Genomic DNA, 72,089 nt, shown 5'->3' with positions numbered 1-72,089 from the left:
AGTAGTCAAAGGTCATTTTCTATTATTTTGTAAATTCCAAAGTCCTATTTTCAGATTGCTTTTCTCTCTTTGTTAAAATAAATCATGTTTGACTTTGTGTAGTCAACAATCAGTACATCAAAAGGAACTGTCTAACAAGTATTTATTCACTGTTTATAGTTTGCAAATTCCTGTGAAATCTCTCCACTTAAAGATAATTTCACTCTGTAAACATAAGAAATAGTTAAAAGTAACTAAGACTGAAAAAAAAATGAACATACTTATATGTTAACACTGTTGGTTAAATTTTCATAGGATACTGATTTTTGTAAAACAGTATTAGTCATGAGACTTGTTTCACTACCTTTTGTGTAAGCTGAGGTTATAAAATAACAATATTGAACTTGTCTATATTTAATTTCAGTTGGAATTTGAGGTATATAGGAATGTCTGCAAGAAATTATAAGTTTTTTTTAGATATTTCATCCCCCTAGACATTGTATATGTGACTATTGTAGATTTTAGAATGTTTCAGACTGTCAGATTCTCCACACTGTGAATTTAAATCTGACAAGCACACTACAGCTTTTAAAGAGGAACCTAAAGTTTTTTTATTTTAATAGCAGTTTTGCATTTATGACAATTTATACTAATATCCCATGACATGTGGCATTCTTTACAGATTTACTGATCCAGAGGTCTTGAGTATAATCTCATGTCAAACAGAATCAGCTTTATCATTCACTGCCACTGGTTTTGTGTAAAAAATAAATTATTTTCTTTTTCAGAGGTAAATGATAATTAATTCTAGCAAAAGCTGCTGTTTTCATTTCAAGTTTCTAGAGTGATATTCAGAGCTTAAAATCCTTCAAATTCAACATTTTAAAATAAAATGTTAATTTGGAATAATACATTTGACTCTTAGAATAATGGAATGCAATATTTGACAAGCCAGATAAATTAGATTACTGAAATTAAATCATCTGTCTTAATAGCAGTATTTTCCCACCACAGTAAAAAACAAAACGAACAAACAAAAAAACACACTTCCCCTCCGCAAATAAGAGAAAAATGATGTAGAATCAAGCGTCTTCTAACTGGTTAAAGGCATTAGTGATGAGTCTAACCATCACAACAAAACTTTTACAGCTGATCTGCAGCACTGAGAACAGAACATAAATCTGAAGGTAGGCAAGTAGGTACTCATTGCCCCTTTCACTTAATCGCGTTAGCTTTGATCAATTTACTTAATTTCTGTGGATCTCAGTTTACCTATCTGTAGGTTTAGAACAGTCAGGCAACTTTCAAGGTCAAACTTAGATCTGTTTGTCTCAAAAGTCTTTCAGGATCAATGGCTGTGGGATATAATCTAGACATCTGCAATTTTTAAAGCTCCTCAGGTGATCTTTTTGTGTAGCTAGGGTCGAGACACACTACTACAGAGCAGGTGTCAGCACACTATTATCCAAGTGTCAAAGCTGGCCTACCACCTGTTTTCGTAAATAAGGTTCTATTGGGACACAGCCATGCTCATTCGTTTATTATCTATGACTGATTTTGCACTACAATGGCAGAGTTGAGTAACTGTTACAGAGACCATGTAACCCACAAAGCTAGAAAAATCTGGGCCTTTACGGAGAAGGTCTGAAACCCCCCTGTCATAGAGGAAAGAATAAAGGATTTGAAGTTGCATAGAACTATATTTACATTATTGTTCTGCCTCTTACTCACTATGTAATATGGAATAAGTCACTAACTCTCTGAGCCTTGTGTAGGGTGATTGTGATATGACACAATGTACTCAAAGTGACTCAGTTTAACCAGGCAAATAATATATGCTCAGTGTTTGTTTGCTCTTCCTAGTTAGGCAAGGATAATTTTCCTGAGTATTATTCAGATTCGTTTCTAGTTATTGAAAACCTATGAAATAGATTCACTTGAATTCGTTAACTTTCTGTTGTTTCCCAAGTATTTAAAAAAAAAATAGGTGCAAATACTTTCTTCTGCAATGCTGATGGTGAGGAGGTCAATCTCTTACATAATGTGACAGCTACCTGCAATTTTTGCTGCAAAGTATTTCCAACAATTATAAAGTTTAAAATTCTCGCTAATTTAATAATTACTGGCAAAATATTAGATACACCTTGAAATTCCTCTATTTAGTTAATTCTGGAGCAAATTGGATTATCCATAAAATTTAATCTAAGTTCAAGGAAAGTGTACCTAATCAGAGAAAGCGCAGCTCATGATTTTCTCTCTGTCATAAATGTCATTTGCAATATCTTTTCCAAACTTATAATACTTTCTTCTCTATCTCAGTGAAAGTACCACATATTTATTCAGTTGCTCAGGTGAGAAACTCAGGACAGTCATTTCTCACCCTGAACATCTACTCAGTCACCAGCAACCAAATCCTGTGGTTTCTACTCTTAATATTGCTCCAGTTTTCCCAACCCCTCCATCCCTACTGCCACTATGTTAGACTGAGTGTTCTTCATTGTTCCAGGATTACTGCAACAATTCTTTTGTGTACAATTCACCTTAAAACCTATCTCTTCGACCTTACCTCTCAGCACTCCCCATTTTTGGAAGCACATATTGGAAGGAGTCCAGAGCAGGCACAGTCAGATCAGTTAAGAGGCTCACAGCATCATCAGGCAAGACATGAGGGTAGCTTGGGCAAAGGTGGTGGTGAAGATAGAGAAAAGTGGACTGATTCATGAGTGATTTTGAAAGTAAAATTAATATGTTTCCCCTGAATTGTATATGGGGATTTGTGGAAAACAACTGTTGAGTATAATTGTCAGGAATATGGCCTATGTCGCTGGATGGCTGGTAGTGTTGATCACAGAGATGAAGTACATTTAAAGAGGTCTGGGTTTGGTACCTATGCTAGATACCTTCCATTTACCTTCCCTGATTCCCTTTACTCTTCTCCACCATGCTTTCTGCCCTGGAAGGCTGACCTTTGTAGACTGCATTGACTCAACTCCCTTGCCACCTGGCGTCTGGTTGCATTTGGCCAATGAGAGGCTCTGGCAGAAGATCATTGGGCATTTGGAGAGAAAGCTTGGTGCATTATTCCCTTGGTCCTTTTTGCTTGTCCACAGTTTGCTAGTGGCTTTATTTCTATGACCTAAAGCTGAAGTTCTTGTAGAGTAATTCACTCCTAAGCTATAGTGCTCTGAAGATTCCAGTTACAGCTTTTTCTCCTGTCCCCTTCAGGCCTAGGAGTAGCAACATCTTCTAACTTTTGCTGTTCTTAGGTGCTTCAAGATCCCTTTGATCATTTCCATAACCCTGACCACATTATTTGTAAATAGTCTTTCTAATTTATTCCTTTTTAAGGGGCCATCTGTAACTTCTGGGATGTGGGTAGATACAATGGGGAATATTATAGTTTGGTGTCCACAGTTGAGTTTGAGGAGCTTTAAGATATCTAGGAGTAAAGGTGAATGGTGCAGTTTAATTTATATATTTTGAATTTAAATAAATGGTCTGGGATAGAGATATACCATTTGCTAGGTATTGTACTTTGAAAAATATTATCTCTTAATATTAGACTAACCCTATGATGTAGTACTCTTCTTATACTGGGGTGACCAACCATCCTGGTTTTCCTTTAACTGAGACATTTCCTGGGATGTAGAACTTTCTTGGTGCTAAACCAGGGAAACCAGGATGAGTTTGACACCTATAATTTACCTATTTGGAATCTGAGGCTCAGAATATTTAAAAAATGAATTTAAAGTCACCCACATAGGTAGAGGCAAAGCTGGGTTTCACCTTCTCTCTGTCTGATTCTAGATACTGATTTCTTTCCACTACACACCATTCATTCCCAAGCCTGAATTTTCCTTAAAGTAACCTAAAGAGTTTGTAGAAATGTAATCAAACAAAAAACTGAAAAACTAACACACCCCCCATAAAAAAACAAACAAAAACAAAACAAAAAACACCCACCACTAGAGTTTTGATTTGTTGGATCTGGGGTAGAATCCAGGAATCTTTGTTTATATTTTTTATTTTTTTTTTAATTTTAATTGATTATACATATTCATGGGGCAAGAGCTGTCTGTCAGCACCTGTACCTAAGTTGTGGTGAGGAAATCAATGCTATCAGCATGCCCACCACCACAAATAGCAATTATTCCCCATGTCTCCCACTCAAACTCTCCCCGATCCCCCTATCTTCCCTCTCCCCCCCCCCCCCCACTGGCAACCCTAGGTCTGGTCTCTCCCTCTGCAAGTCCAATACACCACTGTGGTCTTTCTTTCCTTCCTTCTTTCTTTCTCTCTTGGCTCCCACTTATGAGTGAGGACATGTAGTATTTTTCCCTCTGTGCCTGGCTTATTTCACTTAACATAATTTTCTCCAAGCTCATCCATGCTGCTGCGAATGGTAGAATTTCATTCTTTTTTCTGGCTGAGTACTGTTCCACTGTGTATATACACATTTTCCTTATCCAGTCGACCGTTGATGGGCATTTAGGTTGGTTCCATATTTTGGCTATTGTAAATAGTGCTGCAATAGACATGGAAGTCCACATATACCTTCGACATGATGATTTCCATTCCTTTGGGCAGTATTGGGTTGTATATGGTAGTTCTATCTGTACTTGTTTGTGAAAATTCCATACTGTTTTCCTTAGTGGCTGTACTCATTTATAGTCTCATCAACAGTGTAGATGGGTCCTAATTTCTCTGTATTCTCACCAGCATTTTTTATTCTAAGCCTTTTTGATTATATCCATTCTAACTAGGATGACATGATATCTCGGTATGGTTTTGATTTGCATTTCCCAGATGATTAGTGATGTTGAGTATGTTTTCAAGTACTTGTTGGCCATTTGGATGTCTTCCTTCAGAAAATGCCTGTTCAGCTACTTTGCCCATTTTGTAATTGGGTTATTTGTTTGTTTGTTTGTTTGTTTTTACTGTGTAGTTGTTTGAGTTCCTTTTATATTCTGGCTATTAATCCCTTGTCAGATGGATAGTTGGCAAATATTTTCTCCCATTCTGTAGGGTGTCTTTTAACTCCATTGATTGTTTCCTTTGCTGTGCAGAAGCTTTTTATTTTGATATAATCCTGTTTATTTATTTTTTCTTTTGTTGTTTATGCTTTTGGGTTCTTATTCATGAGTTCTTTGCCTAGTCCTACATCCTGAAGTGTGTCCCCTAGGTTTTCCTTTAGGGCTTTTATAGTCTCAGGTATTATATTTAAGTCTGTAATCTATTTTGAGTTGATTTTCGTATATGGTGAGAGGTAGAGGTCTAGTTTCATTCTTCTGCATATAGACATCCAATTTTCCCAGCACAATTTATTGAAGAGACAGTCTTTTATACAACGTATGTTTTTGTTGTCTTTGTCAAAGATCCATTGGCTGTAGGTCTGTGGGTAGATTTCTGGGATCTCTACTCTGTTCCATTGGTCTGCGTGTCTATTTTTATGTCAGCATCATGCTGTTTTGGTTACTATAACTTTGTAGTATAATTTGATGTTATGTAGTGTTATGCCTCTGGCTTTAGTTTTTTTTTTTCTCATTATTGCTTTGGCTGTTTGGGGTCTTTTGTTGTTCCATATGAATATTAGGATTTTTTTTTATATATATCTGTGAAGTATGTCATTGGTATTCAATGGGAATTGCATTGAATCTGTAGATCACTTTGGGAAGTATGGATATATTCATAATGTTAATTCTTCCAATCCATGAGCATATGATGTCTTTTTATCTTTTTGCGTCCTCTTTATTTTCATCCAGGATGTATGATATGTAGTTGTCCTTGTAGAGATCTTTCTCCTCCTTGGTTAAATTGATTCCTAGATATATTATTTTTTGGTGACTGTTGTAAATGAGCCTACTTTCTTGATTTCTTTTTCTGCTAGTTCATTATTTGAGAATAGAAAAGCTATCAATTTTGGGGTGTTGATTTTGTATCCTGCAACATTACTGAAATAATCAAATGGGATTCATCAATGCAGGTCAATAAATGTGTTATACCACATCAACAGAATCAAGGACAAAAACCACATGATTATCTCAACAGACACAGAAAAAGCATTTGACAAAATTCAACATCCCTTCATGATAAAGACTCTTAGAAAATTAGATACAGAAAGTATCTCAACACAATAGAAACCACATACAACAAACCCACTGCCAATATCATCCTCGACAGGATTAAGGCAAGGATGCTCACTATCACCTCTCCTATTTAACATAGTGTTTGAAGTGCTAGCAAGAGCAATCAGGCAAGAGAAAGATATAATGGGCATCCAGATTGGAAAAGATGAAGTCAAACTGTCCTTGTTTGCAGATGACATGGTCCTATATACAGAAAAACCTAAAGACTCTACCAAAAAAAACTCTGAGAGCTGATTAACAGTTCCTTTGCTTTTATTAATTGCTCTCAAATGATTCTAATGTAGACTGTCAGACATTTATGTTTAGTAAATTGTGCACTCCCCACTACTTCCCTTATGCAATATCAAAAGTACAAAGACCTTGTGGTTCAATTTAAATCTTCATTAGGTTTAAGACGCTGTGTATTTTTTTTTTCAAACAAGCACACAATGTCCTGATAATAGAATGGACATATTTTGGTTAGAATACAACTCTTTATTACATTCAGCAAGTTTCTTAATTTCTCTACTATTTCTAATCTATGAGATGGTATATGCAAACAGTACCCACTGTGTTGTGAGGGTTAAATGAGATGACATGTGTACAGTGCTGGCCCACTACCTAGAACACAGTATACATTAAGAAGTGTTAGCTATTATTATTGTTATCAAGTACCTAGAAGAAGATTATTTAGATGTGGTATATTTCTTCATAGTCATTAATGAGTAATCTCAATTATTTTTCTCAACTCTTTCCACTCTATTTTTCTTAGATAATTTAACCTAGAACAAACATTGACCATTTATAAAGAGGTAAATTTTTAGAATGAGATATCTGGAGAAGAATGGACTTCAGTAAAGGCAGATCAATTTACAACACCTTCTCAGGTGCCAAAAGGGAGAAGATAACAAACATTAGCTGAGGATCTCCTCTGTGCCAGGGCCCTAAGTGAATTAACGGACTTAATTTTTATCTTAAAGCAGTAATAATGTAAAGGCCGATAACTGTCAGTGATTTGCCAAATGTAACACATCTTGAAAGCAGCAGAGCAAGGCCTGAAAGCCAAATCTTTCTTATTTTACAAGTTGGGAGGGTGAAGCAAGATAGCTGATTAGAAGACTCTACTGCTCTTCTCTCCCACAAATACAAACAAAACAATGAATAAACAGCTACACTTGGGTGATTATAAAGCTAAAGAAGAGCGTTGAAGTACATCAAAGGAGTAACAGAAAAGCTAGTGAGAACAGAAATTCAGGATAGCCACATAGAAAATGGAAGGAAAAGCCTGGCCTCCACCAACACATTCCTCAGCCAGGAGCAGCAGGGAAACAGGAGAAACTTTTCCCTGAGGGGAAAAGGCAAGTGAGAGGACCCCAGCATCCCTCAACAACACCTTGGGAACCTACCGCCCTCATCACTGGGGACCCTCATAGTCATAATAGGTACTAAGTCCAGCCGAGGAAGCTTCCTGGATTCCACACAGTTGTGCTCCCCCAGAAGAGCTGACATTGTGCCCTGTCCTATGTGGCTCCTGTGACTACTGCACCATCTTGAAACTGGAACTGCTGCTGGAAGATATCATACCTGGGGTGAGTGACACTGTTTCATCCCAGAGGCTAAGCTGCCATTGAACTGATTTCACCAAGCTGAAGTGAGAACAGCTGTTACATCCTACCCTGAGAGACTAAGTAGTGGTGGAACTGCTCTACCCATTTCTCCCAGTTATGGCTGTGCCCCTCCCCTTCAGGCTGGAACTAAAGCTACAAAGCTGCACACCCCTACACCATCACCCTCAGTTGTGGTTGTGCCCCACCCCTCTGGGATTGAGCTGAAAGGATGCATTCCACCCTGAGGAATTGCTATCTTGGCTGAGAAGCTGCTTGTCCTAGCTGAGCAGCTAAGCATCTCAGGGCTGAGCTGACTAGTATTTCCTCTCCCAGGGAAATACAGCAGTTGCTTAGCTGAGACACCCTGCCCTAGGGGCTGAACAACTCTAGTACTCTGCTTCCCTGGAGCTCGACTATTCCCCTAGAGACCAAGCTGCTGATACACCCCATTCCCCAAGGAGTGGAGCCAGCATTGTAGTGTTCCCTCCCCCTCAAGGCCCAAACAAAAGCTGTTCCCCATGATTCTGGGTCCTTACTACTGCATCTGACCTCAAAGAGACTGAGATATTGCCGAGTTCCACTGTTTCAGGGGCTAGAGTCACGACTATGTGGTGCCTCAGCCCCTGGGAACCTAGTGACAACTGAGCCCCATTAGATTTTATTCCTGAATTGCAGCCATACTATGGTCCCCTGGCCCAAACCTCCAGAGCACACCTTATCCCCAAGAAATAGGCCAGGTTTTGCCCTGCCCCCAGGGTCAGATTCACAGCTACAACTCAGCCCACTGGGCATGAGCTGCCAGGGGGGCCTCAGAGCCACAGATCCTGGTGCTGTGGGCAATTTAAATCAAACCCTGCCACAGAGAGTGAACCTATACCCCAAATCCTAATAGGTTTGTTTGACAATGAGCCCACAATCCTGGTTCCACAGCTTCTCCAAGCACCTGCACCTGGAACCTAGCACCACTGGAGCTGCTTATAGGTTGGGCGAGACCCCACAACAAGAGGAAACCCCTGGGAAAAGTTGCCCTTATAACCAAAAGACTCTGCTCTGACCAGAGCAGCTAAATTATGGTGCCTTGGAAGATCTATCATAAGTCAGTAACCATGTCCATCTGTCCTGGAAAATGCTATCATAAGACCATTTTACTTAGAAGCAGTCATAATGGTGCCAGAAAGCCATTAAATAATCTGGAATACTACTTATTACCTTTACCTTAGATCCCTTCATGTAGGATGTAATTAGGTAACAATCCCAAATCTCTATGTCATGTACAACCAATAGAAAACTGATGAAGTAATTAGGTGGGGCTGACTTTCTCTCTCTCTTCTTTGACCCCTCTCCCTTATTGTGATTAAAATAATAAAAGATCTGCTGGACCTCTTTGGAACATATTTTTCAGGGCTACTTGATCTGTGTGTCTCCCTGATTACAACTGTCATATTGGCTCAGTAAATCCTTGCTATATGTATCTGGTCTCAGTTTCTTTTGAGGTCAACACCCTATTGTGGGAAAAATGTAAATAGGAGGACCCCCAAAGCTCTTTCTACTGAAGGCCTTAACAATCTATGCTGCTGTCACTGCCACAAACTTCTACAGCCTATGGTACTGAGGTACCCACAGTTAATGACAACATTGATTGCAGCTGAAGAAACTTCCCAGAGACTAAACCATGGCGTCTATGTGGAAACATAATCATCACACCTTTTTCAACCAACACACTAAGACCCAACTGCAGGTGAGAGACTCTGTCTATGAAAGCCACTCTGTAAAGTTTGGAAAGGACAACTGTTTCACCAGATGCACAGACATCAATGAAGGGGCACAAGAAACATGAAAAGTAAGGAAATATGACACCACCAAAGGGATACAATAGCACACCAGTGACAGACCCAAACAAAAGGAAATCAATGAACTGCTGATGGAGTTTGGATGTGTTGTTCCCTCCAAAACTCATGTGGAAATTTGATCTCGAATGTGGCAGTGTTGGAAACTGATTGAGTCATGGGTGCGGATCCCTTGTGAATGGATTAATGCTCTCCCCACAGGAGGAGAGGTAGTGAGTGAGTTCTTGCTCTATTAGTTCCCAGGAGACCTGATTGTTTAAAGGACCCTGGCATCTTCTCTCTTTTTCTGTCTCTTGCTTACTCTCGCCATGTGATCTGCTCATACCTACCGGCTGCCTGCCACTTTCCACCATGAGTAGAAGCGGCCTGAGGCCCATGCCAGATGCAATGGTCCCAGAATCATAAGCCAAATAAACCTCTTTTCTTTATAAATTACCCAGTCTCAGGTATCCTCTTATAGCAAGACAAAATGGACTAAAACAGAAAATTTACATCTCTTAGTACTACCATGTCCTGTGATTAAGGTCAATGGAAAATTACAACAACCAAATCCAGGCAAGGCTACAAATAGCCCAGACTCTTCAGGGATGAAAGTTTGGGTCACTCCACCAGGTAAAGAACACGACCTGCTGAGGTGCTCGCTAAAGCCAAAGGGAATACAGAATGGGTAGTAGAAGAAGGGAGTTATAAATACCAGCTCTGACCATGTGACCAGTTACAGAAATGAGGATTGTAATTGTTCTCCCTGTTGTGTTAAGAATATGTCTCTATGTATATATACTGTACATATATTAAGCAACTTTCTTTGTTTTTGTTCCTCCTGTTCTCTACCATGTACCATGAGACTTACTGACTTTAAACCCGCATTTAAATGTTGTTAACCTTACTTCATAGTATTTGTAATTTTAAGTTATGGGATATTGGGAGAAGGGTAAACATCACTTAAGGACTTTACCTTTTTCTTCTTGGAAAGGGATTAACGCGTTTCTGGTTGTACGCAGGATAATGTATCATGTTAGGCGAAACTATTATGTTATTGTACCATTTGAAAATTAAGTGTGATTTAAGAAGATAGTATGGATACCAAGTTGACAAGGGGTGGACTTGTGAAGGTTAATTCTAGATGTCAACTTGGTTAGATGAAGGAATGCTGAGAAACCTGGTAAAGCAATCTTTGCAGGTGTGTCCATGAGGGTGTTTCCAGCAGAAATTAGTTTGAGAGTCTGAGTGGCCTGGGTGTGAAAGACCCACCCTCAGTGTGGGTGGGAACCATTCAATCCACTGGGGGCTGGAGAGAACAAAAGACAGAGGAAAGAGGTGAAGCTCTCTCTCTTGATCCACTGGAGCTGGGATACCCTCTTCTCTCCTGTCCGTGGACATCAGAGCTTGAGACTCTTCAGCTTTTGGATTTCAGAACTTACACCAAGAACACCATCAGCTTCCCTGGTTCTGAGGCCTTTGGACTTGGACTGAGCCACACGCTACTGGCATCCAGTTTATAGATGGCCTATTGTGGGACTTTTCTTCATAGCCACGTGAGCTAATTCCCCTAATAAATCCCTATCATATAATTATAACATATCCTACTGCTTCTGTCTCTCTGGAGGACCCTGACTAATACAACTGCCAGAAAAGGAATTCAAAATAATGATATTAAGAAAACTCAAGATGCAAGAGAATGCAGATAGAAAATTGAACAAAATCAGGAAAACAACTGACAAGATGAATAAGAAATTTGACAAAGTTATAGAAGTCACAAAAAAGAACAAAAAAAAAAACTCTGCAGCTGAAGAATTTAATTAATGAACCAGAAAAGCATAATAGAGAGCTTTAAAGGCAAACTAGAACACGCAGAAGAAAGAATCTCTGAACTCAAAGATAGGTCATTTGAAATTACCCAATCAGGAAAAAAATAATTTTTAAAAAAATTTTTAAGAGAGGAAATCCTATAGTTACAATAGGATATCATTAAACAAACAGTATTCTAATTATGGGAGTTCCCAAAGAAGAAGAGAAGAAAAGTTATCAATAACCTATTTAATGAAATAATAGCTGAAAACTGTCCAAGTATTGGGAGAGATAATGAACATACAGATCCAGGAAGCTCAAAAGTCATCAAATAGATTCAATCCTCAAAGACTGAAGGATCCTTATAGTTGAAATGTCAAAAGACAAAGACAAAGAGAGAATTTAAAAACAGCAAAAGAAAAGCGTCAAGTCACATATATAGGGAATCCCCTTTAGATTAACAGCACATATCTTAGCAGAAACCTTCCAGGCCAGGAGACAATGGGATAATATATTCAAGGTGCTAAAAGAAGCAACTTGTCAGCCAAAAATACTATATCCAACAAAGCTATCCTTCAGGAAAGAAGGAGAAATAAAGCTTTTCACAGACAAGCAAAAACTGAGGAAATTCATCACCATTAGACCAGTCTTATAAGAAATGCTCAAGGGAGTCCTACATCTATCTGGAAGTGAAAGAACGATAACCACCATCAAGAAAACACATGAAAGATAAAATTCACTGGTAAAGCAGGTACACAAATGGGAAAGAAAAAGGAATCAAATCTTATCACTACAGAAAAACACCAAACTGCAATGATAAACAATAAGAGAGGGATAAAGGAACAAAGATATACAAAACAACAAGAAAACTATCAACAAAATGTCAGGAGTAAGTCCTTACCTATCAATAATAACCTTGAATGTAAATGGACTAAATTCCCCAATTAAAATATATAGACTGGTTGAGTGAATAAAAAAACAAAATCCAACTAGAGGCTTCCTTCAAGAAACTCACTTCAACTGTAAAGACACACATAGAATGAAAGTGAAAATATGGAAAAAGATATTCCGTGTAAACAAAAACCAAAAATGAGCAGGAGTAGCTTTACGCATATCAGATAAAGTAGACTTTAAATTTAAAAAAAAAAACTGTAAAAAGAGATAAAGAAGTTCATTATATAATGTTAAAGGGGTCAATTCAGCAAGAGCATATAGCAATTGTAAATATATATGCACTCAACATTGAAACATCCAGACATATATACAAATATTATTACATCTAAAGGAGAGAAAGTTGATCACATAGAGAGTAGATTGGCAGTTACCAGAGGCTGTAGAAGAAACAGGTGAGAGGAGAGAGTGAGAAGTTGGTTAATAAATACAAAAGTACTGCTAGATAGGAGGAATAATATCTAGAGTTTTATAGAACTGTGAGGTAACTATAATTAACAATAATTTATTGTATATTTTCAATTAGCTGAAAGAGAGGACTTTAAAGATTTCCAACACAAGGAAATGATAAATGTTTGAGGTAATGAAAAAAAAATCAGTCTCTGCCAAGATTTTAGGGGGTGAGGGAGGGAAGGATGAGTAGGTGGAGTACAGAGGAATTTTAGGGCAGCAAACTCTTCTGTATGATACTGTAATGGTTAATACATGACATTATGCCTTAGGCAAAACCCATAGAACTGTACAATACAAAGAGGGAACTCTAATATAAAATTAACAATAATAATATGTTGTGTTGATTCATAATTGTAGCAAATGTACCACACTAATGTAACAGATCAATAATAATAACTGTGTATGTGGGTAGGGGGAGGGTATGGAAACTATCTGTACATTCTGCTCAATTTCTTTGTAAAACTAAAACTGCTATAAAAATAAAGGAAAGAAAAGAAAGGAAAAAAAAAAAAAGGTTAAACTCTAACTCAAGGAAGTGCTGCCACAGAAAGGGTTATAATGAGGAAGACCAGCACAGTAATCATGAAAATGCCTTTTTTAAAATATAATTCACTTTATGCCTGTTACACTGCTTTTGCACTAGTTTTTCATTAAGCACCCTTTTATGAAACTCAGATTTTAAATTACTATGATAATCTTTAATGGAGAATAACTTAAAAATGAATAATATACTCTCTGCCCTTAGGGAGTTGATAGTCAAGTGGGGAAGGTGGAAATGTGAAAATCTCATTGTGAAATGGCACTGGTAATACTCAGCAAAGCCAGAATTTGATCCCAAGGCTGCCTCACTTCAAAATGCTATAACAGAGGTAAAATAAAAATGTCCTCAAACACAAGAAAATGAATGACTGAATGAATGAACCAATGAATTTATCCCTCAGAGCACCCAGAGGGGATTTACTTATTCAATAAACCTTTACTAATTGATTATCCATATCAGACATTAAGCTAGGTGTGACAAACGAATATATTTATGTTTGAGAAAAAGTACAATTGTGGTGTTAGGTACGCAAAGAAACATAATTTTTATGGTCAATGAAAGAAAAAGGAGCTAGTAAGTTGGTTGTTGTATTAGTCCATTTCTGTTGCTTATAATAGAATACTTGAAACTGAGTACTTTATAAAGAAGCAAAATTAATTTCTTACAGTTTGGAGGTTGAGAATTCCAAAGTCCAGGGAACATATATGGTAAGGGCCTTCTTCTGGGTGGGAACTCTCCACAGCGTCCCATGGCAACCAAGGTGTCACATGGAGAGAATGGGCTGAGCAAGAGAGAGCCAGCCTTCTTAATTGCCTTCCTTATAAAGCCATCAGAACCATGTCCATTACTGCATGAATGGCCCAATCCACTCACGAGGGCACAGACCTCACAATCTAACCACCTCTTAAAGGTCCCACCTTTTAAATACCATAGTTGGATTTCCCACCCTCTTAACACTGTTACAATGGAGATCAAATTTCCAGTCCATGAACTTTTGGGAGACACATTTGATCCATGGCGTTGCCGCTGATCACATGACTATTAAGGTTTAGAACTGATCTTTGCACTCAGATCTGCCTCAAAAACCATCAGAGTAGATGAAATTTCCAAGGGCAAAGGGGGAGGTAACAGTTAAGCAAAGGCGACTTGGAGAATATGGAATCTAAGATGAAAGGACAAGTGGCAGAAGCATCACAGAAGTGCTTAAGACTATATGCCAAAGTGGAGGATGAAGGCAGCTGGCAGACATCTTGGGAGGAAAGTGAAAGACATTAAGTCTTGGGTTTCTAATGTGGTGTGTATATTTATCAGATTTACTTCATCATTCATAACTCTAATTTATACAAACCCTTATGTAGCAGAGCAGTTTCCCCATTCCTAATGTGTGAAGTGTAGGGGAAAAAAATGATAGGTCTCTGCTCATGAAGAATTATTTTTTTCTAGTGTGGGATAAAAGAAAGCAACTTAAAAAGGCAGTTGCTGTGGGAAAGCTAGAGATGGTTTCAAGTGAAGAGTAAACATAAATTTTCTATGGGAAGGGGAAAGAAGAAGGATTCAGGTAGAGAAACAGTAAACAAAAGGCCAAAGACTTGAAAGTCTGTGAGTTGTTGGGGAAATAGCTAATAGTTCAGCCATCTTGTTCTGGAATCCTAGATGACATTTCTCTCAGGAAAGATATTTATAATAGTGCAAAAGAAATTCCTAAAGTTAGTTTTATAGAGATCATACTAGGAGAGTAGATGAACAGAATTAAATTAGGCAGATTAAGAGTTGAGACCATGGTGCACTAATGAAGATTGGAGTTTAGAATTAGATCATGTCCTGTGGGGGTATTTAAAGAATAGGCCAGATTCCCTAATTGAAACTGCTATATAAAGAGGCCTATAGACAGCAAACTGGATTCCACAATGGATATTTTCAAATAGCTTTACTTATACTAGGCAGTGATTGCCCCCAAACATCTGGGAATGTAGTTCAGAGGTTCTAGCTCTTTAAAAAAAATGAATAAGACTTTAAATAGTCTCATACAAGTAAAATAGTTGGGGTTGACTGAGCTCCAAGTAGGGAGGGATAGAGCATCATAGTGACAAATGCATTACAGTCTCCTGACAAAGGTTTGTGATTGGAAATTATTAGTGGAAAGAGAAATTTTGTTGATTGAATGCTTATAAATTTGAAAAGTTTTACAGCTATTAGTAATGCAAGTGTGGCCTTCATCAGGCCTTTGCTCTGGAATTGTCATAAGAATGAATAATGGCATCTTGTAATCACTATACTATTTAGTACTCTATTACCACAATATTATGTGGTAAAGTTTGTTTCTAAACCATGTGGGAAATCACCACAATATCTTCCTTTGAAATGTGAATGATATGTATTTTGATGCTACTGCCGATTTTCTTAAGTGAGCCTTCTAAAGGATGAAACCCACATTCTAAATATATTTAGACTACATAGAAGTCATCGTGAATACAATTAACAAAATGGAGAGTCATTTATCCTTCAAATACAACTGTCCTTTCTTAAATACCTGCTAAAAGCCAAGAACTCTACTCATATTTCCACATACATGATGTCTTATAATTATCATAATAATCTTGTCAAAACTGTTTAATTATCCCATGTTACTGATGATGAAACTGATGTTTGGAGAAGTGATTTGTTCAGGTTCACACAGTGGTTAAGCCTTGTTCTTTTCTATGTAGATAATCCTTTTACTTGAAATCTCCAGGAATGCTTTCCTTTGAGATACTGTTAATGTTAAGAAATAAAGGGTAAATTATATGGTTAGGATATATCAATGTAGCAGAAAGACAAAAAAATATTTAATTTAGACAGTAGAAAAAAAGAATCTGTATAATTTGTTCATGGTACCTGTTTTATGTTTCATTGATTTCATTGCTTAATAATACTAAAGTGCCAAATACAATGATCAAAAGTCAGGGCAATTTTAGGGTATGTACTGTAAGATGCCACATACTAAATCTGGTGGTGGCAATGAGATCAACATTTATTAAATATTTGCTAAATACCTCCTTGTGTCTGACACAGAATTGGCTTTTTAATTTTTGGACACATGTTATGTCACTAAGAGTTTAAGACAGGAAAAAAAAATCATAAAATATAAAATTTAAAATATCTGTTTAATTTGCAGTTGTAGTTCTAATATTTTCTGTTTATCCCAACTATGGATACCATGCCTTCAAATTGATTTTCATAACATAAGAATAATCATAAGAGAGATATATCATTAAAGACAAGTTGAATGAAATGAGTATTGAAGTCCATGTATAATAAAATTAAATACAATAGATTTAAAAATTATATTGCTTTTCTACTACCTTGATATTTTTGGATAATATGTAATAAATCTTCCATAAGTCCCACATAAATTTTAAAAAGAAGAAAATAATATTTTGAAGGAATTATCTTTGCTTATCCAGTAGGATTTATCTATCATCTTTATTTGTTTATTATTTTAAAGCATATAGGTTATTAATTGGGATCTTGGTGAAAAAAATTTCTGTGATCAAAGAAGTGTAAGAAATGGCCAATTACTCTAACCTATGTCACATGAGTCATATCCAGCTTTCCGCCTGTCTTTGTAAATAAAGTTTCGCTAGGACACAATCATGCCTATTCAAGTATTCTCTGGCTGTTTCCCACAACAAATGCAGAATTGATTAGATGCAACAGAGACCTATGGCCTGCAAAATCTAAAATATTTACTATTTGGCCATAATAAAAGTGGTTGCTGAACAGTGCTCTAAACCAAGCAATTTTCTTTATTGTTAGAATTCACAGACTGTAAGTATCTAATGTGCATTGTAACTTTCCCAAAAGATGTGTTTAATATATATTATTTTCTAAGCTTTTTGATCATAGTACTTTTTTTGACTCAATCTACCAGTCCCTGGTATTAGTGTCCTGGTTTATGATTTCAGATGTATTATTGATTGATTTGAGAAGTCCAACCCATGCATATTCATACTGCACTGTAACTTCCAGATTAATTTAACCAAGGACACAGAAACCTAACAGATAACAACATGTAACAGTGCAGGATCCCTAGGCTCTCAGTCTTCCACTGAGTAGCCCTCAGCTACTCAGTGATGACACTGTCTGAAAAAGGTAGAGCCTTACCTGATGGAATAAGCTTAATTTTAAGTTATCCTATTGTTCTTTTATATTCAGGGCTCACATCACTATTCAAAAAAATGTATATCATCTCATTGCTTAGTGTTTTCATTTAAGAGAATGTTTGCAAACATTACATTTTCCTAAATCTTGGCCCAACTCAGTATCAGAGTGATCACATCTCACGTAGAGACAAAAGCAGAGTTTGTGCCCTGAAGTTCTTCAGTACCTCTCTCTAGCTTCCTAGTATCCTGAGATGCCCATTTTTTTTTTACATCTGTGAAACACATACCTTTTGAAACAATACTATTAATTTTTTAATGCATACATCACCACTGTATCATTAAGTATCTGATATTTTGTTTAAGAAATACTTTTTTATTGTATTTAGGTACACATTCTATTCATATTTTACTATTTTATTAAAAGAAATCTAGAGTGAGTAAAATATGTTATAAAATATCTCTATATCTATCAAGATGTTCATATATTTATCTCACTTAAATTATCAAAGAGATGAATTGCTTTAATTGGATTCCTAACATTGAATCGAATCAATGTTTTATCTATATATTTACATACCTGTATTAGTCTGTTTCTCTTTCTTATAATAAAATACCTGGAACTGGGTAATTTGTAAGAAAACAAAATTTATTGCTTACAGTTTTGGAGGCTGGGAAGTCAAAAGTCCAGGGAACACATCTGGTGAGCATCTTCTTTGGTGGTGATGCGGGGTATCACATTTTGAGAAAGTCAGGAGCAAAGAGAGCTCCTTGTGCATTATACTTTTAAAGCTCTCAGAAGAGCAGCCACTATTCCAAGAATGGATCAGTCCATTCCTGAAGGTACAGTCCTCACACGCCAATCACCTCTTCAAATTCTCACCATTCAACTACTACAGTAGCATTTCCCATCCTCTTAACACTGTCACAGTGGGGGTCAAGTTTTGGTGGGAGATTCAATCCAAGGCAATACCCAATGTTGATTTCATACTCAAAATTCATAAAAGATATAAGAAAACAAACAAAAATCCATGGGAGAATATCAGCTGAAACAACACATTGCCAAATTAAAACAACTTGCAAAGGCTCTGAACACTGGAATTATCAGAGAAAGAATATAAAATATATGAGTGAATTTAACATGTTTAGAGAAATAAAAGAGGGTATTGGAAGCATCAGTAAGAAATAAACTATTATATTTGATTAGAGAAATTTGACAAAAGGTAAAATAGGTCTTCTAGAAATAAAAAACAATAGTAGTTTAAATTAAAGCTTGGTGCCTAAGTTAAATAGCATTTTAAAAACAGCTAAAGAAAATTGGTAAATTTGACAGTACATCTGAAATTACTCAGAATTTCAGCACAGAGAAACTAAAACATGGAAATATGAAATAGATGTCAAGAATAATGGATGACAGACTAAGTACTAACATACATCTGGTCACAATATTAGGCAGAATAGAATGAATGGGGGAGAGAAATTTTTTCAGTGAGTCAATAGCTAAGTATTTTATACAATTGTTGAAAAAAACTAATCTTAAGACTAAGGATCCTTAATAAATTCCAAATATAATAAATAATATTAAATCCACACCTAAGCATATTATAGAAAAACTAAGAAAGACTAAAACAAAGAAATGATATTAAAAGCAGCCAGAGAGATTATATAGGTAATCTACAATAGACTGACATTTAGAACTGAGATTACAGGGCTGGCCCGTGGCTCACTCAGGAGAGTGTGGTGCTGAGAACACCAAGGCCCGGGGTTCGGATCCTATATAGGGATGGCCGGTTAGCTCACTGGGTGAGCGTGGTGCTGACAACACCAAGTCAAGGGTTAAGATCCCCTTACCAGTCATCTTTAAAAAAAAAAAATAGAACTGAGATTACAACTGCAAAAACAAAAGCCAGGAAACAGCCAAGAATCATATACTTAGTATCTCTTGAAAATAAAGATAATCTTATTGCTGTTTTCATGTAAACAGCAACTTAGAAAAAATAATTTTTAAAAACCTACAGAACAATCAATAGATACTAATGCTTTTAATCTTACACACTTTTAGAGAACAAAAAAGAGCACCCCACAACTGATTTATTTAGGCTTATATAATCATGATACCAAAACCAGATGAAGGCAATAGAAGAAAAGGAAATCATGTGCTGGTCTTGGTCATAAACATGGATGTTAAAATCCTAAAAAAAATTGTAAACCAACTCTGTCTCTCCTTCCCTCCCTTTCTCCTTCAATATGCACCTCTCTCCATATAAATATATGTAACTGCATACAGTTTATTGTTATTTTTTAAATTTCTTTTTAAAATTTTTATTGAATCAAAATTGATTATACATATTTTGGGGGTTCAGCATTGAGATATGTAGATCAAATCAATATTACTAGCATATATATTGTTACAAATCGTAATTATTCTTTATGCCCCTTGACCAACCCCTCCCCATCCCCCTTTCTCTCCCCCCTCCCCCGTCTAATCACCCTAGATTTCTTCTCTCCTTCTGAAAGAATAATGGTTCCTCTGTTGATTTGCTGCCCAAATTATCTGTCCAATGCTGAGAGATGTGATCAGGTCCCCCAATACTATCATAGAGCAGATGTCTCTTCCGTCACTATGAAATGGTCTCTGTGGAGACAGACATCCTCCTCCTTTCTTTATCTCTGCTGGTGACTCTCATTGTGTCAACTCACTCCAGTGGCTGGCGGACCATCTGTGTGGTGGTTGTGGCATCTGGCCACCTTTGTGGCAGCCATGGTTATTGTGGTAGCTGTGGTAGGCCACCCACATGAAGGAGATGTTTTGGGCCTGCTCCTTGGTGCTGGCAGTGTGCCTGGTTGTGGAGAATGTCCTATCCCCGGTTCCATTCCCTAGTCCCCGAGTGGGTCCCGAGGCACTGGCATGGTGTGCCTTGTTGTGGGAGGGGCATCTGGTCCCCTTCTCCAAGCCTTGGGTCCCAGTGTGGGCCCAGAGAGGCTGGTGAGGTGTGCCTGGTTGTGGGAGGGGGGTCCAGTACCTGGCTCCATACACCCAGTCCCTGGGTAGGCCCCGAGGTGCTGGCATGGGTTGCCTGGTTATGGGAGGGGGGTCCAGTCCCTTTCTCCATGCCCTGGGTCCCAGGGCAGGCCCTGAGGCACTGGCACAGTGTGCCTGGTTGTGGGAAGGGGGTCTGGTCCCTGGCTCCCTATCCCAGAACCCGGGATGGGCCCTGAGGCACTGGTATGGTGTGCCTGGTTGTGGGAGGGGTGTCTGGTCCCCTTCTCCATGCCCTGGGTCCCAGTGTGGGCCCAGAGGTGCTGTTGTAGTGTGCCTTGTTGTGGGAGGGGGTTCCGGTCCCCTTCTCAATTTCCCGGGTCCCAGGGCAGGCCAAATGTGCTGGCACGGGTTGCCTGGTTGTGGGAGGGGGTTCCAGTCCCTGGGTCCATAACCTGGGTCCCTGGCCAGGCCTCAGGGTGCTGGTGAGCTGTGCCTGTTTGTGGGAGGAGTGTCCAGTCCCTTTCTCCTTGCCTGCGTCCCCGGATGGGCCCTGAGGCACTGTTGAGGTGACTCTAGATGTGAGAGGGAGGTCTGATCCCATTCTCCATGCATCAGTCTGCTGGGCAGGGCCCTGATATACTGGCACAGTGTGCCTAGTTGTGGGAGGGAGGTCCGGTCCCCTTCTCCATGTTCTGGGACCCTGGGCAGGCCCTGAGGTGCTGGCATGGTGTGCCTGGTTGTGGGAGGGGGCTCTGGTCCCTGGCTCCATATGCTGGTTCCCTGGGTGGGCCCCAGGGTACTGGCATGGGGTGCCTGGTTGTGGGAGGGGGGTCCAGTCCCCTTCTCCATGCCCTGGGTCCCAGGGGGGGCCCCAAGGTACTGGCACAGTGTGCCTGGTTGTGACAAGGGAGTCTGGTCCCCAGCTCCATACCCTGGGTCGTGGGGAGGGCCCCTAGGCACTGGTGAGGTGTGCCTGGTTGTGGGAGGGGGGTCCAGTGCCTGGCTCCATGCCTCATGTCCCTTGGTGGGCCCAAAGGCATTCATGGTGTGCCTGGGCCAGAACTAAGTTTTTGTCCTTTGCTTGCTTCTAACATGGGGAACTTCCTGTGGGAACCAGTACTTGAGCTGTGTGGTTGAGCTAAATTGCTCCTTTGATGCTGTTTCCTGAGGGAAGGCTTTTTGTGCAGTTCAGGGTTTAATGGTTGACCTTATAAGTACTTCTGGCTCTCCGGAGACTTGGTGCACCTGGGTTGTGTAGAAACTCTTATCTGGGCCTGAGTCATTTCATCAAACTGCACCCCATGCAATTCTGCATTCTCAACCAGTCTCCTCTGAGTGGTCCTGTGCTGATTGGGAGACGGATCAGCTGTCTTTGCTTTGTCCCAGTGTTCTCCCCATCTCCCCTACCACCCGTGCTCCAAACACTTTCCATGGGATGGGCCCTGTGCCGGTCCTTTGCAATGACTCACTGGCCTCTGAATGGCTCCCCTTTTTCAGCTGTTCTGGCTCCTTGCTCCTGTGTGCATCCATGGGAACCTTATTAGTGGTCTTGCTTTCCTGGGGGCAACAAAACTCCTTTTCTCCCCTTCTGCCTCCAAGTAACTCCATCTAAAGGGCACAGCTGCAGCTTCGGTCGGCTCCTGCTCCATGTGCTCCAGCATTAAAGTGGCCGTGGCCCGAAACACTAAGAGCAGTTTTTTCTTTCTCTCATCATGGTTCCTCCTGCCATCATGAGTTCCACAGGTCTCTCCTCCTCTTCACCTGAACTGCAGCGGCCCCAGCTTGGCTGATGTTACATTTTTATAGTTGTAAACTGATTGATTTGTGGGAGAGAGTAATGCTGGGGACCATCTATTCCACCATCTTGACTGGAACTCCTGCATACAATTTATATACGTGTATTTAGCATCATGGCAAGATTGTGTTTATATTCCAAGAATACAAGATAGCTTTTACATTATACTAATGATTAATGCAATTCATCATATTAAGAGATTAAAGTTGATAAGCCATATGATAGTTTCAACAGATGCTTAAAAAGAAATGATTAAAAATTACAATTACATGAATTACAAAATTATGATGAAAAATTATAGGAAACAGGAAATAGGAGAGAACTCTTACTTGATAAAATACATTGACAGAAACTAAACAAATGTAATACAAAAATATTATTCCCTTTAAAATATGGAATAAGAAATGAAAAGTGTACTATTACAGCAGTTTAACAGTGTAGTTATTGAAGGCCTTAACTAGTGCAATAAGGCAATAAAAAACTTTAAAGAAAATAAGTATACAGTTTGGAAGGGAAGAAACAAAGCCATTACTTGCTGAGTCAGTATATGGTAATGGTTTAAGAGAATGAGCTTTGGTGCCAGACTGCCTGTGCCCAAATCTTGGTTTTAGCACCTACTGTTTCTATGTCTTTGTAAATACTCACTAAATTAAAAAATAAAAAAAAGATTTTCTATGTGTATTTTTAATTTAATTTATTTTTTAAATTTTATTTTATATTGTCAATATACAATGTGGTAGATTATTGTGGCCCATTACCAAAACCCCCCTCCATCCTCTGTCTCCCCCCTCCCTCCCAACACCCTCCTTTCTTTTTGCTCCTCTTATCAGCTTCAAGGAATTGTAATTGTTGCATCTTCTTCCCTCCCCTCCCAGTTTATTTGTGTATATATTTATTTATTTTTAGCTCCCACAAATAAGTGAGAGCATGAGATATTTCTCTTTCTGTGTCTGACATGTTTCACTTAATATAATTCTCTCTAGGTCCATCCATGTTGTTGAGAAGGGCAGTATTCCATTCTTTTTTATAGCAGAATAGTATTCCATTGTGTAGATATACCATGTTTTCAATATCCACTCATCTGATGATGGACATTTGGGCTGGTTCCAACCCTTAGCTCTTGTAAAGAGTGCTGCAATGAACACTGAAGAACAGGTATACCTTTGACATGATGATTTCCATTCCTCTGGATATATTCCCTGCAGTGGGATAGCTGGGTCATATGGTAGACTTGTCTACAATTGTTTGAGGAACGTCCATACCATTTTCCATAGAGGCTGCACCATTTTGCAGTCCCACCAACAATGTATGAGAGTTCCTTTTTCTCCGCAACCTCGTCAGCATTTGTCATTCTCAGCCTTTTGGACATTAGCCATCCTAACGGGGGTGAGATGGTATCTCAGTGTGGTTTGGATTTGCATTTCCCAAATGCTGAGTGATGTTGAACATTTTTTTCATGTATCTGTTGGCCATTCATATATCATCCTTTGAGAAATGTGGAATATACTATAAAGCAAATGTACCTCACAGGGCCTGGTTTTCCAAAGCTTTGCAGTTTCAAATTTTGACCTTGCAGAGGACTGGAAATTTTCCTCAGGGTATAAAGTCTCTGTTGTATGATAAAGACTTGCAGCACAAAAAGGTTGCTGGCTCAAGGACAGACTAGTAACTGATTGTTATGTAAAGATACTGAGAAATTGCTATAAGATCACTTAATTGTCTACTGGAATGTCATCTGGCTTGTTTTACTGAAAGTTACCAGCCTATATTGTTAAATTATAATCCTACCTATGTTCTCTACCTATAACTTCCTGGTCTAGAAAATAAATGAAGGTAGAGAACCCCAATTTGGGGTTAATTTCCGAAGGAAGCAATGCCTCTCACAGGAGGGTCCCAGGAAGGTTATCCCCCTTGGGGTCTCTCACTCCTCAAAAGAAATGGGATTTGAGTAATCCTTTGCATTTCCGTCACCCGGGGGAAGGGGGGGTGACAAATCCGTGGGGGCAAAGCAACACAAAGCAACAGAGAAATGCCTATTTAGCACTTTTGCCCACTGTGAAATTGGGTTACTTGTTTTTTTGTTGTAAAGTTGTTTCAGTTCCTTGTATATTCTGCTTATTAATCCCTTGTCAGATGTATATTTTGCAAATATTTTCTCCCACTCTGTTGGAGGTCTTTTAACTTGGTTAATTGCTTCCTTTGCTGTGCAGAAGCTCATTACTTTGATATAATCCCATTTATTTATTTTTCCTTTGGTTGACCATGCTTTGGGGGTTGTATTCATGAAGTCTGTGTCCAGTCCTATATCCTGAAGTGTTTCTCCTATGTTTTCTTTAAGAAGTTTTATTGTTTCAGGGTGTAATTTAATTCTTTAATCCATTTTGAGTTGATTTTAGTATATAGTGAGAGGTATGGGTCTAGTTTCATTCTCCTGCATATGGATATCCAGTTATCCCAGCACCATTTGCTGAAGAGGCAGTCTCTTCCCCAGTGTATAGGCTTGGTGTCTTTGTCAAAGATCAGATGGCAGTAAGTGTGTGGGTTGATTTCTGGATTTTCTATTCTATTCCATTGATCAGTGTGTCTGTTTTTATGCCAGTACCATACTGTATTGGTTATTATAGCTTTGTAGTATAGTTTAAAGTCAGGTAGTGTTATGACTCCAGCTTTATTTTTTTTTTTTTGCTCAGCATTGCTTTGGCTATGCATGGTCTTTTGTTATTCCATATAAATGTCTGGATAGTTTTTTCCATTTCTGAGAAAAATGTCATTGGAATTTGGATGACGATTGCATTGAATTTGTATATCACTTTGGGTAGTAGGACATTTTCACTATGTTGATTCTTCCAATCCAAGAGCATGGGATATCTTTCCATTTTCTTGTGTCCTCATTAATTTCTCTCTGCAGTGGTTTGTAGTTCTCATTACAGAGATTTTTCACATTCTTGGTTAACTCTATTCCTAAGTATTTTATTTTTTGGTGGCTATTGTAAATGGGCAAGCTTTCTTGATTTCTCTTTCTGAATGTTTGCTATTGGAGAATGGAAATGCTACTGATTTTTGTGTGTTGATTTGTACCCTGCTACTTTGCTGAAATCATTTATCATCTTCAAGAGTTTTTTTGTAGAGGCTTTAGGCTGTCATCTGCAAACAGGGACAGTTTGACTTCATCTTTTCTAATCTGGATGCCCTTTATCTCCTTCTCTTCTCTGATTGCTCTGGCTAGTACTTCCAACACTATGTTGAATAGGAGTGGTGAGACTGGGTATCCTTGTCTAGTTCCTGTACTTAAAGGAAAAGCTTTCAGCCTTTCCCCATTGAAGATGATATTGCCAGTGGGTTTATCATATATAGCTTTAATTATGTTGAGATAATTTCCATCTTTACCTAACTTATAGAGAGTCTTTATCATGAATGAGTTTTGAATTTTATCAAATGCTTTTTCAGCATTTGTTGAGATGATCATATGGTCCTTGTGTTTGATTTTGTTGATATGGTGTATCACATTTATGGATTTGCATATATTGAACCAACCTTGCATCCCTGGCATGAATCCTCCTTGGTCATGGTGTATAATTTTGTGTATGTGTTGCTGTATTATGTTAGCTAGTATTTTATTGAAAATTTTTGCATCTATGTTCATCGAGGATATTGGCCTATAGTTTTCTTTTTTAGTTGTATCTTTGCCTGGTTTTGGTATCAGGGTGATGTTTGCATCATAGAATGAGTTTGGGAGAATTGCCTCTGTTTCAATCTTTTGGAATAATTTTAGAGAATTGTTGTCAATTCCTCTTTAAATGTTTGGTAGAATTCCACTCTGCATCCATCTGGTCCTGGGCTTTTCTTTCTTTGGAGCCTTCTGATAACAGCTTCAATCTTCTTTATTGTTATTAGTCTGTTTAGATTTTCTACATCTTCTTGGCTCATTTTTGGTAGTTTGTGTGTGTCCAGAAATTTATCCATTTCCTCCAGATTTTCAAATTTGTTGGCATATATTTGTCCATAGTAGTATCTAATGATTCCTTGTATTTCAGGAGTATCAGTTATAATATCACCTTTTTCATTTCTAACTTTTGTTATTTGGGTCTTCTGTCTTCTTTTTTTGCTAGTCATGCTAATGGTTTGTCAATTTTACTTATCTTTTCAAAAAAACAACTTTTTGATTCATTGATCTTTTGTATTATTTTGAGGGTTTCAATTTCCTTAAGTTCTGCTCTGATCTTAATGATCTCTTTCTGTCTGCTAACTTTTGGTTTGGATTGTTCTTCTGTTTCTAGTTCTTTAAGGTGAAGTATTAGGTTTTTCACTTGCCATGTTTACACTTTTCTGAAGTAAGCATTTAATGCGATAAATATCCCCCTTGGTACTGCTTTTACAGTTTCCCATAGGTTTTCATATGATGTTTTATTAATGTAATTCATTTCCATAAATTTTTTGATTTCCTGTTTGATTTCTTCTTGGACCCATATATCATTAGGTAAAATGCTGTTTAATTTCCATGTGTTTGTATAGTTTCCAGAATTTCTTTTGTTATTGATTTCTAATTTTAATCCATTGTGGCCTGAAAAAATACATGGGATTATTCCAATTTTTTTGAATTTGTCAAAAGTTGCTTTGGGACCTAACATGTGATTTATCCTGGAGAATGATCCATGTGCTGATGAGAAGAATGAATATTCTGAGGTTGTTGGACGGAATGTTCTGTAGATATCTGCCAAGTCCAATTGGTCTAGAGTGTTGTTTAGAACTGTGTTTCTATGCTGATTCTTTGCCTAGATGATCTGTCCAATATTGATAGTGGGTTTTTCAGGTCACCTGCCATTATTGTATTATTGTCTATTTCCTTCTTTAGGTCTAATAGAGTTTGCTTTATAATCTTTCTGTTCCAACTTTGGGTGTGTATATATTTACGATTATTATGTGTTTTCAATGGATGAATCCTTTTATCATTATGTAGTGGCCCTCATTATCTCTTTTTATGGTTTTTATTTTAAAGTCTATTTTATTAGATATTAGAATAGCAACTCTAGCTCATTTTTCATTTCTGTTTTCATGGTAAATCTTATTCCATCCTTTCACTCTTAGTCTGTGTGAGTCTTTATTAGGTGAGGTGGGTCTCTTGAAGGTAGGATATAGTTGGGTCCTCCTTTTTAATCCAGTCAGCCTGTCTATGTCTTTTGATTGGGGAATTTAATCTTTTTGCATTAAGAGTTGTTATTCAAAAGTGTTGATTTACTCCTAGCATTTTATTGATTTTTGTTTAGATGTCTTAAGTGTCTTTTGTTCCTTTCTTTCTGATTTGCTATTTGTCTTCTGTATTTGTTGGTAACTTGGGTTGTAGATAAACTTTTTTTTCTCTTCATTGTTGACATTTTTTTTCCTTTTGATTTTTCTTGAATTTTTATGGCAGTGGTAGTTATTTTTCAGGTACCAAACCGAGTACTCCCTTTAGAATTTATTGTAAGGGTGGTCGTGTGGTAGTGAACTCCCACAGTTTTTGTTTCTCTGAGAAATATACTATTTGCCCTTCCTTTCGGAAGGATAGCCTTGCGGGGTAGAGTATTCTTGGCTGGCAATCTCTGTCTTTTTGTATTTTGAATATGTCATCCCATTGCTTTCTGGCTTTTAGGGTTTGTGATGAAAAGTCTAATGTTAGTCCAATTGGGGCTCCCTTAGAGGTGACTTGATGCTTCTCTCTAGCAGCTTTTAAGGTTCCCTCTTTGTCTTTGAGTTTTGCCAATTTGGCTATAACATGTTTTGGAGAAGACCTTTTTGGGTTGAATACAGTTGGGGATCTTTGAGCTTCCTGAATCTGAAGATCTGTTTCTTTTCCTATACCTGGGAATTTTTCTGCCACTATTTTCTTGAATATGTTTTCCATGCAGTCTCCTTTTCTTCCCATTCTGGAATACCCATGACTCGGATATTTGAGCAGTTAAGGTTGTCTGATATCTCTCTTAGATTTTCTTCAATGTTTTTAATTCTTTTTTGTTTTTTCTTATCTGTCTGTGTTATTTCAAACAGCCCATATTCAAGTTCAGAACTTCTCTCTTCTGCTTATGCAAGCTTGCTGGTTAAACTCTGTTGTGTTTTTTTATTTCATGAGATGAATTCTTCAGCTTGGCAAGCTCTGCTACATTCTTTTTCAAGGCATTGATTTCCTTGTGCATTTCTTCTTTCAGGTCCTGTATATTTTTCCCTGTTTCATTGTGTTGTCTTGCTGAGTTTTCTTCTATCTCATTTAGTTTCCTTAGAATTATCACTTGAAATTCCTTGTCAGACATTTCAAGGGCTTATTGTTGTATAGGATCTAGAGCTGGAGAGTTATTACCCTTTGGTGTTGATTTTTTCATATTTCTGATATCTTTCCTTAGATGTTTAGTTGTTGTGTCAGGGGATTTCATGGTCCACTGGTTTGACACTATTGTCTGGCTAGGATGCTGCTGGTGCTTCCAATTTGGTGTGGCTGCTTCAGTGTCTGCTCGATTGCCTACTGGTGCCTCAGGTGTGTGGTCACCCCTGTTCTTGGGCCTCTCCGGGGAGGCACCTCTCTGGTCAGTGCACACTCGGCCCGGCTGGGAATGGAGTCAGGCGATGGCGGTGAGGCCTACCTTTTGGATTGTGCGCTGGCACCGCAGGGCACACAGTCTCCACAGATCTTGGGTCTCTCTGGCTGGGCATCTCGCTGATTGGAGGGAACTTAGCTGGGCTGGAGATGGAGTCGGGTGGCGGCAGTGAGGCCTACCTGCTGGTTTGCACACTGGCACCACAGGACACGTGGTGTCCATGGGTCTTGGGCCTCTTCAGCTGGGCACCTCTCTGATCGGCATGCACTCCTACATGTATTTCTAAATTGAAACGTAATTGATTACATATAATTGTAGGGTACAGATTTGAATATCAATATATGAGTATAATATTTGGTGATTAAATCAGGATAATTAGCTTACTCATGTTTACAAAATATAATCAATCTTTGTGACCCTTAACTAATTTCTTGCTAAATCCCCGCCCCCTTTCCCACCTGTAATAACCACAGTTCTGGTCTCTATTTTTTATGACTGTTCACTGAATTATTGTGATTCTTCCTCTCCCTTCCTTCCTTCCTTCCTTCCTTCCTTCCTGCCTTCCTTCCTTCCTTCTTCCCCACTTTCTTTCACTTAATATAATTTTCTCTAAGTTCATCCATGTTGCTGCAAATGATAGAATTTCATTCTTTTTTATGCCATAGAAGTATTCCTTTGAGTATATACACCACATTTTCTTTATCCAGTCATCCGTCGATGGACACTGAGATTGGTTCCAATGCTTGGCTATTGTAAATAGAGCTGGGATGAACATGGGAGTGCAGGTATCCCTTCGACATGATGATTTCCATTCCTTTGGGTATATACCCAGCAGTGAGATTGCTGGATCATATGGCAGTTCTATCTGTAGTTGTTTGAGGAAACTCCATACCATTTTATGTGACTTGAAAATATAAAACTTCTAAAAGAAAACATAGGGGAAACACTTTAGGAAGTAGATTGGGCAAAGATTTTATAAATAAGACCCAAAAGCACAGGTAACAAAAGAAAAAATAAACAAATGGTATTACATCAACCCCCAAAGCTTCTGCACAGCAAGGGAAACAACAGAGCACAAAGATAAACTACAGAGTGGGAGAAAAAATTTGCAAACTATGCATCTGACAAAGGAATAATATCCAGGATATACAAAGAATTCAAACAACTGCATGTTAAAAAACAAAACAAAACAAAACAAAACAAATGATCCAATTAAAAAAGGGAAAAGCAGCTGAATAGACATTTCTCAAAGGAAGGTATACAAATGGTCAACAAACACATCAAAAAATCCTCAGCATCTGTAAGCATCAGGAAAATGCAAATCAAAACCACATTAAGATATCATCTCACTCGGGTTAGACTGGCTATTATCAAAAAGACAGAATAACAAGTGCTGGCGAGGATGCAGAGAAGGGAATCCTCCTATACTTTTGGTGGGACTGTAAATTGGTGCAGCCATTATAAATGGTATGGAGGTTCTGCAAACAACTACAGATAGAACTGCTATACAATCTACCAATCTTACTGCTGGATATATACCCAAAGGAATGGAAATCATCATGTCGAAGGGATACCTGCACTCCCATGTTTATCACAGCTCTATTTACAATAGCCAAGTGTTGGAACTAACCTAAATGTCCATCACTGGACAACTGAATAAGGAAAATGTGATATAAACAAAATCGAATACTACTCTACCACCAAAAATAATGAAATAATACCGTTTGCAGCAACATGGATGAATTTAAAGAAGATCATGTTAAGTCAAATAAGGCAGGCACGTAAAGAGAAATACACCATGTCCTCACTCATAAGTGTAAGGTAAAAAATAAATAAGGAAGGAAAGATACAACAGTCACAACAATACATTGAACTTTCAAAAGGAGAGAACAGAACTGAGGTTACCAGGGGTGGGAACAAGGGTAAGGGAGGAATTGTTAAAGGGCCATGAAAAATGATTACATTGTATAATGTTGAATATACTAATTACCCCGATTTGAGCATCACGTATTAACACAGGTATTGATATTCAACTCTGTACCCCACAGATATCCCACAGATATGTACAATCAACTATGTTCCAAAAAAAAAAGGAGGTTAAAAATTTGGTAAATTTCATTACATTTAAATTAAAAATTTTTAAACTGATAAGAACAGATACTACACTTGATCTTAGCCAAAAGGCCACAAGACCACCCTTACAAGAAATCCTCAAGGGAGTACTGGGTTTGGTTCCTGAAAAATAACTACCACTGCCATAAAAACCCAAGAAAAATCAAAACCCGCTAGTATAATAAAAATGGCATTCATGAAGAGAAAAAAAGCTAACAAAAACACTATCTACAACCTAAGGAACCAACAAACACAGAAAACAAACAGTAAATCAGAAAGCAAGGAACAAAAGACACCTAAGACAACCAAACAACCAATAAAATGCTAGGAATAAATCAACACCTTTCAATAACAACTCTTAATGTAAAAGGCTTAAATTCCTCAATTAAAAGACACAGACTGGCTGACTGGATCAAAAAGCAGGACCCAACTATATGCTGCCTACAAGAGACCCACCTCACCCATAAAGATTCACACAGACTAAGAGTGAAAGGATGGAAAAAGATTTACCATGCAAACAGAAAAGAAAAACGAGCTGGAGTAGCTATTCTTATATCTGACAAAATAGACTTTAAACTAAAAACCATAAAAAGAGACAATGAGGGACACTACTTAATGATAAAAGGACTGATCCATCAAGAAGACATAACAATCATAAATATGTATTCACCCAATGTTGGAGCAGCCAGATTTATAAAACAAACTCTATTAGACCTAAAGAAGGAAATAGACACTAATACCATAATAGCAGGGGACCTGAACACCCCACTGTCAGTATTGGACAGATCATCTAGGCAAAGAATCAGTAGAGAAACACAAGATCTAAACAAGACTCTAGACCAATTGGAATTGGCAGATATCTACAGAACATTCCACCCAACAACCTCAGAATATTCATTCTTCTCATCAGCACATGGATCATTCTCCAGGATAGATCACATATTAGGTCACAAATCAAGTATCAATAAATTCAAAAATAATGGAATTATCCCATGTATCTTCTCAGACCACAATGGATTAAAACTAGAAATTAATAACAAACGAAACTCTGGAAACTATACAAACACATGGAAATTAAACAGCATTCTACTTAATGACATATGGGTCCAAGAAGAAATCAAGCAGGAAATCAAAAAATTTATTGAAACTAATGAAAACAATGATACATCATACCAAAACCTGTGGGATACTGCAAAAGCAGTATTGAGGGGAAAATTTATTGCATTAAACGCTCACTTCAGAAGAATAGAAAGATGGCAAGTGAACAACCTAACACTTCACCTTAAAGAACTAGAAAAACAAGAACAATCCAAACCTAAAGTTAGCAGACGGAAAGAAATCATTAAGATCAGAGCAGAACTGAATGAAATTGAAAACCAAAAAACAATTCAAAAGATCAACGAATCAAAAAGTTGGTTTTTTGAAAAGATAAATAAAATTGACAAACCATTAGCATGGCTAACAAAAAAAAGAAGAGAGAAGGCTCAAATAACCAAAATTAGAAATGAAAAAGGCGATATTACAACTGATTCATCTGAAATACAAGGAATCATTCGAGACTACTGTAAACAACTATACGCCAACAAATTTGAAAATCTGGAGGAAATGGATAAATTTCTGGACACACACAAGCTCCCAAAACTGAACCGTGAAGACGTAGAAAATTTGAACAGACCAATAACAATAAAGGAGATTGAAGCTGTTATCAGAAGGCTCCCAACAAAGAAAAGCCCAGGACCAGATGGATTCACAGCAGAATTTTACCAAACATTCAAACAGGAATTGACACCGATTCTTAACAAACTATTCCAAAAGATTGAAACGGACGCAAATCTCCCAAACACATTCTATGAAGCAAACATCATCCTGATACCAAAACCATGTAAAGATATAACCAAAAAAGAAAACTACAGGCCGATATCCTTGATGAATATAGATGCAAAAATCCTCCCTAAATTACTAGCAAACAGAATACAGCAACACATACGTAAAATTATTCATCACGATCAAGTGGGATTCATCCCAGGGATGCAAGGATGGTTCAACATACGCAAATCAATAAATGTGATACACCATATTAATAAACTCAAACACAAGGACCATATGATCATCTCTATAGATGCTGAAAAAGCATTTGATAAAGTTCAGCACTCATTCATGACAAAGACCCTCTATAAGTTAGGTATAGAGGGAAAGTATCTCAATATAATTAAAGCCATATATGCCAAACCCACTGCCAATATCATCCTGAATGGGGAAAAGCTGAAAGCTTTTCCTTTAAGAACAGGAACTAGACAAGGATGCCCACTCTCACCACTCCTATTCAACATAGTGTTGGAAGTACTAGCCAGAGCAATCAGAGAAGAGAAGGAAATAAAGGGCATCCAGATTGGAAAAGATGAAGTCAAACTGTCCCTGTTTGCAGATGACATGATCCTATATATCGAACAGCCTAAAACCTCTACAAAAAAACTGCTGGAATTGATAAATGATTTCACCACAGTAGCAGGATACAAAATCAACACACAAAAATCAGTAGCATTTCTTTTCTCCAATAGTGAACATGCAGAAAGAGAAGTCAAGAAAGCCTGCCCATTTACAATAGCCACCAAAAAAATAAAATATTTAGGAATTGAGTTAACCAAGGAGGTGAAAAATCTCTATAATGAGAACTACAAACCACTGCTGAGAGAAATTAGAGAGGATACAAGAAGATGGAAAGATATCCCATGCTCTTGGATTGGAAGAATCAACATAGTGAAAATGTCCATACTACCCAAAGTGATATACAAATTCAATGCAATCCCCATCAAAATTCCAAAGACATTTTTCTCAGAAATGGAAAAAAGTATCCAGACATTTGTATGGAACAATAAAAGACCACGCATAGCCAAAGCAATGCTGAGCAAAAAAAGAAAGCTGGAGGCATAACACTACCTGACTTTAAGCTATACTACAAAGCTATAATAACCAAAACAGTATGGTACTGGCATAAAAACAGACACACTGACCAATGAAATAGAATAGAGAATCCAGAAATCAACCCACACACTTACTGTCAGCTGATCTTTGACAAAGGCACCAAGCCTATTCAGTGGCGAAGGGACTGCCTCTTCAGCAAATGGTGCTGGGATAACTGGATATCCATATGCAGGAGAATGAAACTAGATCCATACCTCTCGCCGTATACTAAAATCAACTCAAAATGGATTAAGGATTTAAATATACACCCTGAAGCAATAAAACTTCTTAAAGAAACCATAGGAGAAACACTTCAGGAAATAGGACTGGGCACAGACTTCATGAATACGACCCCAAAAGCATGGGCAACCAAAGGAAAAATAAACAAATGGGATTATATCAAACTAAAAAGCTTCTGCACAGCAAAAGAAACAATTAAAAGAGTTAAAAGACAACCAACAGAGTGGGAGAAAATATTTGCAAAATATATATCTGACAAAGGATTAATATCCTGAATATATAAGGAACTCAAACAATTGTACAAGAAGAAAACAAGCAACCCAATTAAAAAATGGGCAAAAGAGCTAAGTAGGCATTTCTCTAAGGAAGATATCCAAATGGCCAACAGACATATGAAAAAATGCTCAACATCACTCAGCATCCGGGAAATGCAAATCAAAACCACATTTAGATACCATCTAACCCCAGTTAGGATGGCTAAAATCCAAAAGACTATGAACGATAAATGCTGGCGAGGCTGCGGAGAAAAAGGAACTCTCATACATTGTTGGTGGGACTGCAAAATGGTGCAGCCTCTATGGAAAATGGTATGGAGGTTCCTCAAACAATTGCAGATAGATCTACCATACGACCCAGCTATCCCACTGTTGGGTATATACCCAGAGGAATGGAAATCATCAAGTCGGAGGTATACCTGTTTCCCAATGTTTATCGCAGCCCTCTTTACAATAGCCAAGAGTTGGAACCAGCCCAAATGCCCATCATCGGATGAGTGGATACGGAAAATGTGGTACATCTACACAATGGAATACTACTCAGCTATAAAAACGAATGAAATACTGCCATTTGCAACAACATGGATGGACCTTGAGAGAATTATATTAAGTGAAACAAGTCAGGCACAGAAAGAGAAATACCACATGTTCTCACTTATTGGTGGGAGCTAAAAATTAATATATAAATTCACACACACACACACACACACACAAACCGGGCGGGGGGGGGGAAGAAGATATAACAACCACAATTACTTGAAGTTGATATGACAAGCAAACAGAAAGGACATTGTTGGGGGGGAGGGGGGGAGGGAGAAGGGAGGGAGGTTTAGGTGATGGGGAGCAATAATCAGCCACAATGTATATCGACAAAATAAAATTTAAAAAAAATAAAATAAAAAAAATAAATTAAAAATTTTTATTTATCAAGAGATACCATAAAGGGAATGGAAAGATAAATCATGAACTTGGAGAAGGTATTTACAAAACAAAACTGACAAAAGGTGAGTATCCAGAGCATGCAAAGGTTTTAAATGTATCAGTAACTGTATAAAAACGGTATGGAACATCATAAAACTCAAATGGCTAGTGAGACTATAAATCAGTGTAACAACTTTGAAAAACTATTTGATGTTACCTGCTAAAGATAAAGTTGAGCCAATCCTATGTGTTGTCAATTTCATACATACAAACGTATGTAATATTTTCCTACAGAAAATCTTGCACACATACTTCCATAAACATGTTATGAATACTCAAAGCAAATTGTTTAGGAGCCTCAACAAGTCAGAGGTCTACTAATATTAGAATAGATAAGTATATATTGTTTTTGTATGATGGCATGCTATGTAACAATAGAAAACAATGAACTACAGCTTCTTGCTTCATAAATACATTTGAAAAAATGATATTGAAAAAAATTAAGTCATACAAGAATAGATTCATTATGATTCAAGTTTTATTAAAGCTAAAGAAAACTAAGTAATAAATAGTTAAGAAGTACATACATAGAAAAAGCACAAGAAAAGTGAGGGAGTGATTAGCACAAAATTCAGGACAATGAAAGAAGAAGGGAATGTGCTCTTGTAGGGCACATAAGAAGCCTCAAAGGTCCTAGTAATACTCTATATCTTCACAGATTTATTTAATGGTTACTATTTATCTTTGTATTTCAGGTACACAGAATTGAATAAATTATATTAATTGGTTCATGAAATGCTCTATTCATTGGCCTATGCATGTGTGCACACATCTATCTATTTATGAATTGCCTAATAAATAACCTGTGAACTCACTGTTCAACAGAAACATTAGAAGACTGTTTACACTAACATCTACATATGTGCTCTTGCACTATCTTTATTCCCATACTTTTGTTTACCTGAGATAATAACCATTCTGAACCGTGTGTTACTCATTTTTAAATATATTCTTGCATATTACTTTTGTTATGATTTTTGTGGTATCTTCTATGGCAACACCAGTTGAGAAGCCTCATACAGGTTACTATATGGTAGATTCATTTTCTGCAGTAGTCATTTTGTTCTTTCTTAGTTCTTATACTATTTAAAATTGTGCTCTGGTGTTTTGTTTTTTATAGAGTTTTTGTTTGTTTGATTTTTATTTGATGAAATTTATAGATAGTGGCTAAAATATGATCTTGTTTCAGGGAATAATAATCTGTTACAAGTATGCTCTTATTCCTCCTCTTCAGTAGTAGAGTCATCTCATTTTATGTAGAATTATTTTTATAAACTTTTAATACTGAATTTTTTCAAAGCTTATTCCTAGGCCCCTTTCTCTTCTCATTTTATACTCTTTCCAAGCATTACCTGCTATGCTTGAGGTCTCATTGTACCACCCATTTGCTTTCTTTTAGGGTTTACAGTAATATATTCTGTTAGTCTCCCCTTTCAAGTAATCCTTTCTGAAGTGCACTGAGTGAGTTGCTCAGTTCATGGCAGGTAGATGGCACCTTCTCTTTTTTTGAAGTGCTGAGGCAGATTTTTCTGTATTTCTGTATTCCATTACCCACTCTACCGTATACTAAAATGGGGCTGAGGGCGGCTTTGCATACATTAGCTCAAGTGATCTGATTCTCTCCAAGTCCTTATACCGTATTGTTCATATTCTTCTGATTCTCTTTCCAAGGATATTTGCATTATGTTGCATGAATGAGTGCTAATATTTACCACTCTTTTAATTTAATTTGCTCTCTTTCATTCATCTGTAGATGATATACTTAGGTCTCCCACAGTTGTTGAGTTCCATATGCTATGGCCTATGAAAGTGTTCATTAGTTTTACTGGCTTTACAGAAAAATAAATCTTAGAGAACCTGAGCAGTCTAGTTTGAAGAGTGAGCTCTGAACTTTGAAAGGTAAAGAAATTCTCTCAAAAGATTAAGTGAACTGAATAAGGAATGAAATAAGTTCAGCCACAAATTAATGCAATCTGATAGAGTTCACTAAGGGAAAAAACTGTTAAAATGGTGTTAGCAAAGAAGATATTTATGGGTAACGAAATATTTTTTATTTCTTTCATTCCTGTGACCTATGACTTAAGGTAAATCTTGGTTCTTTAAGCCATTTTGCCATTCATCTCTGATGACTTAGATTATGAGGTAAGGGAAATGAAGGTTTATATAAATGAATATGTCTCAATGGGATCTTTTGTAACTACATGACATTCAGGAGAAAACTTGTTTCACCAGCACTGCTTCAGCATACCTTATTTCATTACTAGATCTTTTAAATCAAAATAGGATCAACATATTTTACCTCATTATACTGTATTAATATTAACTGCATGTAACAGGCAAGAGATTTTAATGCTGCATACTCCCTACCCTATTGTCTCGCACAAATGGAATGATCATAAAGCACTATGGGCTTTTTAATTTGCAAAATATTAGGTGATAGAATCATGGGGTCATAAAGCAGAAAGGGCCATAAAGAGAGCATCTGTTCCAGCTATGTCTCTTTGAGCAGGTTAACAGGGAGTCTGTCCATATTTTGCTTGAAGTTCTCCAGGAACAGACACCTCAATTGCTTCCTTTCTCCAGGGCCTCTGTACTCAGACAGTAGATATGTTTTTGTGATGCCGTAAAGCATTTCATTTTTTTTTCTTGTACCTAAAACAATGTCCTGTCTTTTAGTTACTGGAAATATGTAGAAGTGTAGGTTATTTGTTCTATATTAACATTTTATAGTGAAGTAGACCATCAGGTTCTTTGAGTATTCCTCATGAAACCCATAATTCATCTCTTTAGTTATGTTTATGGATGTTTTTGATTGAGACATGTTTCTTTTTCTTTTTCTTTTTATACAATACATTGGCAAACAGGACATGAACTTTGGAACTGAACACAGGTAGGTTTCAAAAAAGGTCCAATCTTCACGGTAGCTGTGCAATGTTATCGAAGGTTCCTAAGTGTTTTAGTCCATTTTGTGCTGCTATAACAGAAATACCTGAGACTGGGTAATTTATAAAGAAAAGAGGTTTATTTGGCTTATGATTCTGGGACAGCTGCATCTGGCACGGGCCTCAGGCTGCTTCTACTCATGGCACAAAGTGGCAGGCAGCCAGCGGGTACAAGCAAATCACATGGCAAGAGGAAGCAAGAGAGAGAGAGAGGAGGTGTTAGGGTCCTATAAACAACAAGCTCTCACAGGAACTAATAGAGTGAGAACTCACTCATTACTCCCTGCTCCCCCAGGGAGAGCATTAATCCATTCATGAGGGATCTGCCCCCATGACTCAATCAGTTTCCAACACTGCCACATTGGGGATCAGATTTCCACATGAGTTTTGGAGGGGACAACACATCCAAACTCCATCATTCCTCCCCTGGCCCCCCAAAACTCAAGTTCCTCTCACGTACAAAATTCCATCCCAACAGTCCCAAAAGTCTTAGCTTGTTCCAGCACCAACTTAAAAGTCCAAAGACCAAAGTCTCCTCTGAGAACAAAAGCAAAAGTCCTTCCAGCTTTGAACCTGTAAAAATCAAAAACAAATTTATCTACTGCCAAAATACAATGGTGGAACAGGCATTGGGTATACATTCCCATTCCAAAAGGGAAGAATAGGCCAGAAGAAAGGAAAAACAGGTCCCAAACAAGTCTGAAACCCAGCAGAGCAGACATTAAATCTCAAGGCTGGCAAATCAGGTACCTTGATTCCGTGTTTGACTGCCTCTGCACACTGGTGTGGGGGTTTGATCCCCAAGTCCTTGGGCAGCTCCACTCCCATGGCTTTCCTGGTCTCGGGCCATACTTCACCTCTCCCAGGCTGGTGTTCCACTCTGGTAGCTCCACAGGTCTGGGGTCTCCATGGTGGTCCCACTCTCATGGTTCCACTAGGCATGGCACTGTCGGGGTTTCTCTGCTGCAACTCTGATACCACATTTCTGCTCTGCATTGCTCTAGTAGATGGCCTCTGCAGTAGCTCCACCCCTGTGGCAGGTCTCTGCTTGGGTCCCCAGGCCTTTCCATACATCATCTGGAATCTGGGTGGAGGCTGCCACACCTCCACTGCTCTTGCATCCTACCGGCCTGCAGACTTAACACAACGTGGATGCCATTGAGGTTTCGGGCCTAGACTCTCCAGGGCTGCTGCACAAACCACACTTGGGGCTGCTCCAGCTGGACCAGCTGGCATACAGGGAGCAGGTTCCTGACGGCAGCTGTGCCCCAGGTGTGTCCTCCAGGATAATTCAGTCCTTCCAGGTCTCAGGGTCTGTGATGGGTGGGGCACACTTCCACACTTCTGAAATGTCTGCAGGGCTTTCCTCTCATTTTCTCTGCTATTAACATCTGGCTGCCTCACCGCCAAGATAATGTCTTTAGCAACCAGTTTATCTGCTTCACCCTTGCTTTTTTCTCCTGCTCTCCACTTCTCTACCACATGGCCAGGCTGCAAATTTTCCAAAACTTTACTTACTCTCTGCTTCCCTTTTAAATTCTGGCTTTATGTAATGCCTTTGCTGCCATAACTCAGAGTAGGCTGTTAGAAGTAGCCATGCAGCGTCCTTAATGCTTTGCTGCTTAGAAATTTTTTTGGCCAAATGCTCTGGTTCACAACTCTTAAGTTCCAACTTCCATAAAGTCCAAGGGCCAGGTTCCTTGCTTTGGTGTAGCAAAGGTTATCTTTTGTCCAATTCCCAATAAGTTCTTCATTTCTATCTGAGACTTCATCATCCACATGGTCTTTACTGTCCACATTTCGATCAACATTCTCATCACAACCATTTAACCAGTCTCTAAAATGTTCCAAACATTCTCTCATCTTTTTGTCTCTTTTCTAAGTCCTCTAAACTCCTCCAAACTTTTCCCATTACCCAGTTCCAAAGCTGCATCCACATTTTCAGGTATCTGTTTAGCAACTCCCCACTCCTCGGTACCAATTTTCTGTTTTAGTCTGTTTTGTGTTGCTATAACAAAAATACCTGAGACTGGGTAATTTATAAAGAACAGAGGTTTATTTGGCTTACGATTCTGGGACAGCTGCGTCTGGCATGGGCCTCATGCTTCTTCTAGTCATGGTGGAAAGTGGCAGGCAGCTGGTGGGTACAAGCAGATCACATGGTGAGAGGAAGCAAGAGAGAGAGAGAGGAGGTGCCAGGGTCTTTTAAACAACAAGCTCTCTGGGAACTAATAGAGCGAGAACTCACTCATTACTCCCCCTACCCCCCCAGGGAGAGCATTAATCCATTCATGAGGGATCCACCCCCATGACTCAATCAGTTTCCAACACTGCCACATTGGGGATCAAATTTCCACATGAGTTTTCGAGGCTAAGCAACCTGAGCCTCAGTTTTGATATCTGTAAAATGAGCATCATTTTATTGTACTTTGACCCGTAAGCATTTTTCAATGCATCTAAGCCACCTAACCTCTGGGATAAAACTTTTACATGTATTTTAGAAGCAATATAAAAAGAGTTCATATCTTTCAAATCATTAAGCCTCTAAGTAAAATGTCTAAGTCTCAGTATAGCTGTATCTGAGGAAGGAAAGCAAATGATGAAGTCGCGGTGTTATTTCCAATCCCCAGGCTTATGTTTACTTCACTGTTATTTTTAGCAATATGTGTCTCATAACGTATTGATAAGCTACAAAGAAAAATATTTGGCATCCTGACAACTTCGTGCCTTAATACAGAAGATCCATCAAAATATAAAGGAATATTTCTTTGTGAAGAAACATGATGAGTCATTATTTTTGAACATTCTATGCAAGTATTTTGTCCACGTATGCCTAATTATAGCTTCAAAATTTGGAGAGGGAAATGTAATTGTCTATGTTAAAAACAACTTTCTGAAGTTACAGCAGCATCAGTGTACATTCACCTCTGGGGTTAATGCTCCCTATTGCTAAACTTGAGTTTCTTGAATGTTTTACTTTGTGTTGAACCAAATCTGGTTCTCTTTCATTCCTGCTGCTGAGACTCCTTAGGGGCTCCAAGTGGCAAGAGGGTCTGTCCTGGTAGATTTACTCTTCAAGTCCTTCCCTTGACTGCTTGCATTTCTGCTCCTTGCTGTGCTGCAGGATGAGCCTTAATTTGTACTTTTTTAATTTCCACACTGCTCTTGCTTTTCCACGTTTTCTGTGGCTGCCTATTTAAAGGCACATGAATAATACCAAAAGCAATCTTTCTTCACTTTAGCTAATTATTATTAAGGACCAGAGGAGCAAGAAGGCCCAGCTAAAGGAGGGTAGAGAAGTTTCATCTGATACGGTGTCAATAGAAATAGCAAACAATATAGAATTGTTTCTTTGAGATAAACACAGAAATTAAAGAAAACAAATTCAAGTCACCCAGGAGAAATAAGTTCTTCCATTTAGCAAGTATTCCACTTGGTTAATCCTTATACGTGTAGAGCGTTTTAAATTTCTTAAAACACTTATAGTCATAATCTATCTTTAGGCTACTAATATCCCTGTAAGCAGTAGATAAGTAAAATTGCTTTGATATTTTGTAGGTTTATAGGCTGAAATGCAAGGAGTTAGGTGGTATTCCTGATGTTTTGAAACTAGTTACTATCCATATTATTTGAATAATATTGATAAACAAAATAAGTAAGTTTATTATTCATGAAAGTACTGATAAAACAAGGCATTTCTTTCTATGACTTGAATCTCAGTACCCAAATGACTGGGACAGGGGGTGGGGAGAAACCATTAATATGTCAAAATTTACAAGTAAGCAAAAAGACTGCCTGAAGTGACTCTTTCTAGCTGTCATCTAGAACAAGTTTTCTCACGTATACAATGAGGTTGATAAAAATAACTATCTCACGTAGTTATGAGAATTAAATGAATTAACTGATGTACCTAGAAGAGTGCCTGGCTATAGGAAATGTTCACTAAATACATTATTTATTATTGCTATTATTGGGCATGCATGACTACCAGGACAATGCTTAGAACCTGGATGGGGGCTTTATGCCTCCTGACTTTCAGGATAGTGTCTATTCTCTCAAACTCCTACTTCTTCCATGTCTAACACATCTCATTTCAAATCACTGGGGTTTAATTAGTCAAAGGTGCTGTTGTCTGTGCTGGTGTGGTACAAAGAGCTACAGTTGCAGGGTCCACTTCTTGTCATTTTTGTTGTCAAAATTTTAGGTAAATTAATGAAAGGGAAATATGCATATTCCATCAGCACAAACAGTTCTAATCAGCATAGCAAAATCACTTGACTCTGGAGTTAGTCAGGCTTACTGTACATGGCCTGGATGAGAATTAAAACTCAAAAATATGTGTGAACACACTTACCATAATTCTAGGAATGTATGTTGTGCTCAATAAACACTGCTGTAAATCGGGGCTCATCACCAGCCAGGAGCATGTCCTTTTATGGAAAAACACAATTTATACACTTTTTTTTTTTTTTAACCTAAAAGTGAGAGGTACTATGTCTTCATGCGATAAGTAATAGCAGACATTCCAGGAGTTTGTAAGTGTCTGGGCAGGCATTATGCATGAGGTGGGTCTTGAGGAATGGATTAGTGGTAACTGAGAAGTCATGAAGGCTGGAGGGCATTCAGTTGTTTCCTTCCTCACAAGGAAAGTAAGTGTGTAATTTAGCATTGAATTTGATGTTCTTATTGAAATGCAGTGTTCATTACAGCAAAACATTTTTTTTTTTTTTTTTTTTTTGCTGAATAAATAATAAGAGAGTTATCTGGAGGAATAGATTTCCACGGGTTAATGCAGTTCATCATTCTGGTATTAACTTTCCTGTCCAGCCGGAGCACCTGTCCCTGTGCCTTCGACATACAGTAGTACCCCTTCATCCACAGTTTTTGCTTTCTTCCGTTTCAGTTACCAGTGGTCAACCATGGTCTGAAAATAGGTGAGTATAATATAATAAGATATTTTAAGAGAGAGAGACCACATTCACATAAATTTTATTACAGTATATTGTTATAATTGTTCCACTTTATTATTGTTTTTAATCTCTTACTCTGCCAAATTTATAAATTAAACTTTATCATTGGTATGTATTTATAGAGAAAAACAGAGTTCAACATTATCTGCTATTTCAGGCATCCACTGAGGGTCTTGAAAAAATTCCGCCACAGAAGCGGAATTTAATTCACTGTTTAATTCATTGTTTAATTCAGTGAGACTAGCCTTGGCCTCTCCTTTTTCTTTGCCTTTGAAACCACTGTTCCATTTGTTTGTAATTTCCCACCTGCCACTTTTCTCTGAAACTGCATCTTACCCATTCTTTAAAATAGTTTGTGGCTTGAGTCTTCTAGAAGTTAGTGGATTTTTGGAACTTAGCCATAACACATGCCATTTGATCATATGCTGACTAATGAATTATCTGTGACCATGATTTCACTTTTCCCGTCTACATTCCTTATCTCACAGTACTCTTTTTCAGGGTTAAACATTGTGTTATATTCTTTGTATCATCCAGAGTACTGAGCATGAATACAACACTATGTATATCATAATAATGATAATAACTAACATTTATTGAGAGCTTATTATGTGCCAGGCACTGCTCTATGGCCTTTAGTTAAACTAACTTATTTAATCTTCATAATTTAATCCTCATCATACCCTAGGGGAATATATTTCAAGATATCTATTGTACAGATAAGAACACTGAGACTTAGAGAAGGTAAGTAGCTGACAAAAGTCACATAACTTGTAAATAACAGAGCCGGTATTCATACTCAGGCATTTGAGATCCAGAGAGCATTCTCATAAACATCGTGAAATTCTATTTCTCTTGGGATTATTTTGATGTCTGGTTAATTTCAAATTCAGAACAGAAAGAGCTCTGGGTAATTTATGGTTAATATTAGCTAGAACTGTGAGCTTTCTATGTTGTTATTATTATTTTTTGTAAACAGCATTTAATATTGTTGAGCACTTTCCTTTAAACTTATTTTAATTATCTAGGCAATATAAGTGCAAATTAAAGCGCAAATTAAAAAAGAGCTTAATATGTGTTAAATTTGGGAAAAGTAAAACAAATAATATCTATTGTAGTTGACAGCCTTTAAGTTGGCCTTCAACGACTCCTGTCTCCTGGTGTCCACATCCGTTTACAAACCCCTCCACTAGACTTTGGGTTGGACATGTGACATGCTTCTAACCAACAGATAATGGCAAAGGTAGTGTGATGTCACTCTCATGATTGCATAACGTTATATAAGACTCTCTTGCTAGCTGGCTCTATCTTGTGCTCCTGTTGGCCATGAAAAAGCTGCAATTCCTGTCTTCCACACTTCACAAGGATCTCATCACTGTCCTGGTGCTCTGTAGCATATTTCCTCAGTCCTTCCAGAAAGAAACACCAATCATCATAATTCATTGAACTTTCAGAAGGAGAGAATAGAGCTGTGGTTACCAGAGGTGGGAAAGGAGGAGGGGGATGGGTTTAGGGAGAAATTGGTTAATAGACACAGGAATGATAATGTTCTGTAATGATGAACATGCTAATTATCCTGACTTGATCATCACACATTGTACACAGGTATTGATATTTAAGTCTGTACCCCACAAATATGTTTCATCAATAATTTTTCAAATGATAATTAAAAAGTAAGCTGCCATGTTGTGAATTGCTTAATACAGAGGGACATATGGCAGGGAAGGGTGGGAAGCTTCTAAGAATGAAGGAAGGCTTCCAGCTGAAAACAATAAGGAAACCTTCAGTTCTCTGGCTATGAAGAAATGAATTCTGCCAACAATCTGAATAGGCTTAGAAGTGGATTCTTCTCCAGTTGCACCTACAGATAAGAATGCAGCCCAGCTGACATATTGATTGCAATGTGGTGAAACACTGAAGCAGAGATCATAGTTTGACCATGTCAAAACTCCTGACAGAAACTGTGAAATTATAAATGTGTGTTATGTTAAGTCATTATGTTTGTGCCAATTTATTTTGCAGCAATAGATAACCAGTACATCTAGTGGTGTTGACCATCTCTTACACTTTTGCCAGGAATATAAATCAGTGAAGCAATTTAGTAGTATGTCTTAAGAGTCTTGCAACTGCTTTTACAAAAGTATTGTAAAGAATCAAGTATGCACAATACTCTTTATAATAGGATATAAGTATTAAAAAATACACACACACATTGAAGGATAAAAAGTTTTCCTCAAAAAAGGATTTGTTAAATTATGGTGCCTTCAGTCAATGGAATTTTATGCAGCTATCAAAAATGATTTGGTAGAAGTGTACTTATTGTCATTGACATGTGCTCATGGTACATAAAAAATAGGTGACAAAACAGTATGTATAGTGGGATTCAATTTTTTTTAAAAAATGTGTGTATGGGAGTTGGTCTCACTTAGTCCATTTGGTCTTCCTTTTGCCGCTAGTGTGAACATTATCTCTCCCACTAGACCCCGGGACAACCAGTGTATAGAGCTGGCTATATGTACTTCTGGTGGCAGCAGTGCAGAAGGCATGCACCCATATCCTTGATCCTCATTGGCCTGATGGTGGTGAGTTCTACGAATAATGTGTTCTCTACATATGTCATTCTTCTGGTCTTCTGGAGCAGCATTCATCCTCCCTAGATCCTTACATGGAGGATTGTAAGTGAGGGAGCTGTGTCTCTTTGGACCGCTGGTACTCACCATGCATATGTCTTGTGCCACTTCCTAAGTGCATGCCACATCACTCAGCTTAGGGACTATTTGGATAGCATGACAACTTTTTCCCTCAACAAACCTTTGTGCCCTCTATTTCAGCATCACAGGAACCTGCCAGGACTCCTTTGATTCCCAAAGAAAGCCATTAAAAACTGTGTGTATGGATGTCTTCCCACCTTTTCTCTCTACACTAATACTTCTTCATGCCCTACAGTTGCCAGGAACTTCAGTAAGTCTCCTGCCTCTGGAAACATTTAAACAGAAACAGGTTAATTTTGTCTCTTTAACTGATCTGTCTGTCTCTTTTGCAAACTACGTGCCCTCTTCTTACAACCTTACATTGCTGCTGCCCTGAGTTCTGTCCCTGGTCCTGCTAAATAGTAAGGGATTGGGAAGTGATGGTATCAGAATCTTGGGCCAGAGATTGGTAGCATGTATAGTTTTCAAAAGTTTATTCATTAATTGAAAATATTTTATTTTGAAAAACTTAAATGTTATATACTTACCTGGCAGGGGAGATACCATGATCACGAAAAACTTAAATGTTATTTTCATCACGCAAACTACTTAAATGAAAGCTCATTTGTGATTATGAATGTCAGTTCACCAACTTGAGTGCTTAAGAAACATCACTTTCTTTTCCCTTTAATCAATTTAATTTTGATTCTGACTTCTCATCCCACCAATTTGGTAGGATACCAACGTGGTATTCTACAACTGGCATTATTGGTACTCTGTCTTTATCCTTAGTTTGCACCGTAGTCCAGGAGACTTATATGGTAATGAGAAAATGAATGTAGGGGCTCTGACCTCTGCTCTGAAGTGGTCAGTACCAACAGCCTCCCATTCAATGCCACAGAAGTTCCATTTGGTCAAGGGCTATGTGCTGTATTCCTACCATGATTTTATCTCTAAGACCCAGGCCAGGGATCCAGCTTTCTGTATCATGTAACCATTAGTGCTGAGATCCTGCTACATTCCTGATGTACCACAGGGGTAGAGAGCACAACTGCCTCAACCAACTCACTGATTTTTTTCTTCCTCTATCCCAAGGGGCAAGCACTCTTTCTGGTCTTAGGAAAGCCCCTCTGTCCCAACTTCTCTGAAAATTACTATTTATTTCATCTAATCTGGAGAGCCCTATAATCTATGCCTGCTCTCAGCAGAGGTATATTAATTTCTCAAGAACATGAAGCACAGAATATATTATCTATTTGAATGGAGCTTAGGAAGGGGGACTATAGGAAGACAATCATAAAAATAAATTAATATCTCACAATTTTCTAGTGGTAAATAGAAAGTATTAATCTTAAAAAGAAAATGCTTTGTTTCAACCTTGATTAAAACCAAAAGAAAATATAGGTCACAATGATATTTGATGATAAGCCTTGAGATAAAATAATCTTGTTGGTATAAATGCTTGTAGAATTCAAAACCCTGTGTGTGAAAGTTGTCAGAATCAAAACAGAGTCACGTATGTTAAACCCTAACAAAATGGAGTTGGGAGGCCACGAAGGGGGGGAGGAGGCTCACACATATTTTCCTGATGAGAGGAACTATCAAAAAAGACTCTGCCAAAACCACAACCTTGCAGTTAAGACCACTTCTATGAGGACATCTTTCTAGTAACAGCCAATTCTAATTACAGCCTTGCAGGTAGCCATATTAAACCACAACCTTGCAGTCAGGATCACTTCTACAAAGTCCCACTTCTAGCAATGGCCAGTGTACACATTACAGCCTGTGATAAGCCCCTGTAACCAATGAACTTTTGCTTCAAAGCAATGTTCAGGTACTTCTTTTTGACTTTAGAAGTTTCCCCTTTTGCCAACCTCCCTGGATATGCCTAAGATCTATCATAGCATGTGTATCCCAGATTAGATTCCCTCTGCAATTCCCAAATAAATTATTTTCTTTGGAAAACCTCTCTCTGTGTCATTATTTTAGGTTGACAGTGATTATTCTGCTACTTTGCTTGCTAAGGAAAGGAAGGAAGAGGGACCATAGAACATTTACAATTCAGTGATCACGGAAGCACACTTGAACAAAGAACTCCATTGGAGATTAATCAGGTATGGAGCAAAGGTCTAATTCAAGTGTAAACTCTTCTGTTTTAATAACGAAAGTTATTTAGAAGCGGAAAAATAAAAACTTTCAGAAATATAACCTTTAACCTCAGGCTCCTGATGACCACAAAGCCTGAACAACATATTTATATTAAAAAATTTATTTAAGGTGGTGGTAGATGTGCAGGCTCGCAGAATGCCAGAGCTGTGGAGGCTTGGGTGCCTCTACACTGATTTCAAAGGATATATGGAAAGGTCCGGAGACCCAGGAAGAGATCTGTCCCAGGGGCGGGTTCACCACATAGAGCCTTCACTAGAGCAGTGTCAAGTGGAAATGTGGGGTCAGAGTTGCAGCAGAGAAACCACATCAACACCATGTCTAGTGGAGCCATGAGAGCAGGACTGCCATTGACACCCCAGAATTGTGGAGCTAATAGAGAGGAACACTAGTCTGCAAGAGCTAAAGTATCACCTAAGACCAGGAAAGCCAGAAGAGCAGAGCTTCCCGAGGACTTGGGGACCCAACTTCCACACCAGCATGCAGAGGACATTGAACACGGAGCAAGGTACATGATTCACCAGCTTTGAGATTTAATGCCTGCCCTGCTGGGTTTAGGACTTGTTTGGGACCTGTTACCCCTTTCTTTTGGCCTTTTTCTCCCTTTTGGAATGGGAATATGTACCCTATGTTTGTCCCACCAGGGTATCTTGGAAGTAGATAACTTGTATTGATTTCACAGAAGGGACTTTGAACTTTGGACTTTTGAATTGAAACAAGTTAAGACTTTGGGGATGAAATGAATGTATTTGCATGTGAAAAGGACATGAGTTTTGGGGGGCCAGGGGTGGAATGTAGTGGATTGATTTATGTTCCCCCAAAACTCACTAAAGGTTGAATTGTGTCACCCAAGTTTTATATATTAGAAAATTGCCCCCCACTGTGACTGTTAAGAGGGTGGGAAATCCTGTTATTGTAATTAAAGGTGGAGCCTTGAAGAGATGATTAGACTGTAGGACCATTTGGTAGTGAACGGATTAAAAATGGTAGTCAGGGGCGTAGTTCTGAGGGCTTTAAAAGAAGAGGAGAGTCTGTCTTTCTCTGCTCTCTCTGCTCCTCCATTTCACAATGTGATACAGGGCATCACTGAAGTCACCACCAAGACCCTCATAAGATGGGTTCCCTGAAATTTGGATGTCTCAGCCTCAGAAACTAGTATGAACTCTTTGAGGGCAGAGCAACATTCATATTTGCCTTCTCAGTAGGTCATGAAGAGCTCCAGGGAATGAGAATTTTGTTGGCTTGGACCCTTGATTGAAAAAGCCTTCCTTCCATTTTTAACATTAACCTGGAGAATGATCAATTGCCACACTTTAAAAATATGCTCTTCTTTGTGCATGTATGCCATATAAGAGGCCCTCATTATTTGAGGATAAAAAGCTACTTTACTGGAATCCACTCCTCATGGGGAACAAAATTACGGGGTGATTTTTTTAATGTTCGATTGAAATTTATCTGGAAAAATGGAACTAAAAACTGTAAAAAGCTTTAAAACTCTTTAAATTTATATGTAAGAAGATTTAGGCTATATCATGTTATAAATATGGACTAAGTCTTCAACTACACCAAGAACACATGAATTATTTATTGGGGCAGGGGGTGAACTTTCTGACACAACTGCATAATATAGTTTTGCTTCATGGTTGAAAAAAAATTATATAAGATATAAAGAATTTTGCCAATTTTATTTTATTGATAGTAATTCTTTCACTCTGTATATGAACTCGTGAGTCTTAAGGTATTTACCTTAGCACAACACATTCTGTCATTCTGTATAAATTTTCTCATTAGTCACAAACTATCAGACGTTTTGGTCAAGCTTTCTTCATGCAGATATATGTATACCATGTGTAAAAGTTCTCTAGCACATTCAAATTTAACACAAAACAAAGTTCAGTCTCTTCCTGCCTCTCCCCCTTCCTGCACCCCTTGCCCCAACCAGACTTATTTCCCAGTGCTTTAATTTAAGGTGATGCAGATAAGTAGAAAATAAACTACCATAGGAAGGCAGGGTATGCCTATATTGGTGAGAAGATGAAACAAGTACAGGGGAGCAGTAAGTGGGGATAAATAGATAAGTATGTTTATCAGAAAGAGTCATTATTTTTTAATGTTGAAATATTACCCTGTATGTTTTCTCTAGGATATATTTTATCTACTTCTATAACCCTAACAATTATCTATTAGCATGATTAATTTTCCAACCCCAGTGTCTGTGGAGCTCTAGATGTTCTGCTTTGGTGTCTCACAGGCACCTTTAACTTAAGGTCCAAACTACTTACATTTGTCCCTGTGGGGAAAATAGAATAATTTAGTCAAGCTCTGTCAGATATTTCTTGTAAACAAGTTGGGTTTGGGTGGAGTTAGTGGACATGTGCACCAATGTATCTTTTTAGTTTGTTGCTATTGTGTGTTCTGCAGTTTGTGAGGGAGGCTGGCCAGCAGAGAGCTCGCATCTAAAAAGAGAACATGTTTACTCTGCTGGCGGCTGCTGAGTTTTTCTTTGGACTTTGCCGGTAGCAGTTGAGTTTCTGAGTTTCTCTGTGTACTGCTTGGCTCATTGTGTTGTGTGTGCTGAATAAAGACTATTCCTACTTCAACCAAGGCTCCGAGGACCTTTTTGCCAGTTACCTAGCTCACAGACCTGTGTGTGAAGGGTTTGTGAATGGAATAGAGGGCTCTGTGAGCAGCAGAAACCCAGCCCTAGCTCTACAATTGGCATAGTTGGCAGGATTCTGAGAGGTACAGGAGCCAAGAAGCCCCTTGGGAGGAGGAGGAAATGTGGCTAGTTTTGAACATGTTGTGCCCTGTGGCCACTTTACTGTTGACTGGGATCTGGTTGCTGCTTGCTGTAATGCAAGGCAGCATAGACCAGGCACTGAAGCAGAAAGCCCCTTGGGAGGGGGAGGAAAAGTTGCTGTCTTTGAGTGTGTGGTCCCCAGTAGCTACTTCTCTGCTGACCAGAGCCTGGCTGCTGCTCACTCTGCTGCAAGTTGATCAAGATTTGAAGCAGAAAGCAAAGTTGTTGGTGGATGACATGCAGCTACTGGAAGACTCGAAGAGGAAAGCAGAGTTGTTGGAAGCATGAATAGATGTCCTGGAGGATGATGTGCAGTGACTGACCACTCCTGCCTCTCACACCAGGGAAGATGATGAACCCAGTGGTGAGTTGAGGGAGACCAGGTGTCCCCAGGCATGACCTGTCATGCACCAGAAAGTGAAACATGAGCAGCCTATGGGACCGGGCAGGCAATCAGTGGACAATCCACAGGTGACCCAATTTTCCACCTATGCCCTGTATACCCAGGTTGAATTAGTTGACTTGGGGAGACAGTTTCAGAAGAAACAGGGGGAGCCCCTGGCTGCTTGGCTGTTGTGGTTATGGGACCTAGGGTGGGATAGTGTGGTATGCTCTGGTGAGGAGATGGAAAAATTAGCCTCCATCACCATGCACCCGTCCATGAGGCAACGGCTGCAGAATAGCTGCAGGTATGCACAAGGGTCAGGTAATCATTCCTTAATAGAATGGGTGAATGCAGAACTGTGTGGGAAAATACTGGAGAACTGCCCAAGATTGTTAGTAAATGGCAGACATATGCTGAGTTAGTTCAAATAATTCGAGAGCTGGGAATGCGGCAGTCCCTGTTTAATGTGAACACTCGTGGCCCAGACGATGAAAACTTTACAGGCAGCATGAGAGACATAATACTGCAAAATGCCCCATCAACATCCTTTGGGTCACTGATAGCCATACTGGCCCCATACATTGGTCATCCTATACATGAAGTAATGACCATGATAGCCACCCTGGGTGAAGTAGAGGAGAGGAGGTAAGCAAAGGGGTACAAAAGGTGGCTAAGACCAAACCCCCAAGAAATGCTTGGGATTTTATCCTGAGGGGACCAAGCAAGAGTAGCCATAAGCAGATGTGGCTTGACTTGCTTGCAGCAGGGGTTGATAAAAAGAAAATTGACTGGCAGCCAAATGCAGTTCTGTTTGCCTTGTGGCAGCAATTGTGCCCTGAACAGCATTTCGCTAAATGTCTGGAAACAGGTAGCAAGGTATGTTCAGTGGATTTAAAAGACTTTTTGATTGCTCCTGAGGAGGCAGATGAAATGTTCAATTTCAATTAGGGAGCAGGCCAAGGTGCTCGTCTTTTGGGGGCAGGCGAGGACCAGAGGCCTCACGTTGAATTGGCAATGATGAAGCTGATGCGTTGGTTAAGGTAAGATGGCTAGAGAGAGCTCCAGCAGCTGATGTAGCTGGGTTGCTACATTGGAGAATGCAACATGCTGGCTGCAAGACCGGGTGGTCGATGGCTCACCAGGTACCACACAAACCTGGGAAAAAATGCCCCTGATGGTCAGATGTGCTCCTGATGAACAGATGGGTGCCCCTGATAGGCAGTTAACTCGTGTGAAAGTGCCCTTGACACGGTGTCAGGTGGATCTTGTGGGACCACTGCCAAAGTCAGTGATCTTCTGTTTGTATGGACTTGTGGGGCCCCAGACTGGGTAAAATACCTATTCCTACAACCATCCTTTCTCAGGATGGCAAACTGGTATGTATCTTACCAGAGGGGCGAGAACTTTCCCTATTGGTACCAATAACCCTTCTGTGTTTTCGCCCATAGTGTTCTAGCTGCAGGCACTGCACCAGTCAACTGGGTACATACATATGTTGATGTGATCACCTACTGAATATGCACTGAACTTCACATCAGTATAACTGCAAGATTCCCATGGAAAATCATACCAATGATAACTACAAACTGGACATGTGCGATTAAAGCACAGAACTACAGGACAAGCATTAAGCCATATCGAACAGACAATAGGTTGTATAAATAAAAGGGTCATTTATCCTCACTAAGGAAACATCACAGAAGATTTTTAACACATAGATTGTACGGCGAGGGACCCTGAAAGGGTGGATTGTGGGGAAGATAGGATAATTTAGTCAGGCTACCTCCACTTAGGTCTGGTTGGGGGGGTCATCCATCACATTTCTTTGTAAATAAGTTATGTGTGGGTGGAGTTAGTGCCCATGTGCACCCATGTATCTTTTTAATTAATTGCTGCTGTGTGTTCTTCAGTTAGTGAAGCAGAGCTGACCGCAGAGCTCAAGTCTAAAAACAGATCTCTGCTGGCAGCTGCTCAGTTTCAGTTTTTCTTTGGACTTTGCTGGTAGAAATTGAGTTTCTGAGTTTCTCTGTGGACTGCTTGGCTCATAGTGTTGTGTGTGCTGAATAAAGACTCTTCTTTCTTCAACAAAGGCTCCAAGGACCTTTTTGCCAGTTACCTAGCTCACAGACCTGTGTGTGAAGGGTTTGTGAACGGGCTCTAGGGGTCTGTGAGTACCAGAGACCCAGCCCTAGCTCTACAGTCCCTCTTTGCAATTACTTACTGCTTTTCCTGTTTATCTAATCTAAAGAAATGGCTCTGCCATTTAATTGGTTGTAAAACTAAGATATTTGGTCAGCATTTTTGATTCCCATCTTCGTCATCTCCTAATTCCATTCTTGAAGTTTAATATTGAGTTTAATTTAACGTCTTTATAATGTTCCAGATACTATGTCTACATTCTTACCTCCATGATTTCATTTAATCGCGATAATTGCCAAGATTCAATTATAAGTCAATGATCATAGATTACTAATCAAGATAAAAAAGCACTGCTGTTTATTTTCATTTTATATATGAAGAAATTGAAGGTTAGATAAATTAAATGATTTGATCAAGGTAACATAGTTAACATGTGGCCAGGCAAGAATTTGAACCTAGATCTGCCTGAACTCAGAGTTCATATTCTCAACCACTCTGCCCTACTGAATAGTTGAATCTACCTGCAAAATAGTCCTCAACTCCATTCTTTCCTTTTTCCATTGTCATTGCTTTACTCTACATTCTTCTCTTTCTCATGGATTATTGCTAAAATTCTAAAATTAGTTTTTCTGTCTCCAGCCTCTCTACTAACTGATTTTTGACTATGCTATCATTAGAATCTTCCTGAAACATTCTTAGGCTAACATTTTTGTGTTAAAGGAAAAGGAAAAATTAGCAGCCATCTACTGAATTTCTAAGTTTTGCCAGAGGCTCTGCTAGGTGCTTCACCTGTGAAAATGAATAACAAACAAACAAACAAAAAGACCTGTGATGACCTCTGTGGTGAATTGGTATGTAATGATGGCCCAAATCAATAGCTCCCCTTTACCCATGCTCCTTTACAATATGACTTTTCAGCTCCTCTCATCAAGAGCTAAACTACCTTCCTTGAATCTGGGGTATCCTTGTGGCTTATTTTGACCAAAAGAATGTAGCAGAATTAATGTTCAAGAGTCTTTGGGTGCTTCCAGTCACTCTTTTGGAATCCTATCCATGTCTCTTCAGTAAGCCAGGGCTAGAATCCAGTAAGATGAGAGACCACATGGGGTAGAGCTGAATCAGATCAATTGTCCTTCTTCAAGCACCAGACAGGAGAGCTGGCACAGATCAGCAAAGCTGTGTACCCGACCCACATCTGACCACAGATGCAGGAGGGAGCCTAGCCAAAAGCAAAAGAAACATCCAGCTGAGCAAATCTACAGAATTGTGAGCTAAATAAGTAGTTGTTATTTTAAGCCACTGTGTTTTTGGTAACTTCTCATTGCCTACAAAATAAAGACCAATCTCCTTAGCATGGAATATGAAATTGTCTACATTTTAGCCTTGATCTAGGTTTATAGCCTCAATTCAACTCATTTTCCCTCTCAAACTCTAAGCCAATAGTTCTGCAATATGGACAAGGGATCAACTTCATCAGAATAAAGTAAAATCTTTCTTTAAAATGTCAACCGTCTAGACCCACTGAATCAAAAATCATGAACATCAAAATCATCTGGGTAGACTTCAAAGAGACGCTTGAGCCACATGCGAGTCCTAATGAAATAGAATCTTTAGAAGTAAGACCTAAGAATTTTTTTATTTTTAGTTAACTCCACAGGACATTCAGATGGGACTGAGTCTCTGTCTCCAGTTTGACAATGTCCTAAGCTCCAGCCAAACTCCTTTCCAAGCACACAAATCCGGGTATGTCTTTGATCATGATGTCATCTTTCCTGAATGTCCTTTCTCTGCTTTTCTAAATGGCGAACTCATTTCTAAAGACTGATCTCAGGTGTTTTCCCTCCGTAGCTTCCCTTGACACCCTCAAACCATGTTGAAAAAGTTTCCTGTCTGTACTGTCTTAACACTGTGTGCATACACAGAGTATAGCAGTCATCGCATATTCTACAAGGATTTGTTTACTAATCTGTTTCCCTTCAAGACCGCCATTCACAGGGCAGAAACCTTGATCTTATTGTACTTTATACCTCCAGAGTCTACTTAGCTCCTGGTTAGCATTCAGTAAATACTTGTTAAATTGAATTAAACTGATATTCTTCTTAAAGGTCTTCTCAAGTTATAGTTCAATATTTTAGTTGAAAAGTTGTGAATTCCCAGAATATAAGTGTAAAGTATTTTTGGATTAACTGCTATTTTAAAGAACTGTACTTGATGTAGTTCTCTATGTAACATAGAGCAGATTGAGGTCAGAATGAGGTATTTTTGTAGTATTAAAAAATTCTTTTATCTCTCTGTTCTGTATTCCTTATTCAGTCATCTGAGATTTCTATTACATTATTGATGTATTTTAGCTTCAGAACCATGTTCTCCCTTTAATTAGAATTTTTAGAAAATGATTAAAAATAAGTTTATATTTTATGCTATCTCAAAGTTGCTGCAATGTTAAATCCCAAATAGAACCTATTTTTAAGAGTTGAAATGTTATTACATTTTAATTATATAGTCTATGTATAATTACTATAAACCAAATTTATCACTTTTCACTTAATAAGAAATTTATTTCCAAAGTGTCAAATGATATGTAATTGACCCAAATCCTTGTGGAATTTGTTTGCTGCAAGCACTATTTCACCATTCTATCAGATTGCATGTCACTAGAAATTTAATTAGCTTAGGTAACTACATCAATCTCTATCCAAATAATTTATACCGGGTCTATTAAGTTGCTCTCCTTTTTTTTGTATTAATGAAATGGTTTACTTAAAAAATGTTTAAATAAAAATTGTGAAAAAAATATATATGGTGTTACAGTAGTTTATAGGCTTTACCTCTTCAATTTATTAGCATTAGGGGATCTGCTTATTCTTCAAGCTTGCTATGAGCAATAGAGGATGAAGAGTAGAAGGGATAAGGTTGTTCTACATTTTTTCCTGTACTTTTGGGGAAGATCAGCATTGTATCTTTCACAATTCAGGCTTTCTTGGAAATAATCTATTTTCCATATAGAGAGAAATGGCTAGAACCTAAAAATAATTACCCTAAGTGTGTTTATTAGTTGAAGCCTAATTGCTGTATCGTGAAATAGTATACTCATGTAAGAGTCCTACTTGGTTTATTACCAACAGCAATATCAGTATCACTACTTAATCAGTAGTGTACTACACAGTTATCAAAGCCAAAGCTGAATTTCTCCTTAAAGGAATCTATTTGCTGGGACCCTTCAGAGCTTTTAAGTGAGGTTTCTGCTACCACGGTTATTTTTCTGGCTACAGATACCTTGATTATTATAAGCTTGAAGCTTATTCATGTAATGTCTGCCTGAAAACCCAATATTCTCAGATAACTTTTTTTCATCAGCATCAAGAAATGTTTACTAAACACCTGTTCATTAATGGCATTGGCAGCATGGTGGGAAGTTACTGTGTAGCTTACATGGAAAAAAAATCTTTGCAAATTATGGTTTTCTTAAGATATTCATTAAATAGGTCAAATATTTGCCAGCAATAAAATTTTTTTTAAAGTATGAGTTCACTATGATCTAGATTTGGTGGCTTAGGGTTGTGAGTTAAATATGATGATGTTGCAAAAAAAGTTAATAGGGTCTTTTCTCTGCAGGGCTGTGTAAGCTAGGAGTTCTTCCAGTTTCTGTCTTGGCTTCCTTGAGAGTATGATCTTCTTTTTTTTTTTTTTTTTTTTGTCTTTTTGTGACCGGCCGTACCGCACTCAGCCAGTGAGCGCACCGGCCGTCCTTATATAGGATCCGAACCCGCGGCAGGAGCACTGCTGTGCTCCCAGCGCTGCACTCTCCCCAGTGCGCCACGGGGTCGGCCCCTTTTTCTACTTCTTTGTCCACTTCTTCACTAGCTCTTTCTTCTCAGGCTACTTTCCAACTGGGAATACACCCAAGGTTCAAACTCAGACTTTCTGTCTGTCTCTGTATCATCTCTTTCTCTTGTCACCTCTCTGATGGTGACTCCTTTGTTTAGATAACATTTTAGCAAGCATCTGCTTTGTGATCCATACTGTGTTATAATATGTACTTCCATAAAAATGATTAGAACCAGGTGCCTGGCCTTATGGTGTATACAAGCTGGTGATAATTAAAATTAGTGAGAGATACAGCCAATGCAGGGGAAACTGCACTTGAATAGAATTGGAGCAAATATATATTCAATTATCAGGTGATTGAGTTTGGATGTTGTTGTCCCCCCAAAACTTATGTGGAAATTTGATCCCCAATGTGGCAGTGCTGGGAGCTGTTTGAGTCACGGGGGCGGATCCCTCATGAATGGATTAATGCTCTCCCTAGGGGAGGGGGCTAGTGAGTGAGTTCTCACTCTGTTAGTTCCTGTGAGAGCTGATTGTTTCAAAGCAAATATCCTGGCACACCTCTTTCTCTCTCTCTCTCTCTCTCTCTCTCTCTCTCCTCTCTCCTCTCTCCCTCCCTCTCTCTCTCTCTCCACTTGCTTCCTCTCACCATGTGATCTGCTTATACCCACCAACTGCCTGCTGCTTTCTGCTATGAGTAGAAGTAGCCTGAAGTCCACACCAGATGCAGCTCCCAGAATCATGAGCCAAATAAATCTCTTTTCCTTATAAATTACCCAGTTTCAGGTATTCTGTTATAGCAACACAAAAAAGAACTAATACATCAGGTTAATCACTAATTTGCTGTGTATCCTTGAGTAAGAAACTTCCCTTGTCTGGGCTTGATTGACCCTATCTATTAAGTGAGTACATTGGACTAATATGATCTTAATGTTCTGCGAACTCTGACCATCAATGGACTCAACATTGTTGTTTAGAGTAAGAATCAAAGGCCAGGACTAATTGATTTTATTGTCAAAATTGCTGATATTTATTGCAGCAAAATAAATCCTGTCTTGGTCAAGGATTTCTGTGGAACCTAGAAGCAAGCAGTAGTTTGCAGTGTGTCCATACTTTTTTGTCTCTTCTCCCATAAGTTATACTCTTTCCCCCGGGCACAAGGAAAGGGATATAGTACCTAGAGAAGACATTTTAGGATTGTTTCCCTGGGGCGGAGGAATAGGGAAGGAACTTGCATTGAAGTACAAATATTCTTTAGATATAATACTGAAAGTGAGTTGCAGGGTTAAAGTGTATGTGGATTTTAAATAACTTGAATACTGAAAACTGTACTCCAAAAAATTTATTCAAATTTACACCTCTTACTCAACATACTTATTTTGTGTTTTGTCAGTTTCTTTGATCTTTGCCAGACTGGTTGTTTAAAGCCTCCCCATTTTATATGCCAGCCTAGAGAACAACCATGAGCCTCTCCTGCTCTAAATAAGGCCAGCTCTATTTTGAGGTATAGGCAAAAATACTCTGAGGGGTGTTTTATTATTCAAGGCTTCTTATGTATTCACCGTGAACAGTTTAGACTCCTGATTCTAAGGGCAATATTTCATTGCACTTATTTATGCCTATTCTTCCTTCAATTTTAATTTTAATTTTAGTTTATTTTTTCATTTTTAATTGACAAATAAAAACTATATATTTATCACATACAGCATGATGTTTTGAAATATGTTCACATTGTGGAATGGCTAGATCAAGCAAATTAACATATGCGTTACTTCATATACTTATCAGTTTGTGTAGTGAAAACAATGCAGTGTGCTTAACTATGGTCACCATGCTGTACATAGATCTCTTGTACTTATGCCTCCCACTTAACTGAAATTTTGTATTCTTTGACCAACATCTTCATACCCCCCTGCTCTCCAGCATGGATTTATTTCTGGGCTCTCTATTCTGCTTCATTGGTCTGTGTGTCTGTTTTTATTCCAGTACCGTGCTATTTTGATTACTATATAGCATTGTAAGATATTTTGGAGTAAGGTAGTTTGATGCCTCTAGCTTTGTTCTTTTGGCTCAAGATTGCTTTGGCTATTTGGGGTCTTTGGGGATTTTTTTTATTTCTATGAAAAATGTCATTGGAATTTTAGTAAGAATCACATTGAATCTGTAGATAATTTGGGATAGTATGTACATTTTAACAATATTAATTTTTCCAGTCCGTGAACACAAGATATCATCACATTTATTTGTGTCATCTTCAATTTCTTTAAGTGTTCAGGTCTTCAACCTCCTTAGTTATATGCCTTTTCTTATCTTAAACCTGAAATGAATGTGGCTACATCTAAGGCAGGCATTATTTTCTGAATGAAAGGTTTTCTGATGACTAAATAAATTCTATGTTGTCATCACACTTATTTCATTTTCTTCAGAGGTGTAAATAATTATATATAATATATGATTCAATAAATGTAGGCATATTTCAGATTTGATCTGTACTACAAATTTGATCCCTCTTGATATTTATTTACCAGCAACTCTATGATAGCTTTTAACATCTAAAGATCTGCATGACCTTACAACGTGAATGTATTGAACACTTAATTTCATGGCAACTTTTTAATGAAATTTTACTAACAAAACACTAATTCAAATGCAAGATTTATTCCACAAAAACTAGAATAAAAAGTAAAATAAGTTTTGCAATAAAAGAAGGGAATTCGCCAATATCATTCTGTTTTTGTGCTTTTTTGCTTTGTCGTGATAGCCTATTGATAATTTTCAACTGGGTGCTAGCACAGTCTCTGTTGACATACTCAGTGTGAAATCTGGATTGAAACTTCAGCCCAGGGTCCAAAAGACAAACTGAGAAACATCTTGCCAAGTTAGAATTCTCAAGAAAAAGTAGAATATTCCAAAGCTGTTTGACTGGAGGCCATGCTTCCACCGATACTGGTGAGCGAAGAAGAAGCAGATAGTTATTGGAATAACAGCAAGACACAAACTGGCTGAGAGTAGGAGCCAGATGAGGAAACATAATTTTGAATCCATCCAACATTTCTAAAAGTTAACTTTTGAAAGAAGTGACATGTGTTTACAACATTATTTCCTAACATTATTTAAAGGGAATTGCATCCCCAGTAGAAAGGAAGTACAATTGACATATAATCACATGACTTGGAAATGTTTGTTTATGACAAGAAACACAATATTTCAAACTGATAAAATCTAAACTGTTGTCTATATAACCTTAAAGATTATGACTATATTTGCTTTCTCTTTCTGTCCTCAGCCTCTAGAAATACACTTGGCACATAGTGGGTATTCAAGAACTGTTTGAATGAATGGCAAACTTGTTCACTCCAATTAATAGCCCAATGCTATAAAATGGAAATAGCAGTTATGTTTTATAGCATCCTCAAAAATGCCATGTACCTCTAATGTAACACTTCTATACTCCACCTTTCAAGAAATTATGTTTGCAATTAGAAATTCTAAGATTCTGTGCTCTTATGAAATATTCATGAACATCTCCAGTATCTTCTTAAGCAGATAAGGATTTGCAACTCTGCTAGCACTTGCTAGAGCATATATTTGGTTGGTTAAAATGGCACAAAAACATTGAAACACTTTAAATAGGATAAGCATTTTTATACAATATCTAATGTTGTTATTATTATGAGAGCTTGCTTAAAATATACAAGTAATCATTTAGGTGATATCAATATTTGAGAGCTGACAATTAATGACTATAATTTAACAATACCTAAACTTGATAATAAAAGTATAGGAAAGAAATACTCATACATAAATTCTGAAACATATCATGACATCTGTGAATACTGATGTATGTAAGAAATAGGGCTAATGAAGACCAAACTTTGGGTTTAAACATGGTGTTTCATTAAATTTCCATATGGGGCATTTAAACTTGCACTGGGAAAAACTCCAGTCTAGAGCAGGAACAGAACTTCTATTCTGATCCAGGTATCTTGCAAAAATATTTTCCATAAAACAGTCCCTGCCAGAACCACAGCATTTGTTTGTGCAGACTCATTTCCATCCTTGGAAAAACAGCACTGAGTTCATATATTGCTAAGAATGGATAAGCAGTAGGATTTTCACATACCAAGCTGATAATTATCAATAGAGTTATACAAATGTAGTTTTGCTTTTGTAATATTCAAGGTTAAAATGTCTTTTACATATAGTATAGAATTGGACATACACATGCATTCATATATGCCCACATGTAGACATACCCTCTATTGGGAGCAATGCACCATTCCAGGGCTCTCAAATGCATGATGTAAAAAAAATTGAAGGTCAGATATTATTGTAATGTCACTCTTGAAATCTTCATCTGAATGAGATCTTTAATGTTTATGGTGACATATATGATATTCAAATAGTGAGAAATCACAGCTGAGTAAGAACAATTAAAACTCCCGAAGGCAAATTTAAAATGAATACTGTTAGAGGTCAGTGCTAAGTAATGAGGGTTTGTTAATGATCTCATTCATTGACCTTGAGTTGTAGTCAACTTTTTTTTTAAATGCACATTTCAAAAATTTATAATTCCTTGTTAAGTTCTCATTATCTCGCTAGTGTTACTGAAATATTCAGAGGATAGAAAGTTGGTTGCAAGTGGATTATTCTGATATCCAGTGTTATAAAAGGATTAGTAATTTTTGAAGGAGCAAACTTTTTGGTTTGTACTTCTATAAAGAATTTTACACTATGGATCAACTTTACCAAAAAAAAAAAAAAAAAAAAGAAAAGAAAAGAAAAAAAAAGCAGAAGAAAAAGAAAAGAATCATTGCACATATAAGGGTGAACATTTGATTATTTATCTTAAGAATATTTTGGGTGACTTATTCCCAATATTCAACTTTTGTGTTTGTCCAGTTTCACTTGTTTATATAAAATAATTTTGAAATGGGCAAGTCAGAAGTTGTATTTATGGAAATACCCAGTATGAATAAATATTGGTATAAAAGCCTCCAGTCTAAAAGCTGCGTTTCGAATAAGGATATTTAACAAACATTCTAAAATCTCTGTGTTTGATAATTCCCTTCTTTTTTTATGTCAATCAAATAACAAGTATTGGTGATCTGTAATAATAAGAACAGTATAATAATGGGAGCTGATATTTTTTGGGCTCCTACTATTTCTGATTCTGTGCAAATTACTTGTGTAGATGATTTTTAAACATCACAACATGACCATGTTGCAGTCACTAGCATTATTCCTGTTCTATAGTTGAGAAAACTAAAGTTTTAGGACTGTGAAGTAACTTGCCCAAGGACATACAGGTAATTGCTAGCTAAGTCAGAACTTAAACTTGGTTTGGCTTGATTCCAAACCTCTGAGAGAATACAAATAATGACCTTTGCTCTGAAGTGTCTGAAGATCTAATTAGTCTTCCTACATATATCTACTGTCCAGAAACTGTTTTAAAAAGATCAGTGTGGCTAGTTCTATTAATAGAGATAATAATGAAGAGCATGTATTTGCTTACCATGTGCCACACACTCTTCTGATCACTTTAATTGCATTAACTCATTTAACCCTCAAAATAATTCATTTTGCAGTTGAGGAAACTGAGGCACAGAGAGATTAAGTGAGTTTACCAAGGTCACACATGTAGTACATGATATAGCCATGATCCAAACTCAGGTCTATAGGACTCCAGAGCCAAAACTCTTATCACCTGTACTCTACTACGAACCCCTAATGTAACGTGAGAAGGTAAAGATCACATTTCTCCTTTGTTAGAAAAGAGGAAATATGTTTCTACTAAGTTCAAGTGTACAGAAGATACCAATGCTGGAAATAATAAATGGATATGCATGACAATAAGAAATTGGTTTTAGGGCCGACCCCGTGGCGCCCTCGGGAGGGTGCGGCGCTGGGAGCGCAGCAGTGCTCCCGCCGCGGTTCGGATCCTATATGAGGATGGCCTGTGCGCTCACTGGCTGAGCGCGGTGCGGCCGGTCACAAAAAGACAGAAAAAAAAAGAAAAAGAAATTGATTCTAAAACAAGGAAAACATTTTGTGGTAGGTTGCCTTATTTAGTGAATAGGGGATTATAAAACATTACCTGGGGATTAGGTAAATTGACTATAAGATTTGGTTTACCAAGGAAAGTTCCAGTTTATACCTTGTCCCAGTGTAATTATAATCATAGTTCACTTTTTCCCCCTCAAAATTGTACCAGTTTGGACAATAAATTATATGGCTGACCAAGGATGATGAAGAAACTGAGTTTCCAGTTGTGGATATGTCTACAGGATAAGTGACTTTGGGCAAGCCAATTTCCAGATCTCAGGTTTCTCATGTGTAAAATATATACTATACCAGAAAATCACCAAGTTATTTTTCAGCTATAAAAGCTAATATTTTATCCAGTGCTTTGATATATTATGCATTATACACTAACCCATAAGTTTTTCCCTTTATTCTACCTCAAAATCACTTGAAGGATTTTATTAGCATGTAGATTCTTGAGGCCCATCCCTAGAGATTCTGGTTCTGTAAGTCTGGGTGAGGCCCAGTATTCTACATTTTAACAGGCACTTCAAATAATTAAGATGCTGGTAATCTTTAAATCACATATACTGTTCTAGACTATCAGCTCTTTGAGGGCAAGGAATATATCTTATTTAACATTGTAAATAAAGAGCAGATACTTGAATAAATGAATGAATGAGAGTTAAGAGTTACTACATGGTAACAACCAAAACAACACCGAGTTAGAATTGATTTCTATTTTATTTATTTTTATTGTAGTAAAATATATATAACATAAGGATTACCATTTTAAGCATTTTTAAACATATAATTGCATGGAATTAATGTTATATGTTATATATAAGATAGATTTACTGATTTGGACAACATAATGAATATAGTTGGTATGAATGAGAAAAATAAATGTCTGTAAAACCTAACTTCTCCAATAAGGAGGACTTCAATAACAAGAATTGTTGGAATCTATGAAATCATTTTAGAAAAAAACATAAACAGATTTTTAAGCCCTAGAACACTGGGTGCAGGATTACAAGGAGATGAAGAAAACTGCTCCTAGTTCCACTTCCTGCAGTGTCAGGGCTCTTCCTAGGTTTGGAGGCAAAAATTCTGTCCTGTGTATTTATGACTAAAGGCTATAATGGTATCTGTGGAAATGTGGGGCTTACTAGTGTTAGCCACAAAGAATATTTTACACAGAATGATAGTGCCTATGTAACAGCTGGAGAAATCATCAATATCAAATTAAGTTATGTTCCAAATAAAACTACTGAACAACAGGATATCAATAAATAGGTAAAAGCCATGGAAACTAGCAAGGGGTTTGTAGTCAGGCAGGTCTGTACTCAAATTGCCACTTTGCCAAATGTGAGCTGTATAACTTTCGATATTTTAATTTACTGTCTTGAACTCTGTCAGCTCATCTGTCAAATAAGCATATGAATGCCTCTCTCACAGAATTGTTAGGATTCATGGAGATTAAATAAGATATGTGTATGTAATAATAATAATCAGAATTTATTTAGCATTTACTAAATCTCAGATTTTTTAAGTGTATCATATATACTCTCTAGATTTAAACACAAGGAAGGTATTATTTTTATAATCCTTATTTTGTAAAATTAAGGATTGGATGTTCAGAAAGGGTAATTAGCCAAAAGTGATAGGTGCATGGAGCAGGAGCTGGCAGAAGTTGCAGCTGTGCCTTTGGATGGAGTTACTTGGAGGCTGCAGGTGAGAAGAGGGCCTTGGTGGCCCCCAGGACAGCAAGACCACTAATAGGTTTCCTGCGGACCCATGCAGGAACAAGGAGCCAGAACAACTGAAAAAAGGGAGCCATACAGAGGCCATTTAGTCACACAAGGGACTGCCGCAGGGCCCATCTCATGAGAAGTGTTTGGAGCATGGGTGGTGAGGAAGACAGGTCCACAAGGAAAACACTGGGGCACAGCAAGGACAGACGACCTGCCCTCCAATCAGTGTAGGACCACTCAGAGGAGACTGGTCAGGAATGCAGAATTGCATGTGGTGCAGTTTGATGAAAAAACTCAGGCCCAGATCAGAGTTTCTACACAACCCAGATCCACTGGGTCTCTGGAGAGCTGGAAGTACCTGTAAGGTCAACCATTAAACCCTGAGCTGCACAAAATGCCTTCCCTAGGGAAACGGCATCAAAGCAGCAATTTAGCTCAACCACACAGCTCAAGTACTGGTTCCCACAGGAAGTTCCTCCATTTTAGAAGTAAGCAAAGGACAAAAATTTAGTTCCGGCCCAGGCACAGCACCAGCACCTTGGGGCCTGCCTGGTAACCGGAGACTTGGAATTGGGGACTGGACCCCAATCCCACAACCAGGCACACTGTGCCAGCACCTCAGGGCCCACCCAGAGACCTGAGGCATTGAGAAGGTGACTGGATCCCACTCCCACATCCAGGCACACCGCCAGCACCTCATGGCCCTGCCAGAGGGCCTGGGGCTTGGAGCTGGGGACCAGACACCCCTCCCACAACCAGGCACACTGCCAGCACCTCATGGCCCTGCCCAAGGGCCCAGGGCGTGGAGCTGGGTACCGGACGCCTCTCCCACAACCAGGCACACCATGCCAGCACCTCGAGGCCTGCCTGGGGTCCTGAGGTAGGGAGCCGAAGACCAGACACACCCCACAATCAGGCACACCACCAGCACCAAGGAGTATGCTAAAACCATCACCTCCATGTGGGTGGCCCACCACAGACACCACAATAACCATGGCTGCCACGAAAGCATCTAGGCACCACAACCACCATGCAGATTGTCTGCCAACCACTGAAGTGCATTGACACAAGGAGAGTCACCAGCAAAGATAAAGAAAAGAAGAGGATGTCTCTCCACAAAGCTCATTTCATAGTGACAGAGAAGCATCTGCTCTATGATAATATTGGGGGACCTTATCACACCTCTCAGCATTGGACAGATCATCTAGGCAACAAATCAACAGAGTAACCATTATTCTTTCAGAAGGAGAGAAGAAATCTAAGGTAATTAGAGGGGGGTGTGGGAGGGATTGGACAAGGGGCATAAAGAGTAATTACAATTTGTAACAATATATATGCTAGTAATATTGATTTGATCTACATATCTCAATGTCGAACCCCAAAACTATGTATAATCAATTTTGATTCAATAAATAAATTTAAAAAAAAAATTGACACTGAGCCTGAGTTCTTATTCTACACAATCTCCTGATACTGTACCTCTCTAATTACTGCTCAGTGTAATAAACTAAATCTGATAAAATATGATAAAAATTCAGTGTGGTAGACTGGATTTCTGTTCACCAATATCCAAGGTTTCTCTGTATGGAAAATTTATATTTCCCTACCTGTTGAACTAAAGAGTGGTAATATGAGTTGATGTGGCAAATGAAGTGTGAATAGAAGCAATGTCTGCCCCTTCAGTGTAGAAGCTTTAAAGACAGTACTAACTTTGCTTTATTATATTTATTATAAATAATTTATATCACATTATTATTTGCTATGATAAAGGAAGGTTAGTGATTTCCTTCTGTCACTGTGATCAGCAATACTGAAGATTGTGGTTTTACAATTAGCCTGGTTCTTGCATGAGAATGATAGTAATGTGACACAGAGGGTCAGTATGCTGCATACAACCCATTATAGATATATTGTGTGAGTTAGATATAAAGCTTAATTGTTGTAAGCCAATCAGATTTGGGGATGGGGATGTTTTGTTACTCCAGCATAACCTAGTCTATCATGACAGATACAGACAAAAGGTTAAAAAACAGTAAAAAGTTGAACATGACCCGAAGTGTCCAAAGATGTAAAATACGATTCCAGAGATAGGATTTTGGTGAAGATGCCATGATGAAATAAAGCTTCGTGTACACTGTTTTTCTATGTTTGTAAGGAAGTTGACTAATAAGAAACCAACGTTCTATGCTGAAGGACATGCAGACACACAGGACTTTTTCTTTCTACTCGTTATTTATTTTGACAGTATTGTTTTGATAATTACTTTTATGATAACATTGTGCCAGTGTTATGAAATATCAGGCATCAGAAAACAACTACAGGAATAAAAAATGAGCCTCTCCTGACCTTTCAGGCCTCTGGTTGTCTGTTTTTATTGCTGCAGCCATGTTGAATTATCATGGTGTTATAATCACCATGAGAAAGTTTTTGACCTTGCACAATTTAAGACAGGGTCTTAATTTCAACCCAGTAGCATACACACAACAGAAAATTTGAGGTACATCTGATTATCTGAGATATTACAGTTCTTTTTTAAGCTAATGAAGGTCTAACTTATTGACAAATTAAAACGCTGGTTTTAGACCTTCCTCCTCTTACTCTTAATTGTGGATTTAATAAAACTTGATAACTAATACCATGAATTTCTTGAGGTCAGGTATTGTGCCCTATACATCTTTTAGGCTAATATTCTTTTAGTAAATATTTATTGATTACCTGAAGTTTAGCTCTGGTTAGTTAGCTCAGTTGGTTAGAACATGGTGCTGATAACACCAAGTTCCCGGGTTCGAACGCTGTATCAGCCAGCCAAAATTAAATAAATAAATAAATAAATAAATAAATAAATAAATAAATAAATAAATAAATAAATAAATAAATACAAACAAACAAACAAACTGTAGCTCTATCATGAGTGCCTAAAATTTGCCAGCCATTGTACTAGCACTAGTACTGAACAAAAGAAGATAGAATTCTTGTCATCATGGAAGTATGGACTAACAGTAGTGGCAGATATTAATTATATTTTTCAATAAATGCATAATACAAATTGACATAGGTGATTTGAACGAAAAGAGCAAGATTTCATAACATCATGTAATGATTGAAAAAAATCAGATCACATTTCTCAGTACATCATAGCTAATAAGTTATTGGACAACTTGAACTTCTTTATCTTCACATCCTTTTTTTCCTTGAATCCTGGGATTCTGTTATCCTGTTTTTTTTTCCTACTAATAACAAATTCTTTTTAAAAATTATGAGGTATAATTATCATAACTGCAATAATTTATAGCATATAATTTGATGAGTTTTGACATATATACATGAAAACATCACAAAAATCAAAATAACCAATACTTGCACCCTCCTAAAATTTTCCTCAAATCCACTTGTATTCCATCTCTCTCTCCACTCCCATCCCTGGGTAATCATTGATCTACTGCCTGTCACTATAGATTACTTTGCATTTTCTAGAAATTTATATAAATTAAATCATGCAGTATGTGCTCTATTTTTGTTTTGTTTTGTTTTGTTTTTAGTTGTTTAAGGTGAGAGAGTAGAGCTGATTCCTATTTCCTATTACTCTATTATGGCCAAAGCGGAAGTTCCTATTTATTAAATTACATTTTTGTCTTGTCTTTTTATAAAAATTTAATCAAGATAACATAGTAACAAATCAAATAGTGAAACTTTTTTTTTTTTTTTTAAGATGACCGGTAAGGGGATCTTAACCTTTGACTTGGTGGTGTCAGCACCACACTCTCCCAAGTGAACCATGGGCCAGCGCTCAATTTTTGATGTAGAACATAGAACATCACTTCCTGATCCCTCAGTATTATTCCCTAAAGTTGACATTATAATTTTTAAAATATATTTTTAAATGACATAAAAGGCAGAGAAGAGTAATGTTATAAAGTTGAATACTTCCTTGTTTCTCTTCTTTTTCCCATTTTTCTTCCTCCCATGAGGTAACCACCCTTCCATGATGTGCCTATCTAATCTGTTTTTATCATTGTATTCCATATTATGCATTTATAGATAGTATATAGTATTATCTTTTTAGTTTAAATATATACACAAATGCCATATGTAATGTAATATTTTACAACTTGCTCATCTCACTGTATGTTACTTTTGAGGTATGTAGCCATGTGATGCATAACAACGTTGTAGTCAACTCCTGACACATATATAGTGGTGGTCCCCTAAGATTATAATGAAGTTGAAAAATTCCTGTCACCTCGTGATGTTGTAGCCATCCTAATGTCATAGTGCAACTCTTTACTAATGTCTTTGTGGTGATGCTGGTGTAAACAAATCAACTGCAAAATATGTTAAGGGGTAGTGCCTAGCTTACCTGTAGGGTGATCCTACCAAAGGTAGCTCAGACCTTTAATAGAAAGCCAAACATTTGACACATTAGCTCTAACCCCAAATAAAAGGGTTGTTGTCTGCTTTAGAATTCTTGCATTTTTAAATTATTCCCACTCATCCCCACAGAGAAACATAGTTAATAATAGTTAACTAACATTCACTGAGTGTTTGCTGAGTGCCAGGCACAATCCCTACCTATAATTTAATTTTCCTAACTTTGTGGGGGTTGTATTATTCTAACGCCCATTTAACACATGAGAAAAATGAGGCTCAGAGAGATTTAGTAACATAGAGGGCCCATGCTCATGTAACTACTGGCTAGTGTAGACAATAGGAAAATTTATTGTTGTGCCTTTTCTTAATACACTGTCCAAGAATGACAAAATTACCTGATGATGCATTTCTCAGAATGCATCTCTGTCATTAAGCAACATATGTATTTGTGTTGATACACATATATACATATGCATATACATACACACACATATACGGAGAGAGATGGAGAAATGGATTGCCATTTTAACTGCTGCATGATATTTAACTGTATATGTACACCACAGTTTATCCAGTAACTTACTGAAATCCATTTGTATTGTTTTCAGTATTTTTTGTTAGCATACAAACTGTGCAGTAAATATCCACCTGCATGTCCTTTTGTGTACTAGTGAGATATTGACAGGTCATAGGATATGCATATTTTCAAATTTATATAACTATCAACAAATTCTTCCATGAAGTATGAATTCCATGAACATGGGATGAGTTTTACTATTTCTTTACAGACTTGACAACATACTCTGTGATGCATCACTTTATCAGAGAGCCATCATACTATAAGCAAAATATAGTATGTGTGAAATAGTATATCACTGCTATTTAATTGTCACTTCCAGGATTATCAGCGAACATCTGTTTTCATATGTTTAATAGCCCTATGTGCTTTATTTTCTGTGAGTTGTATGAATTGCATGCTCACATTTTATACTCTTTTGCCTAATGGGTTAATTGTCTTTTTCTATGTGATTTTTAGAGGTTTTTGAACATGTTTTAAGTGCTTATATCTCGCTGATTATATAAGCATCATGTCAAAGACTATTGTTTTTCTTTTAACGTTGTTATTTTTTAAAAAATTTATTTATTTATTTATTTATTTTTTAATTTTATTTTGTCGATATACATTGTGGCTGATTATAACAACCACAATTACTTGAAGTTGATACGACAAGCAAACAGAAAGGACATTGTTGGGGGGCAGGGGGGAGGGAGAAGGGAGGGAGGTTTTGGTGATGGGGAGCAATAATAATAATTAACGTTGTTATAATGTCAATTTTCATACATAAATATGGTTATACAGAACTTAAAATTAATCAATATTTTATTTTTTTAATTGAAAGATAAAATTGTATGTATTTATCATGTACAACATGATGTTTTAAAATATATAACACATTCTGGAATGGCTAAATTTAGCTAGTTAACATATACATTACCTCACAAAGTTATCATTTTTGTAGTGGGGCATACTTAAAATCTCTCAGCAATTTTCAAGACTACAACACATTGCTATTTTCAAGACTACAATACATTGTTATTAACAATAGTCATCACCTTGTACGATACATCTCTTCAGTTTATTCCTCCTATCTAACTGAAACTTTGTATCCTTTGACCAACATTTCCCCAACCCCCCCACCATATCAGCCCCTGGTAACCACCATTCTACTCTCTGCCTTTTACATCTACTTGAGAATTCCTTTCCTATTATTAAATTTGATATTTTAAAGTTTAATTTTTAAAATTAACATTTTTAATCCATCTGGGTTAGAGCTCTAACTTATGGAAAGCTAATTGTTACAACAGCATTAGTTAAATAATTCATTCTCTAGTCACCGATTTGTAATAATAAACATGACTTTAAACAAAACAGTTATCATAATAGAAAACATAATAACATTTACTAAGTCCTTAATAACTACCAGACATTGTTTTAAATGCTTTACATATGTATTAACAATAATCTATTTTATAGATGCTACCATTATCTCCATTATGTAATTGAGTAAACTGAACCACAGGATATAACTAAGTAGCTTCAAACTACATAGTTAGTAATGGCAGAGCTGATTTTGAAAATAAAGCAGTTTGGTTGCAGAGTCCTTATGTTTAGCCTCTATGCCATACTACTTTTCTATCAAGATCCCGTATATTTTTACATCTAATTCTGGACTTTCCTTTAAGTTCTATTGTGTTTTTTCTTTTGTCTGTATGTCAGCACCATTGTGTCTCAATAATTATAATTACTTAATATGAGGGTATTTCAAAAAGCTCATAAAAGATTTCTGTTATTTTATAATTCTATTTTTCCATGAACTTTTTGAATTATCCTTATATGTATTGTACATACCAGTACCTGATAAGAATAGTCTGTCCAATTTGTTCTTTTTAGAGTAGTCTGAACTATTCTTGAATTGTTCCTTTTCCGTATGTACTTTTGAATCTGTTTGTAACAGCAGAAATTTCACTTTGTAATGTCGATTGAAAATGCATTGAATTTATAGATTAATTTAGGGAAAATAGATATCTTTGTGATATTACAGCCTTCTATTTTTCTATTCATGTATATCTTGTCATGTATTTAGTTCTTTTATTTATTTCTTTATTATTTTTTAAATTT

At 37.7% G+C, this 72,089-nt stretch overlaps 1 pseudogene; it reads right to left on the bottom strand.

Moving 5' to 3' along the window:
- Positions 1-30,865: 30,865 nt before the first annotated feature.
- LOC134368885 (U2 spliceosomal RNA) lies at positions 30,866-30,973 on the bottom strand (annotated as a pseudogene).
- Positions 30,974-72,089: the final 41,116 nt, after the last annotated feature.

Source organism: Cynocephalus volans, chromosome X, assembly GCF_027409185.1.
Source record: "Cynocephalus volans isolate mCynVol1 chromosome X, mCynVol1.pri, whole genome shotgun sequence".
Taxonomy (NCBI): domain Eukaryota; kingdom Metazoa; phylum Chordata; class Mammalia; order Dermoptera; family Cynocephalidae; genus Cynocephalus; species Cynocephalus volans.
This window is presented reverse-complemented; position numbering and strand designations above follow the sequence as displayed.